This window comes from Gavia stellata, unplaced genomic scaffold, assembly GCF_030936135.1.
Source record: "Gavia stellata isolate bGavSte3 unplaced genomic scaffold, bGavSte3.hap2 HAP2_SCAFFOLD_42, whole genome shotgun sequence".
In the NCBI taxonomy this organism is placed as follows: domain Eukaryota; kingdom Metazoa; phylum Chordata; class Aves; order Gaviiformes; family Gaviidae; genus Gavia; species Gavia stellata.
In genome coordinates this window covers 1,637,972-1,708,174 of record NW_026776913.1, presented here as the reverse complement: position 1 = coordinate 1,708,174, position 70,203 = coordinate 1,637,972, and the positions used below count along the sequence as shown (strand labels likewise).

Genomic DNA, 70,203 nt, shown 5'->3' with positions numbered 1-70,203 from the left:
GACAGCCGCTCACTCCCTCCTCCCCTGCCACACATGAGGCCCAGAAATTTACATGGTAGTGTACAGATGTTCTAATTTGCTTTCTGTCCTCCAGCACCACCAGGGCCATTTACGCAGAGCTGATCCCCAGCCAGGCAGTCCTCAGCCCCTACCACTGCAGGGCGTTAGTCTGTCCCAGGTGCAGGACCTGCCATTTGGCCGCCTTCTATCCCATGAAGGTTCTGACAGGACGGTCCTCCCACCTCTCCAGTTTCCCCTCTATGGCATCCCTAGGGCACAGCAATGGTCCTCCCAATTTAGGGTCATCGACAAACAAGGTGAGAGTTGCCTCCTCCAAGTCATAGCTACACGTATTAAACTGCCCAGGTCTCAGCAGAGTCCCCTGTGCTGCCCCACATGCCCCAGTATGTCCCATTAGCCTCCAGGTAGACTATGACCCCTGCTCTCCCAGCCTGATCATCCAACTGGTGCTTCACCCATCTGTTTGTCAACCCATCCAGACTGTAAGAACCTAACTTGGGTAGAAGAATATTGAGGGAGACCATGCCACAAGTCTTGCTTAAGCTGAGGTAAACAACATCTACTGTTCTCCCCTCATGCACAAATGCAGCTACTTCATCATGAAGGCAATCAAGTCGGTGAGGCATGATTCACCCTTGGTGAGTCCATGCTGACTGCTTTTGGACAAATTCTTCTCTTTCAAGGTGCCAGAAATGTCACCCAAGAGGCCTCTAACTGATGGCACACTCCTCACCAAACGAGTACACCTGTACTCGGCGCTGGTGAGGCCGTACCTTGAATACTGTGTTCAGTTTTGGGCCCCTCAATACAAGAAGGACATTGAGGTGCTGGAGTGTGTCCAGAGAAGGGCGAGAAAGCTCCTGAGGTGTCTGGAGCAGAAGTCTTATGAGGAGCGGCTGAGGGAACTGGGGTTGTTCAGTCTGCAGAAGAGGAGGCTGAGGGGAGACCTCATCGCTCTCTACAATTACCTGAAAGGGGGTTTCAGAGAGGTGGGTGTTGGCCTCTTCTCCCAAGTGACTAGTGACAGGACAAGAGGAAATGGCCTCAAGTTGCACCAGGGGAGGTTTAGACTAGATATTAGAAAAAATTTCTTTACTGAGAGAGTGGTAAGGCAATGGAATAAGCTGCCCAGGGAAGTGCTGGAGTCACCATCCTTGGAGGTTTTCAAGGAACGTGTGGACGAGGCATTGTGAGACATGGTTTAATGGGCATGGTGGGGTTTGTAGGTTGATGGTTGGACTTGATGATCTTACAGGTCTTTTCCAACCTTAGTGATTCTGTGATTCTGTGATTCTGTAAAGTGAGCTTGTACAGCCTGGGGTTCCCTGGGGTGCACTTTTGGCCTTCTTTCCAAGAGGGGTGCACCATTGCTTTGTCCTCACTCACAAGAGACCTCTACCAATCCCATGACCTCTCAAAAGTCATATTCCAAGGAAATGCTGACCTTCCCCTGTAACTTCAATACCACTCTTCTGCCTGTCCTACGCTGTCTTTCATTTCTCTGATCTTTCATAGACTTTCCCCTGCCCTGATACAAAGACCATTTCTAAAGTCGTCGTTTCAGATGCAGACTGCCTGGGCAAAGGCCCTTTCCATTATTCTCCAGTTTTCTCCTTCCCTTTCTCTTTGTTCGTTCTGGTACCTCTCACCTATGCTGCTGCTTTGAGCTTCAGGGACTAAAAGCCGGCCTGTCCTTCAGTAGTCTTATTGTCTCTCTTTAAGAGCCAACTCTTTAATTATGTTGATATTTACTTTTTTGTATCTCCCTATCTAAAGCATTTCTCATGAGATTATCCCTTGTCGAAAGTCAGCCTCATGAGACCTAGCTTGTACTTTACGTGTGGCTGAGGAGTGCGTTTTAATGTTTATGAAACTTTTCCTTGCTTTCCTTCTCTTTGCTTGCAAAGAGGAACATTCCCTCTGCCGGTGTGCAGGCAGTTCTCTAAGGAAAGCAGGTGGGAGGTGGTGCAATGGCGCTGTAACATTCAGCTCCCAGAGTCCCGAGAAGTCTGACGGAAGGCAAAGTGAGGCAAGTCCCAGGTGGCCAAGGACAGAAATGGTGGGGCTGGGGAGGTGAGGAGCAAGGGTGTCCGTGCAGTGTCAGGCCTCAAGGGACTGCTTTTCCTCCCCGACACTCTGGGTCAATATCAACTGGAGAATGCTGCTGTCACCTCTTCTTTAAACTGAAAGGAATAAAATGTAACATTTTAAAAAATGTATTTTTTATTAGGGGCACTTTGAAATCTTCCTCTTTAACTGCACTATGAAATGATTCCAATTAGCTGCACAAGTCTTGAAGACTTGAAGAAAGTGACACGCAGGGAAATAGCTCATTAGGGCTTTCTGTACTTTAATGAGCCCCACGGTGTATTTGGGCCTGTAATCCATGAAAATCTGATGATGAGAGGGATCAAACCTCTCAAGAAGTCAAAGGCAGAAGCAAAAGCTAAAGAACCTTGAAGCATTAATATATATATATATATATAAAATGAGGGCCATTAGTGACAGAGCCTCCCCAGGGACTCGTTAGAGCCGATAACTGGAGGCTGTGATTGCAGGGAGGCAAAGGCACTGTGCAGGTGGCTGTAATGCTGAGAAAGCCCTTGGATTGTTAGATGAAGCAGAAAGGCCAAACCCTGAGCCCCAGGCCCTGGGCAGGCAGAGCTGGTCCCTCACGTGTGGCTCAGGGCTCTTCCTGGGGACAGGGGGATGTGAGGATGAGCAATGCCAAGTGCAGAAAAACAGCGCAACACTTCCCAACCTCCCCAGAAGGGGCGAGGAAGAACCAAAGTCCAGAGCCTCCGGGTTTCTCCTGGTAGGCGTCAGTAGCAGAGGCAACTGCCATAGCCCAGAGGACAAAGACCTTGGCCCTGTTGGGCTTTGGGGAGGGTTTGGTGTTCTGCTGAGGGTGTCCAGTTAGTGCCAGGGGAGGGGCTCGCTTTGTGGATTAGGGTTTGTGTAGGGCTGTGGGGAGGGTGAGGGTCAAGGCTAGCATTTAATGGCAGGGATAAAGGCTGGGAATTGGAGTGAGTAACAGGGTAGGAGGAGGAGTTTCTGGTTTGGGGCTTTGGTTTAGAGGTAAGGTTTGAGGTTAGGGATTAGAGCAGTGGATTCCTGTCAGGGTGAAGGGTGCCATATCAGGGTAGGGTTAGGGCTTCAGGTTACTGCTTAGAAAGAGGGTAAAGGCCTCACGTGAATGTTTTCTCAGTCAGTATCACAGTGGCATCAGGATTACCCAAACGCATCTTTCCTCTTCAAAACCTTTCATCTTTGTTGGCCAAACCTCTCTGCCCTCCTCCAAATCTTGTCCCAGCTCCCCCTGACCTCCCCAAATCTGTCATCTTGTTGGGTCCAGCATTGCAATGGCTTTTGAGACCTCAGAGTATCTGTCTCCCCACTGCTGGCTGCTCAGACCTGACCTCACAGCCAGCACCCAAGGGGACACAGCGTGCTGCTGTGCTGGAGAGGCCTCGTCACAGCCTGCCCAGCAGCGCTGAAGGCAGGCGATGTCTTCCACCACCCCGAGGTACCCTGCCTGCCTACCAGCTCAGGCTCCAGAAGGGCTCCCAGACGTCGTGGGATGCATTTCCCACGTGGGTGCTTCAGCTCCACAGGGCAGCGACCACCTCTGTGTGGGTAACTGAATCCAGCCCCGCATGTAGATTTTTAGGAGAAACTTGACAGCTCTGCAGAAAAGACCTCAATGTAATAGCTGGAAAAGTGTTCCTTTCCAGCATGGCTGGCTTTTCATGAAGTTTCATGATTTTTTCCATAGTTTTTTCTTAACAGCAGCAAGGGCAGGTACTGGCAAGATGATTCCACTCCCTTGCTCTCTGTGAGTGGTTTTATGCAGCCCCTTAGCAAAATAAATTCTCTTATCTTTTGTTCAATTGGAGAAGCATTGCTCAGAAGAACTACTGTCTTTATATTGGCACATTTCATCTCTCTACTTCTGCCTCTCTGTCTTTTATCCTTTCTCTGCCTATTCTGTCTCCAAAGGAAAGACTCACTGCATGACAGAATAACTCAGGTTGGAAGAGACTTGACCATTGTCTTGTCCGTCTCTCCTGCTCGAGTCAGGAGATGCTCACCCTGATGGCTCTGCCCTGGGTATGTCCCTCAGTGACACTCACCATCCCCACTGTCACTAGACACACACAGAGATCAGTTCAAAATCCATCCCTTGGTCTCTAAGAGGGCATGATGTGACAAGGAGGTTTTTGCTCCCAAATCCGTGGATCAATGGGCCTTTTTGGGCTTTTGTTCTGCTTGACAGCAGCTTCGGAAGAAGAGCCAACAGTGCAGGCAGCGTGCAGAGGAGATCCTGTTTTATTACAGACATAGTGTGAGGGAGTCAGTCATGAGACAATGTTACAGAAACTTTTCTAAGGTGTCCAGGTGAGAGAGAGCACGTTCCTGCCTCAGGTGTAGTGGGACAAATCCAAACAGTCATGCAGGAAAATGATAGGGAGAAATAACAGCAACAAAACCAGCAACAGAGTGAATAAACAAGGCTCTAACAGGCTACGGGATGCACTGGGAATCATGTGTGAAGAGAGACAGCAGGTCTCAGCTGTTGAAAAATGTCCATGAAAACCATTTCTTGATGGCATCCTTGAGCTCCTGGTTCCTCATGCTGTAGATGAGGGGGTTCACTGCTGGAGGCACCACCGAGTAGAGAACTGCCATCACCAGGTCCAGGGATGGGGAGGAGATGGAGGGGGGCTTCAGGTAGGAAAACATGATGGTGCTGAGGAACAGGGAGACCACAGCTAGGTGAGGGAGGCACGTGGAAAAGGCTTTGTGCCGTCCCTGCTCAGAGGGGATCCTCAGCACGGCCCTCAAGATCTGCACATAGGACAGCACAATAAAAACAAAACACCCAAAAGCAAAACAAGCGCTAACCACAATAAGCCCAACTTCCCTGAGGTAGGAGTCTGAGCACGAGAGTTTGAGGATCTGGGGAACTTCACAGAAAAACTGCTTTAGAACAGTGCCTTGGCAGATTGGTAGTGAAAATGTATTGGCTGTTTGCAGCACAGCATTGAGCAACCCACTGCCCCAGGCAGCTGCTGCCAGGTGGACACAAGCTCTGCTGCCCAGGAGGGTCCCGTAGTGCAGGGGTTGGCAGATGGCAACATAGCGGTCATACGCCATGATGGTGAGAAGATAAAACTCTGCTGACATGAAGAAGAGAAACAAAAACACTTGGGCAGCACATGCTGCATAGGAAATGGCCCTGGTGTCCCAGAGGGAATTGGCCATGGCTTTGGGGACAGTGGTGGAGATGGAGCCCAGGTCGAGGAGGGAGAGGTTGAGGAGGAAGAAGTACATGGGGCTGTGGAGGTGGTGGTCGCAGACTATGGCGGTGATGATGAGGCCATTGCCCAGGAGGGCAGCCAGGTAGATGCCCAGGAAGAGGCAGAAGTGCAAGAGCTGCAGCTCCCACGTGTCTGCGAATGCCAGGAGGAGGAACTGGGTGATAGAGCTGCTGTTGGACATTTTCTTCCTCCAGGCATGGGGACCTGTGCAAGGAGAAAAAGGCAGTGACAAGTTGAGAAGGACTTCTCTGATGAAAAACCTATGCCATTTCCCATAGAAATCCCCCTCCCTCAGCTGAATGAGGACTGAGTCAGCTCATTCCCCAACCCCACCAACTGAACGACATGGTGCCTCACAGTTCAAAACACAGCTGAGGCACCTAGCTGCCATGAAGACACATATGGGGCAGCGTCCCCGGAGATGGAGTCAGAACAGAAGCTGACCCACATCCCTCAGACCAAGTCCTGAGAGCGAGAGCACCACAGGCAGGTGTAGAAATACAGAATATGTCTGTGGTCTGAAAAACTGAAGTAAGGAGAGAAAGGCAGATGGGCATGCAGTGAAGCCTTCCCCTTACCCAGCCGTGCTCTCTACCTCACAGACAGCGACACTGCAGGCACTCCTTTTTAGCATATTTCTTGTGTATTGACTGTAGAACACATGCACTGCTCCTACACTGGAGGTCCAGCTGCCGAGGAGGTGTTTCATGCCCTGGACCCTGTGGCCCTGGGGATGAGGCTGTGCTGGGTGGCAGAGGAGACCAGGGACTTGCTCTGGGGAAGTTCTCTGAACTGCAGGGGATGGCAGGGAGGTGCTCAAATTCTTCATCATACGGCACTTTGTGTAGCAGCTCCCTGTCTCTTAATGACCATGTCTCTGGTGCCAGGAGCTCTCCCTGCCTGGAGCTCTCCCTTCTGGGAGCTGAGTCTCTCTCCCCTTTTCTCCGCCCTGGCAGTGCTCACAGAGCCCATCCCACCCGCTGTGTGCCCAGCTCTGCCCTGCAGACACCTCCTGCATCAAAGCACTGCCCAGGGGCATCTCTGTGTGTGCAGTGGAGAAAAGAGCTGCTCAGAGAAACACTTACAAGAACTGGGTTGTTTGTGACTTCTCCAGAAGGGAGAAATAAATTTCATCACCCACTACCCACCCAACAACCAATAGGAGAAATGTCAAAGCACAGACTCCTGCCCTTTCAGGTAAACGCTGCCTTTACGTCCCTCTTCAGAAAAAACCTCTGCAAATATCCTGAGAGTGATGTGGAGCTGTGAGCATCCCTGACCCACACAGCACCCTCACAACAGCAGAAGCACCCTGCCATTGCACTGGTCTCTCCTTCCACCCCCAGCTTCTCCCCACAGCGCCGTGGGGAGCTCCCCGGGCAGGCTGAGTGCTGACCCTGGCAGGCGGCAGAGTCCCTGCCCCAGCACCCAGCCCCGGGGGTGCAGGGACCCTGCTCGGAAGGACAGCCCTGGGCACCCCTGGCTGCACACCCACCTTCACACCCTGCAGCCGTCCCTGGCAGAAGGCAGCCCTCATGCCCTGTCCCTCTGATGGTGCAGCAGGGAAGCCCTGCTCTGGAGCACCTCCTGCTCCTCTATACAGGAGTGACATTCCTGGGAACTATGCCAGCTTTATGAGAGCCCTCCATAAACTGCAGCTGCATTGCCCTGCACCCAGAGACTTACCCTGTCAAGATCCCTGAAGATTACTCCTACTATGCGCTCTCAGCATCCTCCCCCTCCAGACTGCCTTTAAACCCTTCGCTGCTTCACTCCTCTCCCCTCGGTGCCTGCAGGCAGTGCCCTCAGCCCTGCTGCGCTCTGCAGAGGAGCTGCTCCTGGGCAGAGCTGTCTCTCGGCAGTGCTGCCCGCTTGCCATGAGCTCCCTCTGTCCCAGGAGCCCGGCACAGCTCAGCAGCAGAGGACCATCTCAAGGGGTTTTAATGACCCCTCGGGTGGGTTTGGTGCAGAGTCCATGAACCTCAGACAGTGAGAGGGAGTTGAAGAAACCTCTCAAGAAGTCAGTGTCTGATGCAATCTCCACTGTTTCTTGGAGTGTTAATGGGTCCCACGGAGGGACATTGCTGACAAAGCCTCCCCAGGGGCTGCTTAGAGCAGAAAACTCCAGGCAGTGATGACAGGTAGGCAAAGGCAATGTGAAGGAAGAGATTCTGAGGAACCCTGGATGTGTTACCTAAAGGCAAAGGGCCAAGCTCTGACCCCCAGCCCCTGGGAAGGAGATCCGGTCCCTCACACATTGCTCAGGGCTCTTCCTGGGGCGGTGTGATGTGGGGATGGGCAATGCCCAGGGCAGGACTACGGTACGATACCTCCCAGGCTCCCAGGTGGGGAAGGGGAGGCAATGAGCCCCGAGTGCTGTAAGGACAAGGTGCTTCCTCATGGGTGTCAGTGGCAGAGACAACAGCCACAGCCGAGGAGGGAAAGAGCTGATCTCTCTTGGGGGCTTTTCTGACTTTCTCCATCCCTCTCTCATCTCCACCATTGGCTGTCCTACGGTCTCCCACACCTGCACCTCTTTCTCTGCAGGCTGTAGACATCCACCCTGCTACCCCACCTGGCTCTCACCTGAGCAACTTCCTTTACTGATATCTCTCCATCCTTCCTCGTTGTCCCTTGCAACACAAAGCCTTGGGTTGTTCCAGTCTCCCTCTGGGTGACTTCTTATACCACAGCACTGCCGTTCGAGTGACATTTCTCTTTCCTCGTGTCCAGTCTGGACCTCTCCAGCTGCACTTTGTGCTTTAAGTTCTTCCTCATGCCGTTTCCCACCATGAAGAAAAGCTCCATCATCTCTGAAACCACCTTTCCAGCAGTCTCAGGCTAATCCTATACTGCTCTGAGTCTCTCTGCCACTGGGCCAAAGCTGCCCAGGTCCCTCAGCCGCCCCATACAGGTCATGTGCACCCGGTCCCGTACCCCATCTTGGCAGACCTGCACTCGACACTCTCTAGTTCCTCCTGACTTCTCCAAATTGGGGAGCCACCCACTGGGACACACCCATGTGTGTGGAGCCACACCAGTGCTGAGTCAAGGGGGATGATCACTCAAGTTGTCTGGGTGGCCCACAGTCCTCCTAACACAGCCCCACGTGCAGCTGCCCTTGTTCATAGGGACCATACGCTACTGGTTGTAGGGCATCCCTCGTAGTGCCCAGGCCCTTCTCCTCAGCTGCTCACGTCCCAGCCTGTCCTGATGTATGGGGTTATTCTCCCCACGCCCCCCACCACTGCAGCTCGGATGCAGAAATGTTGAACCATACGACTGTCACAGAGTTCCTTCTCTTGGGCTTCCCCTCCCTCCACCATCCGGAGCGCCTCATGGCAATCGCTCTCCTGGCTTCGTACCTGGTGATCTTAGGGGCAAACCTGCCGATCATTCCCTTGTTCTTGCTGAAAGAGACCTCCACAGTCCCACAGACTTTTCCCTCTGTAACCTCTCCTGTTTGGAGGTTTTCATCACCATATCCATCATACCCAAAGCCGTAGGAAACTTGTGCATGGCCAGCAAAGCCATGTCCTGCCCAGGCTGCTTATCTCAGTGCTACTTCTACTCCCTTCTGGGCTGCGTCTTCATGTATGTCCAGCCTTCAAGTCACCACATTTCCTGAAACAAGGCAGTGGCCCTTCTCAACACACTGCCAACTCCTTTGCTGAGTCCCTTTATTTTCAGCCTCAGGAACCAGCTGATGAAAGATGCTCTCAAGGCAGGTTTCAAGAGAAGTGGGATAATCTTCAGAAACCACTTTTCCACCTCAGAAGAGGTGTCGTAAGTGGATTTTGAAAGGGGAGAGGGGTGGGGAGGGCAAACACATGGTTATGATGCATCTGCAGAAATGAGACCTCTCTTTCTTAGCAGTGTAAGATCTCCTTAATCGAATATCACACCAGACTCTCTTCTGCAACACATCCTCATAAGACGACCCTACATAGCAATGCCTTTCAAATGACCTACAAGCATTTTACAAACCCTGGTGAACACCACAGTGGCATTTTCTAAGCGTGCAAACCAAGACAGAAAGTAACAAGCAGAGGACTTCATCCCTCCATGGCACACCCAATTCTCAACAAGCTTCACCCTCCTCCAGTTCTCATGCAACTTCGTCTTCCTCCTAAATATGGTTTACCAATTATTTTGGTGGCAGATCTTTGCTGAACCTCTTCGTCTTTAGGAAATGACAGGACATAGGTGGAACACAATAAGAGAAGAATGACGGCTTTATTTCTCTGCAAAGTAACACTTACATCTTTGTTAACCTCCTGGTCAGAAGAAAAATATGCCAGAAATTCAGTCCAGTTTAACTGTTGAGAATGACCTCTCTTCTAATTTGGTCCACAATCTAGAACATTGGTCAGGAATGTAGGTTTGAGTAACAGTGCACCTGCCTCCACAACACATTTGGTGAAATAAATGTCCAGTCCTTGACACAATGCTCCCAGAGCCAATACTTCAGCTAATCCAGCACATTCAGAGGAATTAGCTTGTTCAGACATAGACTTTTATAACTTTAATGTCTAAAACGATGAGTTCATTCTCTGGCCTCCTTTGATAGTGGGGAAGGATCAGCACTCTAGAGGGTGATATCATCTCCTCCTACAGTGGTCTTCAGGAGAACTGTACTTAGCATAGACTTGGCAGCTTAGTTTTCCCATAGGTCATTTGCACAAGGGAGGGACTCTTGCTCAGCAGAGCCATCCTTTGAAGACATGAGGGTTACAACTGTACCTTAAAGTCTCTCCAAAATTAAAGGGAAACCTCTCCTCTTCTCTAATCCCTGTCACAGTGTTGCCATTTAGTGCCAGTGGCTCTTTGCACAGTGGCAGCTATGAAGCGAGACCATGTGTCTTGGTACAGTCCTGTCCTGCCTGTCTTCTCATTCCAGCTCCTCTTCCCTTAGATACCCTCTCTGTGTCCTTGACACTGCTGAACCCAGATACAGGCAGCGTGGTGGTCAGTGCAGTCAGAGCTGTGGGGCATAAGCTAATGGGCACTCACACACCTCAGTGGACAGGCAGAGGTTGGGGCAGAGTGTATGGGGCCAGGCTGCCAAGACATGCCCCTTATGTTCTCAACTCTCTTAATCTCTCGCTGTCTCTTTCTCCATCTTGCTCGTATCTTAGGGATCCATCTCAATCCCTCAGCTCTCTCACAGTTGTCTCTCAGCCATCTACATGGGATGTGATTTAGAGCGAGCAGTGAATCTGAGGCACCCTCCCCATGGAAGCACCTTCAGGAACAACGCACCCCAGTGTACGTGGGGTGGATCACTGGGCTCCTCCATTCCAGGAGCTCTCTGGACTGTCTAGGTGACTGCCTCGGCCATCTCCAACTCGCTGTAAATGTAAAAAGTTTGAGAAAGTCCTTCCTCAGGGTGAAGATCAGTCTATGGCACAATGCGTTGCCCTAAAGGCTTTTTTGCATGATGGAGTTTTTCTGTCGGGCACCTCTTTCTCTTGCTTGAAAGCGGGACTTGGCTAACGCCTATGCCGGGTACTACTGGGAATAACTTCCTGCATCATAATGTAATGTGAGCAAATGGACATTCTCTCTCATTCCACAGAAATAGGTACCTCAGTGCGGCAACTCATCTCTCTAATGAGAGGAGGTTCTTCCAAGAAGAGCAGTTTGGCCCTCTCAGATAACCTGTTCCTGCCCTTTCACGAGGAATGGAGCCCCTAAGCCAAGTGTGAATTCAGTCAGAGGAGGGAAAACCGCCGTGTTGTCTCTGGCAGTGACTCCTTCCCGATTCCTTTGTACAACAAACACAGAAGCGCATGCCCTTCCTCAGGTTTCCTTCCTGCCAGGTGGGGAAAAGAAGGTCCTACAGCACTTCATGGAGAAAGAGGAATGGGACAAGCGGACATGACCAGTGGAGTTCCTCCTCCTGCTGGGACTGAGTAATGTCCCCAAGCTTCAGGTGCCCCTCTTTCTCCTCTCCCTCGGGATCTACATGGTGACAGTGTTTGTTAACATCCTCATTGTTGTGCTGGTGCTGCCAGATGGGCATCTTCAAAGTCCCATGTCCGTCTTCCTGGGGAATTTCTCCAGTGTGGAAATCTGCTACACCTCCACTATCCTGCCCAGGCTGCTGGCCAGCTTCCTAGCCAGGGACAGAACCGTTTCTGCTCAAGGTTGCATGGCACAGTTCTTTTTCTTTGGCTGTTTTGCAGGTACCGAGTGCTATCTGCTGGCCACCATGTCCTAGGATCGCTACTTGGCCATCTGTCAAGCCCTGCTCTAGGCAAGCCTCATGAACTGGAAGCTCTGTCTCCAGCTGGCGGCTGGGTCTTGGCTAGCAGCATTGCTCATGTCTACCATAGTCACCGGGCTCTTTTCCAGGTTACAGTTCTGTGCTCCCAATGCCACTGATCACTTCTTCTGTGGTTTTGCCCCATTGCTAGAGCTTGCCTGCAGTGACACCACGGTGCTTAGGCTGGTTACTTTCAGAGTCTGCTTTCTGGATGTAGTCTTCCCATTTGGGCTCACACTGGTATCCTACATCTGCACCAGAGCTGCAGTCCTGAGGATCCCAACCACCATGGGGAGGCAGAAGGCCTTCTCCACCTGCTCCTCTCACCTCATCGTGGTGACTGTTTTCTATGGCACCCTCATCCTTGTCTATATGACACCCAGGACAGCCTCCCTGAGGCAGCTCCATAAAGTCCTCTCCTTTTTCTACACCATCCTCACGGCCCTGGTCAATCCACTCCTCTACAGCCTGCGGAACAGGGAGGTCAAGGGGTCTCTTGGAAATGCACTCAGAAAAACTGTGGCCTGCATCGAGAGCTCATACATGTTGTGATCCACCAGGAATAAACAGGTGGTGGATCTCTTCTGATCAGGTGGGGACCACTCGTAAGTGCCTCTTTTGTGTACCAGGTATATCTTTAGAAGTGCAGAATCTTGGGACTGGTTGTGGAATGAGAAGCGGGAGAAGGGAATTTGTGTCATAAAGAAATATAGGTCTGGTCTTGAAGAGTGTAAAAAACTTGCCTGGCTTTCTTCCTTCTTTAAAGTAAAGCCAGTTGTGATCCTGCAAGTGGGAGCTGTTGAAATGCCGGACCTGCCCAGGAGTGGGAGGAAACTGACTCTAAGCATGCTGTTTTCTCTTCTGTCACCCAGCCAGGCTGAGGCGTGGCATTCCTGCATGTCTGGGATTCCTCCTGGCATCTCCGTATTGGCAGGGAGAAGTGGGCAGCTGGATCAAGCCCTTCCACTGGACATGTCTAAATCCAACTAGGTGAATCCCATCCCTCTTGTTCTCTGGGCTTCCTAGCAGAGGACAACTGTGAAAGCTACTCTGATAGGGTCAGCCCCTCTAAAAAAAAAAAAGTAGATCCTTGCGCAGAGGAAAGATGCACAAGTTGGGTCTCAGTTTCCCCATCTTTTAACACAGAAATCATTACTTCCCCCTTCTTTCCTTCTCGTATTCCAACTCCCCTCCAACAATGTAATTACTTATTTGTTTCCCACTGTCTGACTTAGATACTGCAAACCGAGTCCTCCTGTTTTCTTCTTTCTTGCAAAAGAGAGCAAGGTCAGCTCATGGGGCATGACTGAGCACAGACACCCCCAGCAGCAGGCTCTCCCCATTTCCTAGGCTGAGGCAAGCGCACAAGGTGGGAATGTCTCCATCATCTCTGATTTGCGCAAGGGCCTTCAGCCCTGACATACTCCCACAACACACTTGTTCCTCCTCTACCCACAGACAGAAATTCCTTCCCACTTCCAGGCTCAGGTCTTGGCTGCAAGAATTTGCTGCACTTCAGAAGAGGCCTTGAGCTTCTTGGCTCTTCTTGGTGCTTAAGGCAATCTTCCGGGCTCCCTCCAGATTTCATGGGGGGACTTCTTGTCTCTAACAAGGACTTTGTGACAAGTTTTTATGAAATGTTTGTTCTTCTGTCATTCCTGTGTGTGGGGAGATTAGACACAGAGAAGGAGGATATACACCAAAAGGGACGTGAGTGAAGTGCCAGTAAGAACCAGGTGAGCTCCCCCCATGCCTGTGGCTTCCTGGCAAGGAGTCTGTCCTGAGAAGGGCATCCAGCCTCTACCCCACTCTGGAGTGGGGAATCAGCAGCACTCGTGCCTCCTGGGGGACACAAACGATGACTTTTCAAGGGCACCTTTCCTCTGAACTGCTTTAGATTTGTCCTTGAGGATGAGGAATAATGGCCAGCACTGCAAATACTGATTTAACTGGCATTGCCCAGAGTGGTCATCAGAGATGCAAACTGCTATGCTGCAGATAATTATATTAAGGCAGATTAATGTTGCGGGTTTGGTTTTGTTTTGTTTCTTCTTTTTTGATACTGATACTCTTAGGGAAATCACACAAGCATCTGATGGATTATTGAAGGTTTTCTGAGAGAAGCCCCAGCAGATTAGCATCTCAAGCAATGGGATGCCAGAGGGCAAGGGAAGGATGGTTTGGGCACTGCCCTGGGATTTGGGAAACGGAAATGAGTTCTCCTCTCCTTGACACCCTGCCCTTTTCAGTGAGGGCTGTGAAAAACTCTGCCAACTAGGTCGGAACTCACAGCCGTGTCAGGGAACTTCTGTCGAACTGCAGGAATGTGGTCCTGACAGCTCAGGCGTTGAGTTTCCATTGGAGTCCAAACTGCTACAATTCACACTGCCTCCGTCTTCACTATGACACTGGGTGTTGTGTGACACAACTGTCCTGGATCTCCAGGCAGGATGGGCAAAAGTTTGATACCTGAACCAGAACTTTTCCTCTTCCTGGAAATGTCAATGCCACAGGCTCGAGCCAAGAGGCCCAAGAAACAAAACTTCCCAGAGAATCAAGTAATGAAAACCTCCCCCCAGCTGTGGGACTTGCTCTTGACTGACAGAGAATTTGTGAGTCTGGACAAATTTGTGAGTCTTCACCTATTTTTCCCTCTCTCTTTGTAACTTGGCTCTCAGCATTTCTGTATTGAATCTGCTTTGCCACTTTGAAAATGTGTCTTTGAGAAACTAGCTCGGGATATTTTCATTATCTTTTTTTTAGCCCAAATGAATATGCAGCATTGAAGTGGGTTTCCATATATGGAGCAGTTTTGCACAATGTCTGCTCCAAGAGGAGAAATATCTCAGCCTGCATCTGGAAATGAATGAAGCTGTGGGGGGTAAATGTGCTGCTTCAGACAATATGTGGTATGCATGCAAGAGAAAATGTTGTGAAGGTGAATGGGCATGAAAGAAATGGAAAACTGCCCATCCAATGGAGCTCTGCAAGAGGAGGATGGAGCCGTACATAACATGGCATGATCCAAGTGGGATCAGCATGGAGAGAAGACATTTGTAGGGAAGGTGTTGTAATGGAGTACCTTGACGTCACCCAGCTGAAAAAGAGAGATTGGACAGTGCGCTGAAGTGATGGGCAGAAGCGTCCTGGGCTAAAAGACCTTGGCTAAGAGAAGGTTGGAGGGATTTAGGTTGCAGAGGTTTGAGGTAGTCCTTTCAAGATCTAAGCAGGCTGAGCTTTGGAGACAAGTAAAAATAAGGAAGCTCTCAAGGATGTTTTGCCATTTGTTGTACTATCTTTGCTCTCTCTTATCATTTAAAGATACAGTATTGCCCTTAAGTAATCCATGCTCCATATGTTTTTTCTCTGCTTTTTTGAGGAGGGGGAGGTGGAAGAGAAGAACAGTTTCTTTTTTAACCAAAGGCAGCCAAAGGGCAGATCCCAGGTTAGCGAAAAGGTACAAAGGAAGGCAGAATTTTGATGTGGTGTACACTGGCACAAGAGGATTACCTGCATTTCCATTCTCTGAAGCCCTAACTGGGCGACTGAGAGCCTGGAAGCTCAGAGCTCCCTTCATCTGCCCTGTATTTCAGCATGTAAAATGAAGCTAACTGAGTCATAAAGTTGGTTTTGATTCTCTTCACAGCCTAAGGCACAGCATGGGGCGGGAGACAGGCAGGACACCTAAAGAGGACTCACACTTCTCTGGAAAAAAGCTTAGGTGCTTGAGGGAACCTCAGGAGGCATGGCATACCGATTCCAGGGTTCAACAACCTGGTCAAATGCCTTGTCTCCTTCTCTGTAATGGTGGCATCGATGCGTGGCACTCATGTGTGGACTCTGTACAAGGATCATAGAATCATTGATTCATAGAATGGTTTAGGTTGGAAACGACCTTTAAGATCATCAAGTCCAACTGTAAACCTAACCCTGTTAAGTCCACCACTAAGCGCCTCATCCACACGTCTTTTAAAAAGCTCCAGTGATGGTGACTCCACTACATCCTTGGGCAGCCTGTTCCACTGTCTGAGAGCCCTTTTGGTGAAGAAACTATTCCTAATATCCAGTCTAACCTTCCCCTGGCACAACTTGTGGCTGTTTCTTCTCGTCCTATCACTTGTCACTTGGGAGAAGGGACCAGCACCCACCTCTCTACAGGGGGACAATCACTTCCCTAGTCCTGCCAGCCACACTGTTTCTGATATAAGCCAGGATGCAGTTGGCTGTCATAGCAATGTTGGCCAACATATGAATGTTTCTTTTCCATAGGTATTCAGAGAGATCCTTCTTGTGCTCGGGAGAGGCTGTCCTGCAAGGCCTATCACATTTCCTGAGCTCCTTCCCCCTTCAGAGCTGCTTCCCACGGCACCACCTGGATCAGTCCCCCCTGTATATCAAAGTCTTTGTCTCTGGAGTCCACCAGCCTGTGCTCTGCTGCTGGCCTTCCTTTGACACCTGGGACCCCACTATTTCCTTGTTTGCCAGTACCGGCTCCAGGTGAGCATCCCCCTTGTTGTCCCTACCTGGCAGCTCTGTTCGGAACTTGTCCCAGGAGCCTCCAGGCTGCTGGCATCCTGTCGATTTGCCTCACCAGGGAATGCCAGGGCACTTACAGTCCCCCACAGGAACCTGCTGCTTAACCTGGAGTCTTCCTCGGCTTGCTGAGAGAGGACTATTGCTGTTTCCTCTCCCTGACAAAGTAGGTTATGAGTGCCAAGACCATGTCACCCTTACTGACTTCTCTTCTCATCCTCACTCACAGAAGCTGGCCCAACCTGTTGCCCATCTCATAGAGGAGCTCCATATATCCTAGTTGCTCCTTCACACAGCGTGCTTCCCCCCAATACTTGTCCTCCCTGTCACCTTCTCCATCAGAGCCTGTATCCCTGCACTGCAGCACCCCAGCTCAGCAAGCTGTGCCACCACTTCTCATTTAATCCCAAACCATCACAGTAGAGTGACACGTCCTGGGGCTTCAGCTCCTCCTGCCTGTGCTCCAGCTCCTCCTGGCCATGCACCTTTGGGCTGCAGCACCTCAGCCGTGGCACCGGGGTGGAGCGCAGACTTCTCACAGGGAAACCTGATCACTGATCCTGACCATAAGACCATTGTGCATCGAACAGTTAGTGCTGTGCTGCGCTGTGCTGCATGTACAGCGTGGCCTCCGCACCTGTACTGTGCTGCAGAGATCCCTTGGGCACAGGACAACCTCAGCAGCTCCTTGTCCCAGTGCAGCCTGCGGGCTGCTCCCACTCGGTACCGGCCATCATGGCACCTGCATGGCCTTGTCTCTGTCTGACAATGCAGCAGGAAGGTCTCATGAGAACATCATTTCTGACTGACTGTGGAGAAGAGAAATAGAGTCGTTTCCTCCTAAGGGAATACAGTATGATTTTGAATGACCAAAATGGGAGACTGTCTTCTCTGGACGGGCTCTGCATGGCATGCTGCGCATGGCTGGGAGTCCCATTCGATGCTACAACACCTAGGCATCCCACCACCTAACTAGATAAAAGATTACCTATACTATTCTCTCCTTATAATCTTAGCCCTCACAGCATTTTAAATGGTACCTCACAGAGTCTGAGTACCTTCCTTACTGGGATCATCATGGACCAGGATCTACTGGTGAAGAACTCTCCCAGCACACTTGGATGCAGCCCCTACGGTCCAATGGACTGGTAGGTGTGCAGTTTGCTCAGGTAACCCCTGGCTTCATCCGCATTCACAGCTGGTTGTTCTCCTCCAGAGCCCTGCCTCAAAGCACAAAGGCCTGGGAGACCTTGCTGGTGGAAACTGAGGCAAAGGGGACACAGAGCATCTCGGACCTATCTACACCTACTCTTACTAATCTTTGCAGTTGTTCCACAGTCTCTCTGTCTCTTCCTTAACTCTTCCTGAAGTAGCAACAGCTCATCTAGGTGCCCTTGAATTCTTTTTTGGGTTTCAATTGAGTTTTGGTATGGACAACTGCTGTGCTTGGAGGATGCGGTCCATGAAGACAAGATGTGCGCAAGCACACTGAGAAAAGGATTCTTCTGTTCCTGGACTGTATCATCAAGGGAGTGAATAAAGATCCCTGTGTGATGTGCTTTGTGTTCACGCAATGCCTGCAGCTATTGGGCAGAGAAGGGACAGACTTTACCTCTCTGATAACATCTGATAACTGATGCCTCTGAGTGATGGCAACAGCAATGGCACACAGGCACCAAATTGCATTCTCTGCAATGCCGCCTGCATTGTCTTGTCACGCACCCACCCTGAATGGGAATTGCTTTCCTGTTGGTCCTGTGATTTTCTTGCCAGTCCTGGCATCTCATGTAGCTCTGTGTGCCTGGATTTGAACCTTACATTGAGCAGCTGCCTTGAATTCTGTACCACAATGTGGGGATGAACACGAGACAGCTGCCAATACACTCAGTGAAGATCTAGTAAACCCAACACCTGGAGGAGAGGAAGAAAGAGACGGAGCTCTCCCTATGGCATACGACTCCATTCCATCCTATGAATATCGCTATAGGCTGACCTGAACATAACGAGTAGGGACAGGTTCAGTTGCCCTTAATTTGGGCAGCAGCTGTCCTTTCAGTTGGCCAAAGGAAATTCCCAAGAGCCTCCAAGAAGATGCCCCAGATGTTGGCCTGTCTCTACATCAGCCTGCACGTATCTTCAATCTGTCTCTATTACCGGCACACATCTTTGACCACCTCTGGCACCTCAGATGTCACCAGACAACTGCATCTGAACAGCTCACTCCTGGCCTCCAGCTCCATTAATTACCATGGGAGCTGAGAGCAGGAGCTCACATGCAGGTGCCTATTGTGTGTCCACCTGAAGGGGGGCAGGAGGAATCCCACCTGCTGTGGGTCTGTGGTGTGCATGGGAGGGAGCTGAGTGCCCTTCCAGCCCCAGCACTCCAAACCCAGGATGAGATGCCTTGTCGGGCTCAGCTGCATCCCTTCCCTCAGCAGGGGTAAAGGAGATCCCTGCCTGTCCCTGTCTGGCTGTCCTGTCTAAAGATGGGCCAAGAAAAGTTGATATTTAGGCGTGACTCTGTCTCTCAGCAGGGAAATGACAGTGCTGGGAAGAAGTGTCTCTCCCCAGCTGCGGGAGGGAACCTCAGTGATTGCTCCAGCCTGTTTCACAGCAGGTTCCCCTGGAGCCCCAGGGACCCCTGGGGGGAGCCCCGAGGGGCAGAGAAAGTGCCGCCTTGGGCTGCTCCTCTGCTGCTGAGCTGGGCCGGGCTCCTGGGATGGAGGGAGCTCATGGCAAGCGGGCAGCACTGCCGAGAGACAGCTCTGCCCAGGAGCAGCTCCTCTGCAGAGCGCAGCAGGGCTGAGGGCACTGCCTGCAGGCACCGAGGGGAGAGGATCAAGGCAGAGAGAGGTTAAAGGCAGTCTGGGGTGGGAGGACATAGGCGAGCTCACTGGAGGAGAAATCTTCACAGCCCTTGACACGGTAAGTCTCTGGGTGCAGGGCAATGCAGCTGCAGTTCATGGAGGGCTCTCGTAAAGCTGGCATGGTACCCAGGAATGTCACTCCTGTATAGAGGAGGAGGAGGTGCCCCAGAGCAGGGCTTCCCTGCTGCACCATCAGAGGGACAGGGCATGAGGGCTGCCTTCTGCCAGGGACGGCTGCAGGGTGTGAAGGTGGGTGTGCAGCCAGGGGTGCCCAGGGCTGTCCTTCCGAGCAGGGTCCCTGCACCCCCGGGGCTGGGTGCTGGGGCAGGGACTCTGCCGCCTGCCAGGGTCAGCACTCAGCCTTTCCTGGGGAGCTCCCCACGGCACTGTGGGTGGCCCTTCAGCGCAGGGCAGGGTCCTTCTGCTGTGGAGAGAGTGCTGCCTGGGTCAGGGCTGCTCACAGCTCCACATACCCCCCAGGACATTTCCAAGGGCACTTTTCAAAAGGAAGGTCTATGTGGCGGTTACCTGAAAGGGAAGCTGCCGGTGTTTTGCATTTTCTCCTCTTGGTTGTCTGGGAGGGCAGTGGGAGATGGGAATTTATTTCTATGTTCTGGGGAAGGTCCTGAGACCCCACTTCTCATTAGCTCTTGTCTGATCTGCTCCTTAGCTCCGGCACAGACAGAGGTGCCCCTGGGCAGTACCCTGGTGCCAGGAGGTGTCTGCAGGGCAGAGCTGAGCACACGGTGAGTGGGATGGGGTCTGTGGGAGATGGTAGGAGAGAGACATGGGGACAGGGAATTAGCTTCCAGCAGGGACATCTCCAGCAGAGACAAGGGCAGGGAATGAGAAGGAGCTGCTACCAGAAATGCCATGGCAGGGCTATTCGGGCACCTCCCTGCCATGCCCTGGAGTGCAGATACCTTCCCCAGAGCAACCCCCTGGTCTCCTCTCCTACCCAGCAGAGCCTCTGCCTTCATGGCCATGGGGTCCCCGTTATGAGTCATGCCCTGGGCAGCTTGCCCTCCAGGTGGATGTGTCTTGGGGTGCAGTACACAAAAAAGAGACTAAAACCACCTGCCCTACAGTGACACCATGTGAGAGGTGGTGAGCACAGCTGGGTAAGGAGAAGGCTTCACAGCACGCCCCTCTGCCTTTCTGACCTCACCTCATTTTTTTGAAGCATTGCAGTTTTCTTCCCTGTTTCCCCACCCTTCCGTGATGCTCTTGCTCTCTGGGGTATGGATGGGGGTACAGGTCAGCTTCTGTTCTGGCACTGACTCTGTGTGTCCTTCCCTGGAAGTGTCTTCATGGGAAGTAGGTGCCCAAGCTCTGTTTTAAACTGTCAGGCACCATGCCATTCAATTGACAGGGCTGGGGAATGCGCTGGCTTGTTCCTCATTCATCACAGGGATGGGGATTTCTATGACAAATGGCATGTTATTTTCCTCACAGAAGTCTGTCCTCAGTTGTCATTGTCTTTTTCACCTTGGACAGGTCCCAATGCCCACAGAAAGCAAATGTCCAACAGCAGCTCCATCACCCAGTTCCTCCTCCTGGCATTCGCAGACACACGGGAGCTGCAGCTCTTGCACTTCTGCCTCTTCCTGGGCATCTACCTGGCTGCCCTCCTGGGAAATGGCCTCATCATCACCGCCATAGCCTGCGACCACCACCTCCACAGCCCCATGTACTTCTTCCTACTCAACCTTTCCTTCATCGACCTGGGCTTCGTCTCCACCACTCTCCCCAAAGCCATGGCCAATTCCCTCTGGGACACCAGGGCCATCTCCTATGCAGGATGTGCTGCCCAAGTCTTTTTTGTTTTATTTTTGATGTCAGCAGAATTTTTTCTTCTCACTGTCATGGCCTATGACCGCTACATTGCCATCTGCAAAACCCCTGCACTATGGGACCCTCCTGGGCAGCAGAGCTTGTGCCAAAATAGCAACAGCTGCCTGGGGCAGTGGGTTTCTCAATTCTCTTCTTCACACTACCAATACATTTTCACTACCACTTTGCGAAAGCAATGCTGTGGACCAGTTCTTCTGTGAAATTCCCCCAGTCCTCAAGCTCTCCTGCTCAGACTCCTACCTCAGGGTAGCTGGGCCTCTTAGTTTTAGTGCTTTTCTATTCTGGGGTTGTTTTATATTCATCTTGCTGTCCTATGTGCAGATCTTGAGGGCCGTGTTGAGGATCCCCTCTGAGCAGGGACGGCACAAAGCCTTTTCCACGTGCCTCCCTCACCTGGCTGTGGTCTCCCTGTTTATCTGTACTGGCACGTTCGCCTACCTCAAGCCCCCCTCCATCTCCTCTGCAGCTCTGGATTCAGTGATGGCAATGCTGTACTCGGTGGTGACCCCAGCCTTGAACCCCCTCATCTACAGCATGAGGAACCGGGAGCTCAAGGATGCCATGAAGAAAGTGATTTTAGGGATGTTTCCCATGTATCCCATTGCTGGACTGTCCTTTGTTTGCTCTTTTGTCCTTTCTGTTTTCATTATCTGTGTTGTTCTTAGCCTTTATTGTGTTCCTACATAAATGTTGAGATTCTCCTTACTTCTGCTGATTAATGAGCCTGCTTTGTCTTCCCTGGCTCTGAAATAAAAGTCTGTCTTTCACTGGGACAGAGCTACACTCTCATAGCATTTCTGAAATCAAATGGGATCTCCCCAGTGTGCTGACTGAAGTTTGGGCTCTTCTTCCAAAGCTGATGGCAGCAACAGGCCCAAGGAATTTCACCTCAAAAGGGCCTTTTTCTCCTTGGAATTGAGAGAGAAACTCTCGTTGTCACATTGTCACAGCTGTTTGTTAGAGACCTGGGGCTGGATCTTGGACTCACCCTTTGGTGTATGGTGGCCGTGGAGATGGTAAATGAGCACTGAGTTACGCACCCAGGGCTGTCCCACATATGACTGTGCAGAAGACGTCCTCCAGGAGGGGAATCTACAGCTACCTGGAGAGCCTGGGCGTTCTGCAGGGGCAGCACGTTCCTGGGGTGGGCAGTGACTGGATCCTCCCAAAGTAAAAGGTCACCCAACGGGGAATCACTCAAAGGAAATTGCTAAATGCCGGTCTCGGCGAGGAAATACAGATGGACACACCTGACCAACTCCAGCAGGGAACAGCACCTTTGCAGCACCCACAGCACCGGCAGAACACACACAGGCATGAGTATCACAACCGGCCCCATCCCGCTCCCTTCTCAAGCTGGTCTGGTGTGCAGGTGACAAGTGGTCTGTGCAGATCCTGCAGCGCTTACCCACGGGCACACACGCTCACGGTCCCTCCAGTGTGGGCCTGCGCTTGGGTCTGCCCAGGTGTCCTGCCCAGACCTGGGGCCGTTAACCTGGGGGTGTTGGTCGAAAGCTGTCTGAATATGAGCCAGCAGTTTGCCCAGGTGGCCAAGAAGGCCAATGGCATCCGGGACCGTATCAGAAACAACAGGAGTAGGGTAGTGATTGTCCCCCTGTACTCAGCACTGATGAGGCCACACCTCGACTACTTTGTTCAGTTTTGGGCCCCTAGCTACAAGAAAGACATTGAGATGCTGGAGTTTGTCCAAAGAAGGGCAATGAAGCTGGTGAAGGTTCCTGCGAACAAATGTTGTGAGGAGTGGCTAAGGGAAATGGAGAAAAGGACTCTCAGGGAGACCTTCTCGCTCACTACCTGAGGGAACTGGGGTTGTTCAGTCTGGAGAATAGAAGGCTGAGGAGACACCTTATTGCTCTCTACAACTACTTGAAAGGGGGTTGCAGAGAGGTGGGTGCTGGTCTCTTCTCCCAAGTGACTAGCAATAGAACAGGAGGAAATGGCCTCAAGTTGTACCAGGGGAGGTTTAGGCTGGATATTAGGAAAAATTTCTTTACTGAGAGAGAGGTGAAGCATTGGAACAGGCTGCCCAGGGAAGTGGTGAGGTCACCGTCACTGGAGGTGTTAAAGGAAAATGTGGACGTGGCACTGCAGGGCAAGGTTTCATGGGCATGGTGGTGTTGGGTTGATGGTTGGACTTGACGATTTTACAGGTCTTTTCCAAACTTAATGATTCTGTGATTCTTGAAGAAGGACAAGCTGCTGCTGAGAATGTCCCCGGGGGAGGAAAGCCTGTGATCCAGCCACACTGTGGACATCATGCTGGGGGCTGACCAGCTAGATAGCAGCCCTGCCGAGAAGGACTGGGCGTCCCCAGGACAAGCTGCTGAGCATGTGCCAATACGGCACCCCTGCAGCAAAGGCCAACAGCCTCCTGGGAGAACATTGCTGGCAGATGGAGGGAGGTGGTCTTTCCCCTCTCCTCTGCACTGGTGAAACCACAAATGGTTTAAGGGACTACAGCATCTTCCATAGGAGGAAAGGCTGAGAGATCTAGGACTGTTCAGTCTGGAGAAGAACAGGCTCAGAGGGGCCTTATTGGAGCACATAAATTCCTGATGGGAGTGAATGAAGACAAGGGAGCCAAACTCCCTTATTGAGAGCAGCCCTGCCGAGAAGGACTTGGGGCTACTGGGGGATGAAAAGCCGGACATGAGCCGGCAATGGGTGCTCACAGCCCAGAAGGCCAACCATATCCTGGGCTGCATCAAAAGAAGTGTGGCCAGCAGGCCGAGGGAGGTGATTCTGCCCCTCTACTCTGCGCTGGTGAGACCCCACCTGGAGTCCTGCATCCAGCTCTGGAGCCCTCAGCACAGGAAAGACACGGAGCGGTTCCGGAGGAGGCCACAAAAATGATCAGAGGGATAGAACACCTCTCCTATGGAGGAAGGCTGTTTAGCCTGGAGAAGAGAAGGCTCCGGGGAGACCTTATCGCAGCCTTTCAACGCTTAAAGAGGACTTATAAGAAAGATGGGGACAAAGCTTTTAGCAGGGCCTGTTGCGATAGGACAAGGGCTAATGGTTTTATACTAAAAGAGGATAGATTTAGAGCAGCTATAAGGAAGAAATCTTTTATGACGAGGATGGTGAAACACTGGAACAGGTTGCTCAGAGAGGTGGTAGATGCCCCATCCCTGGAAACATTCCAGGTCAGGTTGGATGGGGATCTGAGCAACCTGATCTTGTGGAAGACATCCCTGCTCATTGCAGGGGGGTTGGACTAGATGACCTCTAAAGGTCCCTCCAACCCAAACTATTCTATGATTCTGGGATTCTATGAAACTCTCCTCGGTAGTTCCCAATGAACAAGACAAGGGGTGGTGGACAAAGATTAAAACCACATAAAATTCCATCTGAATGCAAGAAAACACTTTTTGTTTGTGAGGGTGGTCAAACAATGGAACAGGTTGCCCAGAGAGGTGGTGGCATCTCCATCCTTGGAGATCTTCCAAACCCACCTAGACAAGGTCCTGAGCAACCTGCTCCAGCTGACCCTGCCTCAACTGGGGGTTGAACTAGATAATCTCCAGAGGCCCCTCCCAACCTCAACTATGCCGTGAGAATGAAGGAAAAAAGTAAGAGAGAAAGAAGTGAACAGCACATAGCCTTGACCAGAACTACAGTGGGATCCTGTGGAGAGGACGCACGCAGGAGCAGAGAAGAAGTGTGAGGAAGGAGTGTCCAAGAAGAACTGTTATGTACGGATTGACCCTTCCCATTTCCCACCCGCCCTGCGCCTCTCAGGGTTGGGGTGGGTAGAAGAATTGGGAATGAAGGAGTAATGTGAACCTGGGAAAAAGGAGCGGGGTGGGGAAATGTTCTTTAATATTTCTGTTAGATCTTCTCACTATCCAAATCTCTTTTAATTGACAATAAATTAAATTTCTCTTCCCCAAGCCAGCTCTTCTTTGCCGGTGACAGGAATTAGTAAGCGATCTCCCTGTCTTCCCTTTGACCCATGAGCTAGTCCATCTTATTTTCTCCCTTGGCCCTATTGAGTAGGGGCAGTGACTGATCAGCTGGGTTGGTGTCTGGCTGCTGGTCAAAGTCAACCCACCACAGGACCGCGTCTGCACTACTGTGACTAGGATGGGGCTCCCCAGCACAAGAAGGACCCTGACAGGCTGGAGCGAGTCCTGCAGAGGCCAGAAGGATGGTTGGGGCCTGGAGCACGCGATGGAGAAGGAGAGGCTGAGAGAGAGGTTTTTGAGAAATCCCTCAGAGCCAAACAGGGGAGCAAGGACGCAGGCCAGTTGGTGGGTGATCAGTTGATGGAGATTTTCAGTATTTGTCGAGACAAGGCCATGAGCACCTGATGGAGCTGTCTGAGAATGCGCTGGGCTGAGAGTCCAGCTGTGGCAAGAGCTGTGGGACTCACTGTGTAATAAGTGTCAGTGGGAACCTGGTTTCCTTTCTGTTAATAATGGCAGTGGAGCTGGGTATCACCAAGCCTCGGAGGAGGACAGAGGTGACCACACAGCAAAGGTTCCTCCTCAGGGCTCTGCTGTATGGGCAGAGACGGAAATGGTGGGAGTGTGGGACTGGTTTGGGACAATTTTCCAGTGGAACTGCAGAGTCCTTGTTTGTGGGTAGCTCGATTTAATGCTTTGCTTTTGGGGCACGTTCCCTTTGAGGGAGTTACACCTTCTGAGTCTCCAGTCATTCCAACCCCAGGGCACAGCGTGAGTCCCCATGTTCTCCTGACACCTCTGATATATGCTAGGAGTACTGTCATATATGTAGCAAGCTGAGGAGATAATGGGGAGCTCATGGACCATCTGCACCACCACTGGCCATCAAGAAGAGAGCTTTTAAAACCAGAACTTTTTTTTTTTTTCCAATGGAACCCAACCTTATCATGAGCTTAACACCAAAAACACTGAGAACAAAAGGAGAACAGAAACTTTTAAAGAGAAACTCTATGGATATTCTCTTGGAAGCAACTCCACCAGCCTTCAGGCACTGCACCTGGGAGATCCCCTTTTACCGAAAAGCTGCCATTGGACAGGCCACCGCTGATACAGTGTTGTGCAAGGGTGACCCATGACACCACCAACACTCAACAGAAGGAGTATAAACCAAGAAAATTTTTCATGAGTAGAATTATCACAAGAGGAAAAAGCCGACTTGTGGCCTAAGAGAATCTCTGGGAAATGTGGAGAGGAGGGGAGGCAGGTTATTTTCTGTGAAAAGGCATCCATGGGGTCAGGTTCCAAAAGGCATCCTTGAGCTCCTGGTTCCTTATGCTGTAGATGAGGGGGTTCACTGCTGGAGGCACCACCGAGTACAGAACTGCCACCACCAGGTCCAGGGATGGGGAGGAGATGGAGGGGGGCTTCAGGTGGGCAAACACTGCAGTGATGAGAAACAGGGAGACCACGGCCATATGAGGGAGGCATGTGGAAAAGGCTTTATGCCGTCCCTGCTCAGAGGGGATCCTCAGAACGGCCCTCAAGATCTGCACATAGGACAGCAAGATGAAAACAAAAACCCCAAGGTCTAAACAGGCAGTAACCACAAGAAGCCAATTTTCTGTGAGGTAGGCTTCTGAGCAGGAGAGCTTGATGATCTGTGGAATTTCACAGAAGAACTGGTCCACGGCATTGCCTTTGCAGAGAGGTAGTGAAAATGTATTGGCTGTGTGAAGAAGGGAATTGAGCAACCCACTGCCCCAGGCAGCTGCTGCCATGTGGACACAAGCTCTGCTGCCCAGGAGGGTCCCGTAGTGCAGGGGTTTGCAGATGGCAATGTAGCGGTCATAGGACATGACAGTGAGAAGATACAGTTCTGCTGACATGAAAAAGACAAACAGAAAGACTTGGGCAGCACATCCTGAGTAGGAGATGGCCCTGGTGTCCCAGAGGGAACTGGCCATGGCTTTGGGGACAGTGGTGGAGAGGGAGCCCAGGTCGATGAGAGAAAGGTTGAGTAGGAAGAAGTACATGGGGCTGTGGAGGTGGTGGTCGCAGGCTATGGCGGTGATGATGAGGCCATTTCCCAGGAGGGCAGCCAGGTAGATGCCCAGGAAGAGGCAGAAGTGCAAGAGCTGCAGCTCCCGCGTGTCTGTGAAGGCCAGGAGGAGGAACTGGGTGATGGAGCTGCTGTTGGACATTTGCTGTTTCCTGGTCTTAAGTTCTGTCCAAAGAAGGAAAAGACAGGAAAAAAGTTAGGACAGATTTCTCGAAGAAAATCCACTCAATTTTTCATAGAAATCCCCCCGCAGTTGGAATGCATTTCCTTTCTCTAGTTTGTGCTGGCTGAGTGTGCTGTGAGGAGCAGGAGCTCTGCCCTTCTGCTGCTGAGGAGTCAGCTTTGCTCTGCTGCAGTGGGTACATGGGAACTGCTTTGTGACAGCTCCGATGTTCACAGGGGATGTAAAATGTAATCCATCTTTCATGGAAAAGTTCAATATCTGCACTCATGACTCATGGAAGAACGTGGGCTGTGGCAGAGAGGCTTGGCATGTCTTTGTAATAATTTTGTCTGTGTTTTTTCACAAAGCTGCAGTGTCCATCAGCCCTTTTCCCATCTGCCCTGTGTTTTCATTTTCCTGCCTTGAAGATGACTTCACACACAAATTACTCTTTTAAAAAAAAACGCTAAACCTGAACTCTGATGAGACCAGAGGAGTCCTGTTTCACAGGACAGCTCTGCAAACTCTTCTCCAGCCCAGCCCAGAGGTGGAGGTGTGATGGAGAGGGCAGGACACGACCCCTCCCAGAGAGAAGCAGCTGACTCTGCGAGGAGAGTGCCGACCTCCAAGGAAAGGCTCCGCACTCCCGAGGATCCCACAGCAGAGCTGCGCCTTTCTGGGGGGCAGCTTGCAAGCCCTGCAGGACAGGCAAAGCAGAGACTCGGGGGTCCCTCCGATGGGAGGTTCTACAGAGAGAGTCAGCTCATTGCCCCGCAGACAGTGCCCAGCAGACATCTGCAGGGAAACACAGAAAGAGAGCTGCCTGAGCGCACCCTCCCCCTGTGCTTGTTTGCAGTGTCCTCCCAACCCCGTCCCTGTCTCTGCTGCCTGCAGCTGTCCCTGCCAGGAGCTGGTTCTCTGTCCCCTGTGTCTCCTCCCTGGCAGTGCTCACAGAGCCCATCCCACCCGCTGCCTGCTCAGCTCTGCCCTGCAGAGCCCTCCCTGCAGCAGGACACTGCCCAGGGGCATCTCTGGGTGTGCAGGCTCTGAGGGGAACATCAGACCAGCCCTGGCGAGGATGGAAAAGTGACACTGATGCTGTCTGTAACCACGGCATGGTGATTTCCAATACTCCCCGCTTTATTCACCTCTAAGAGGAACAGACTTGGAATTTCAGTGCCTCCTCCGGAAATGAGAGATTAATTTCTATGTGCCATTGCCCACCCAGACAACCCAGAGGAGAAGAGTGAAAGACCAGGATCCTTCCCTTTCAGGCAGCCCCTGCCTTGCTGTGCTTCCTGAAAAGTCTCCTGGGAAGATCCTGCAGTGATGTGGAGCTGTGAGCAGCCCTGACCCACACAGCACCCTCTCAACAGCAGAAGCACCCTGCCATTGCACTGCTCTCTCCTTCCACCCCCAGCTTCTCCCCACAGCGCCGTGGGGAGCTCCCCGGGCAGGCTGAGTGCTGACCCTGGCAGGCGGCAGAGTCCCTGCCCCAGCACCCAGCCCCGGGGGTGCAGGGACCCTGCTCGGAAGGACAGCCCTGGGCACCCCTGGCTGCACACCCACCTTCACACCCTGCAGCCGTCCCTGGCAGAAGGCAGCCCTCATGCCCTGTCCCTCTCATGGTGCAGCAGGGAAGCCCTGCTCTGGGGCACCTCCTCCCTCTCTACACTGGAGCACCTGTGGCAGTTCTCCCTGAAAGCTCTCAGAGTTTGTGGGATGTGTCATCATTAGGAGATCTGCCCGTGAACTGTACCTAAATTGCCCTGCAGCCAGAGACTTACCGTGTCAAGGGCTGTGAAGATTTCTCCTCCAGTGAGCTCGCCTCTGTCCTCCCACCCCAGACTGCCTTTAACCTCTCTCTGCCTTGATCCTCTCCCCTCGGTGCCTGCAGGCAGTGCCCTCAGCCCTGCTGCGCTCTGCAGAGGAGCTGCTCCTGGGCAGAGCTGTCTCTCGGCAGTGCTGCCCGCTTGCCATGAGCTCCCTCCATCCCAGGAGCCCGGCCCAGCTCAGCAGCAGAGGAGCAGCCCAAGGCGGCACTTTCTCTGCCCCTCGGGGCTCCCCCCAGGGGTCCCTGGGGCTCCAGGGGAACCTGCTGTGAAACAGGCTGGAGCAATCACTGAGGTTCCCTCCCGCAGCTGGGGAGAGACACTTCTTCCCAGCACTGACATTTCTCCTATCAGGAAAAGAGTCAGGCATGAGAATCACGTTTTGTTTGTTTCATCATTAGACAGGACACCAGGAAGGTGACAGGCAGGGATCTAATTTCTGCAAGCTGGGGACACGTCTTCAGTTGACTGAATTCAGACATTTCATTCTGGGTTTGTAGTCCTAGGGATAAAAAGACATCCAGAATTCTTTTGTCCAAGCCATGTCTCTCCTCTGAAGTAAAGCCTTTGCACACTCAGGCTCTTGGACACTTGATAACAGGTTCCCCTATGGCAAGTATGACCCTGCCTGATGCCACAGCTGTGGTGCTTCAGCCCAGATGTGCAGCAATGCCCTCAGCCAGGGCCACGGACAGGACAAACTGGAGCCGTTACTGTGGGAGACAGAGCTGTGACCTGATGGCAGAGCTCAGTCCAGCTGGTCTTCAAGGACAGCATCCTCCAAGCTCTGCAATAACCCAGACTGCAACTCAAAGGAAACTAGAAAGGGCACCATAATGAGTGTTTACTACTTCAGGAACAGTTGAAGAAGAAAACCAAGGTACTCTGTGGCCACTGCTGAGTTTCATAAGAGCAGGTGTAGACAGAGCTGAGATTCTCTGTTATCCTCTTTGCCTCAGTGTTCCCCAGCAAGGTCTCGCAGGCCTCTGTGACTCAGGGCAGGACCCTGAAGGAGATCAGCCAGTGGTGGATGGGGATCAAGTCAGGGGTCACCTGAGCAAACGCAACCCTTACCAGTCTATGGGACAAGCGGGGCGGCATCCCAGGGAGCTGAGAGGGCAAGCCAATCTCACAGTGATGACACTCTCCATCATCTTTAGAGGGTGATGGAGACTGGGGGGACTCTCTGATGACTGGCAGCACCCAAACATGGCACGCACCTTTCAAAAATGCACAACAGATGAGCAGTGAAACTCAAGGCTGTGCTCCAGAGTGTGTCCATTCACTCAGATCCCATTTCTGGGTGGCTGAAAAAGAAGGTGTCTGGTTTTACTCAGGGTAGTGTGTGTCTCGCCATCCTCTTTGCTTTCTGTGATGAAAGGACAGGATTGCTGGGCGTGGGGAGAGCAGTGGTTGTCTTTTAACCTGGAAGTCAGTGAAGTTTTCAGCATCATCTCCCACATTATTCTTGTGCCCAAGTTAGGATATGATGGCCTGCGTGGGTGAGTCAGTAGATGGCTAAAACAACAGTCGGATGGTGGAGCTCAGAGGGATGAGGTCAATGTGTGGTACTCTGCCTGGAGGCATCTAGCTAAAAGGGTCCTGCAAGAGTCTGTCGTGCTACCTGCTCTGTTTCATGTGTTTTTAATGACCTGCAGGAGATGAGAGAGTTCATTTTCATAGCATTTGTAGATGCAACTATATTGAGGAGAGCAGAAACTACACTGCAGTCCACAGCTGCCATCCCAAAGGACATAGACAGGCCAGAGGGATGGGCAAAAAGTAGAAACATAAAATCATAGAATCATTTAGGTTGGAAAAGACCTTTAAGACCACCGAGTCCCACCGTTAACCTGACGCTACCATGTCCACCACTAAACCAAGTCCCTAAGCGCCACATCTACGCATCTTTGAAATACCCCAGGGATGGTGACTTAACCACTTCCCTGCACAGCCTGCTCCTACGCTTGATAACCCTTTTGGTGAAGAAATTTTTCCTAATATCCAATCTAAAGCTCCCCTGGCACAACTTGAGGCTGTTTCCTCTTGTCCTATCACTTGTTACCTGGGAAAAGAAACCAACACCCACCTCACTACAACCTCCTTTCAGGTAGTTGTAGAGAGCGATAAGGTCTCCCTGAGCCTCCTGTTCTCCAGTTCCCTTAGCCATTCCTCATAACACTTGTTCTCTGGACCCTTCATCAGCTTCATTGGTCTTTGTTGGACACGCTTCAGCACCTCAATGTCCTTCTTGTAGTGATGGGCCCAAAACTGAACACAGCAGTTGAGGTGCAGACTCACCAGCACCGAGTACAGGGGGACAATCACCTCCTTACTCCTGCTGGCCACACTATTTCTGATACAGGCCAGGATGCCGTTGGCCTTCTTGGCCACCTGGGCACACTGCTGGCTCATCTTCAGCCAGCTGTCGATCAACACCCCCAGGTCCTTTTCTGCGGGTCATCTTTCCAGGCACTCGTCCCCAAGCCTGTAGTGTTGCATGGCGTTGTTGTGACCCAAGTGCAGGACCTGGCACTTGGCCTTGTTGAACCACATAGAGTTGGCCTTGGCCCATCAATCCAGCCTGTCCAGATCCCTCTGCAGAGCCTTCCGACCCTCAAGCAGATCAACACTCCCACACAACTTGGTGTCATCTGCAAACTTGCTGAGGGAGCACTCGATCCCCTCATCCAGATCATCCATAAATATATTCAACAAGACCAACACCAAACCTGAGCCCTGGGGGACACCACTTGTGACCGGCTGCCAACTGGACTGAACTCCTGTCGTGGTTTAAGCCCAGCCGGACTAATCACCACACAGCCGCTCACTCACTCCCCCCAGGTGGGGTGGGGGAGAGAACCAGAAGAGTAAAAGTGAGAAAACTCGTGGGCTGAGATAAAAACAGTTTAATAGGTAGAGCAAAGAACACCGCGCGGAGAAGCAAAGCGAAAGAAGGAATTAATTCACCACTTCCCGTCGGCAGGCAGGTGTTCAGCTATCTGCAGGGAAGCAGGGCTCTATCACGCGTAGCGGTTGCTCGGGAAGACAAACGCCATTACTCCGAATGTCCCCACCTTCCTTCTTCCTCCCCCAGCTTGACATACTGAGCATGATGTCATATGGTATGGAATATCCCTTTGGTCAGTTGGGGTCAGCTGTCCCGGCTGTGTCCCCTCCCAACTTCCCGTGCACCCCCAGCCCACTCACTGGTGGGGTGGGGTGAGGAGCAGAAAAGGCCTTGGTGCTGTGTGAGCCCTGTTCAGCAGTAACTAAACCATCCCTGCTTTATCAACATTGTTTCCAGCCCAAATCCAAAACACAGCCCCATACAATCCAAAACACAGCCCCATACTAGCTGCTATGAAGAAAGTTAACCCCATCCCAGCCAAAACCAGCACATTCTCCACCCCTTATTCCATACCATTTACATCATGCTCAGGTCTCACACCATCCAAAACGTTCTCATTCCCTATCATCGCCCTTCCCATCCTTTGATATAGTACACAGATATCCTTCCCTTAGTCTATGGACCACCCCTGTAAAATATTTCTAAAATGTCCATAAATGTCCATTGAGTTCATGTAGTCCATAACTTTGGGCTCCATCTGTTATGGTGGTCACTCAGGAGAGAAGAGGTGGTGTATTGCATGGAGTTATTGGGCACCACAGCTAGCTCAGGTCGGGTCACTGCTGCACTTGCACTGCTTCTTGTAAGGCTTGTCCTCCATTGGTTCAGGTGGTTCCTGCTATAGTAATTTCTGTAATATATAACTCAAATTATGGATTAGTTTCACCCAGAATTAAATCACCTTGAGGTACACACTGGACTTCCCCATTCTTCTGCATTACCCACCAAGTGCACCCAGGTCCTTGAGCAAAAATAACCCGGCGAATAGGTTTACCTTTTCCTGAGGAAGGAATAACCCAGACTGCTTTTCCCAGCAAGTTCCTTATATGTACTACGGGAATCTTATCTCCTTCCACAGTGCGCAGGGGTTTTGATTGGGCAGGGCCAGGTCGACTGGCAGAGCCTCTAGTGTTAACTAGCCAAGTGGCTTCTGCTGAATGTGTATCCCAATGCTTAAATGTCCCAGCACCCATTGCTTTCAGTGTCGTTTTTAACAGTGCGTTGTATCGTTCCATTTTCCCGGAGGCTGGTGCATGGTAGGGGATGTGATACACCCAGTCAATGCCATGCTCCTTGGCCCAGGTGTTAATGAGGTTGTTTCGGAAATGAGTCCCATTGTCGGATTCAATTCTTTTAGGGGTGACGTGTCGCCATAAAACTTGCTTTTCAAGGCCCAAGATGTTCCGGGCAGTGGCATGGGTCACAGGGTATGTTTCCATCCATCCGGTAGTTGCTTCCACCATTGTAAGCACATGCTGCTTCCCGTGGGGGGTTCGTGGTAGTGTGATATAATCAACCTGCCAGGCTTCCCCGTATTGATATTTCAGTCATCGCCCTATACCAAAAAGGCTTTAACTGCTTAGTGTGTTTGATTATGGCACATGTTTCACATTCATGGATAACCTGTGCAATGGCATCAATGGTCAAGTCCACCCCTCGACCACGAGCCCATTTGTATGTTGCATCCCTTCCTAAATGTCCTGATGTGTCATGGGCCCATCGAGCTACAAATAGCTCACCCTTATGTTCCCAATCCAGATCCACCTGAGCCACTTCAATTCTAGCAGCTTGGTCCACCCGCTCATTGTTTCGATGTTCTTCAGTGGCACGACTCTTGGGTATGTGAGCATCTACATGACGTACTTTTACAACCAGGTTCTCTACCCGAGCAGCAATATCTTGCCATAATTCAGCAGCCCAGATGGGCTTACCTCTGCGCTGCCAGTTGCTCTGCTTCCATTGCTGTAGCCACCCCCACAGGGCATTTGCCACCATCCATGAGTCCGTATAGAGATAAAGTACTGGCCATTTCCCTCGTTCAGCAATATCTAAAGCCAGCTGAATGGCTTTCACCTCTGCAAACTGACTCGATTCACCTTGTCCTTCAGCAGTTTCTGCAACTTGTCGCGTAGGACTCCACACAGCAGCTTTCCACCTTCGATGTTTTCCCACAATACGACAGGATCCATCTGTAAACAGGGCATATTGCTTCTCAGTCTCTGATAATTCATTATACAGAGGGGCCTCTTCAGCACGAGTCACCTCCTCTGGTGACACTCCGAAGTTTCGGCCCTCTGGCCAGTCCATGATCACTTCCAGGATTCCCGGGCGGTCGGGGTTTCCCATCCGAGCTCGTTGCGTTATCAGTGCAACCCACTTACTCCATGTAGCATCAGTTGTGTGATGCGTAGAGGGGATCTTCCCTTTGAACATCCAGCCCAGCACAGGCAATCGAGGGGCCAAAAGGAGCTGTGCTTCAGTACCAACTACTTCCGAAGCAGCTCGAATTCCTTCATATGCTGCTAATATTTCTTTTTCAGTTGGAGTGTAACGGGCTTCAGATCCCCTATATCCCCGGCTCCAAAACCCTAGGGGTCAACCTGGAGTCTCCCCAGGTGCTTTCTGCCAGAGGCTCCAGGTGGGGCCGTTATCCCCGACTGAGGTGTAAAGCACATTTTTCACATCTTGCCCTGTCCGGACTGGCCCAAGCTGCATGGACTATCTCCCATTTAATTTGTTCAAAGGCTTGCTGCTGTTCAGGGCCCCATTCAAAGTCATTCTTCTTCCGCGTCACTCGATAGAGAGGGCTTACGATCAGACTTTAACCTGGAATATGCATTCTCCAGAAACCCACAACACCTAAGAAAGCTTGTGTTTCCTTTTTGTTAGTTGGTGGAGACATGGCTGTTATTTTATTGATCACATCCATTGGGATATGGCGACGCCCATCCTGCCATTTTATTCCTAAAAACTGAATTTCCTGTGCAGGCCCTTTGACCTTACTTTGTTTTATAGCAAAACCAGCTTTCAGGAGAATCTGGATTATTCTTCTCCCCTTCTCAAACGCTTCCTCCGCTGTGTTGCCCCACACAATGATGTCATCAATATACTGCAGGTGTTCGGGAGCTTTGCCCTGTTCCAGTGCACTCTGTATCAACCCATGACAAATGGTAGGACTATGTTTCCACCCCTGGGGCAGTCGATTCCAGGTGTACTGGATACCCCTACATGTGAAAGCAAACTGTGGCCTGCACTCTGCTGCCAGAGGGATCGAGAAAAATGCATTGGCGATATCTATTGTTGCATACCATTTGGCAGCCTTTGACTCCAGTTCATACTGAAGTTCTAGCATGTCTGGTACGGCAGCACTCAGTGGCGGTGTGACTTCATTCAGGCCTCGATAGTCCACTGTTAACCGCCACTCCCCGTTAGATTTTTGCACGGGCCATATGGGACTATTAAAGGGTGAATGAGTCTTACTGATCACTCCTTGACTTTCCAGTTGACGGATCAACTTATGGATGGGAACCAGGGAGTCTCGATTGGTGCGATATTGTCGCCGGTGCACTGTCATGGTAGCAATTGGCACCTGCTGTTCTTTAACTTGCAGCAACCCCACCACAGAAGGATCCTCTGAGAGACCAGGCAAGCTAGACAGCTGTTTAATTTCCTCCGTGCTCAAAGCAGCTATACCAAAAGCCCACCGATACCCTTTTGGGTCTTTGAAGTACCCTTTCCTGAGATAGTCTATACCAAGGATGCACGGAGCCTCTGGACCAGTCACAATAGGGTGCTTTTGCCACTCATTCCCAGTCAGGCTTAATTCAGCCTCCAACACAGACAGTTCTTGGGATCCCCCTGTCACTCCAGAAATACAGATGGATTCTGCCCCCTTGTAATCTGATGGAATTAGAGTACACTGTGCACCGCTGTCCACTAGAGCTTTATACTCCCGTGGGGCTGATGTGCCAGGCCATCGAATCCACACAGTCCAGTAAACCCGATTGTCCCTTTCCTCCGCCTGACTGAAGGCAGGGCCCCTCTACTCCTGGTCTGAGTCTTCATTACTTGGTTTCTGTAAGTGCGTAACAGAGGTCCCTTCATCAGGATCAAAAGTACAGTAAGCCCTTCTACTCTGCCCAACAGACACTGGAGCGGTAATTTTCCTGGATGGATGCCTTTTGGCTGTTGTTTTCCCTTGTAGTTCCTGCACCCGAGCTTCTAGTCTCCAGGTGGGTTGACCATCCCACTTCCTCATGTCCTCCCCCTGGTCCCGCAGGAAGAACCACAGGGTTGCACGTGGTGTGCGCCACCGGTACTCTTTCGCTTGAACAGGAAAAGGCTGACTCTTAATAGATGAGGCTTTGGTTGGAGTGCATGAAGAAAACCTACGCTTCTCAGCTTGCTCAAACATGTTTTGGGTCAGTCTGTGTCTGTCCACAGCCGAGACACAAGCACACATGGAGGGAGCAAGATTATCTTCGTATTCTCGGAGTTGCCTGGCCAGTTCATCTATAGTTGGTGCCTCAATGTCTGTCCAGTTCATTATCGCCAGGGTGTGGGTATATGATGTCGCTGCATTTCGTACAACCTTTCGCCACATGGACCGTGTGCACCGGATTTCATCCGGGTCTTTGCATGCCTGGTCGTTATAGATCACCTCCAACACGGCTAATTCCCTCAGATACTGGATGCCCCCCTCAATGTTGGTCCATTTCCTTCGAGAATTTGCGAGTTCTTCCTTGAAGGGATACCTGTCCTTCACACTTGACAGGAGTCGCTGCCAAAGACTGAGGACTCCTGCCTTTTTTCCAATCCCTTTGTCAATGGCCTTATCCCTAGCAAGGGATCCCAGCTGCCGGGCTTCCTTACCCTCTAATTCCTGACTACTAGCCCCAATATCCCAGCATCGAAGCAACCAGCTGAGAATTAGCTCACCTGGTTGACGGCTAAAATCTTTTCGTATATCTCGCAGCTCACTTAGGGACAGGGATCGGGTGGTTTCTGTCTCATTGATTATCTCAGTCTCTTCCTCCTCCTGTTCTTGTGATTGCTCTGCCACAGAACAGGCTGCCTCTTCTGATTCTTTCTCCTGCTCCCTCTTAGGAGAAGCTTCTTCATCCCTTACTAAACGAGTTGATTTCCGCTTCCACTGTTTCTTTTTGGTTATAGGGGCGACTGATACAGTGCCTGGTTTAGCCACGGTGTCTGTTGGTTTGTTTCCCCTCTCTTCCTCCTGGGGGTACTGCGTAGTATCGAGCAGTGTTTGGTAGATACTGGCCAGGACCCAGCACAGTGCAGTAAGATGTGCCTCTTTAGAATAGCCACAGCATTTTTTTCTCAAACATTCTACCACTTCATCAGGATCCTGTAGTTGTTCGGGAGTGAAGTTCCAGAACATTGGAGGTGAGAAGTTCTCTAGATACCTGCCCATATTTTCCCACATGCCGTGCCACCCATGACCATGCTCTCGTGGAGCCTGGGTCATATTCCTAAATTGCTTGTTAACCTTAGACAAAACTGAAGCAATATTTCTTAGAAAGGCCAATAGAAGTATTTTAACTACCCAAGGATGTTCAAGATACTGAGAAGTCGTTGTAACGAGGGAGACAACGTCACAGAAGAAGGTAGCAAGGGTGCCGTTCTGTATTTCCTCCTCAAAAAACCTCTCAGAGGAAGAAGTATAATTGTTAAAAATCTCCATGAGATGGTACCCGAAGTACAGTAATGGCTTCAGTGCAGAGACCAAATACCAGAGTACCCAGCTCAAGGTCAGTGTTTTAAAAACAAATCTCCCAGGCAAAATATCACTAATCACTAAAGAGCACAGCAAACCGAAAAAACCAATGCCAATCTTTAACAGGTACAGCAGAAAAAAGAGCATGGTGCAGATCAAATAAACTAATGTCAAGAACAGATGAATCAATATTGTGACCTGTAACTTTTAACAGGTAGAAACCCCTTCTAATAAGTTCTGTTGAATCTGTTATTATCTCAAACCCTTCGAGCCCCACGTTGGGCGCCAAAAAGGACTGTCGTGGTTTAAGCCCAGCTGGCAACTAAGCACCACACAGCCGCTCGCTCACTCCCCCCCTGCCCCAGTGGGATGGGGGAGAGAATAGGAAAAGTAAAAGCGAGAAAACTCGTGGGTTGAGATAAAAACAGTTTAATAAATGAAATGAAGTAAAATAATAATAATAATAATGATAATAAAAATTGTAATGAAAACAACAACAAACAAGAAAGGCAAGTGATGCAAATGAAAACAATTGCTCACCACCCTCCGACCGATGCCCAGCCCAAGCAGCGGTCCCCCGGCCAGCCTTCCCCCTAGTTTATATACTGAGCATGACATCATATGGTATGGAATATCCCTTTGGTCAGTTGTGGTCAGCTGTCCTGGCTGTATCCCCTCCCAACTTCTTGTGCACCCCCAGCCTACTTGCTGGCAGGGCGGTGTGAGAAGCAGAAAAGGCCTTGACTCTGTGTAAGCACTGCTCAGCAGTAACTAAAACATCCCTGTGTATCAATACTGTTTTTAGTACAAATCCAAAACACAGCCCTATACTAGCTACTATGAAGAAAATTAACTCTATCCCAGCCAAAACCAGCACAACATTCTCTCTCATTCCACAGAAATAGGCACCTCAGTGCGGCAACTCATCTCTCTACTGAGAGGAGGTTCTTCCAAGAAGAGCAGTTTGGCCCTCTCAGATAACCTGTTCCTGCCCTTTCACGAGGAATGGAGCCCCTAAGCCAAGTGTGAATTCAGTCAGAGGAGGGAAAACCGCCATGTTGTCTCTGGCAGTGACTCCTTCCCGATTCCTTTGTACAACAAACACAGAAGCGCATGCCCTTCCTCAGGTTCCCTTCCTGCCAAGTGGGGAAAAGAAGGTCCTACAGCACTGCATGGAGAAAGAGGAATGGGACAAGCGGACATCACCAGTGGAGTTCCTCCTTGTGCTGGTTTTGGCTGGGATGGGCTTAACTTTCTTCACAGCAGCTAGTATGGGGCTGTGTTTTGGATTGTATGGGGCTGTGTTTTGGATTTGTGCTGGAAACAGTGTTGATAAAGCAGGGATGGTTTAGTTACTGCTGAGCAGGGCTCACACAGCACCAAGGCCTTTTCTGCTCCTCACCCCACCCCACCAGCGAGTGGGCTGGGGGTGCACGGGAAGTTGGGAGGGAACACAGCCGGGACAGCTGACCCCAACTGACCAAAGGGATATTCCATACCATATGACATCATGCTCAGTGTGTAAAGCTGGGGGAGGAAGAAGGAAGGTGGGGACATTCGGAGTAATGGCGCTTGTCTTCCCGAGCAACCGCTACGCGTGATAGAGCCCTGCTTCCCTGCAGATAGCTGAACACATGCCTGCCGACGGGAAGTGGTGAATGAATTCCTTCTTTCGCTTTGCTTCTCCGCGCGGTGTTTGTTTGCTCTACTTATTAAACTGTTTTTATCTCAGCCCACGAGTTGTCTCACTTTTACTCTTCTGGTTCTCTCCCCCACCCCACCTGGGGGGAGTGAGTGAGCGGCTGTGTGGTGCTTAGTTGCCAGCTGGGCTTAAACCACGACAGACGCCTAGGTGGTGTAGCATCAGATGGGACTCCCAGCCATGCGCAGCATGCCATGCAGAGCCCGTCCAGAGAAGACAGTCTCCCATTTTGGTCATTCAAACTCATACTGTATTCCCTTAGGAGGAAATGACTCTATTCCTCTTCTCCACAGTCAGTCAGAAATGATGTTCTCAGGAGACCTTCCTGCTGCATTGTCAGACAGAGACAAGGCCATGCAGGTGCCATGATGGCCGGTACCAAGTGGGAGCTGCCCGCAGGCTGCACTGGGACAAGGAGCTGCTGAGGTTGTCCTGTGCCCAAGGGGTCTCTACAGCTCAGTACAGGTGTGGAGGCCACGCTGTACACGCAGCACAGCACAGCACGAACTGCTCGGTGCACAATGGTGTTCGGGTCAGGATCAGTGATCAGGTTTCCCTGGGAGAAGTCTGCGCTCCACCCCGGTGCCACAGCTGAGGTGCTGCAGCCCAAAGGTGCATGGCCAGGAGGAGCTGGAGCACAGGCAGGAGGAGCTGAAGCCCCAGGACTTGTCACGCTACTGTGATGGTTTGGGATTAAATGAGATGTGGTGGCACAGCTTGCTGAGCTGGGGTGCTGCAGTGGAGGGATACAGGCTCTGATGGAGAAGGTGACAGGGAGGACGAGAATCGGGGGAAAGCACGCTGTGTGAAGGAGCAGCTAGGATATATGGACCTCCTCTATGAGATGGGCAACAGGTTGGGCCAGCTTCTGTGAGTGAGGATGAGAAGAGAAGTCAGTAAGGGTGACATGGTCTTGGCACTCATAACCTACATGGTCAGGGAGAGGAAACAGCAATAGTCCTCTCTCAGCAAGCCGAGGAAGTCTCCAGGTTAAGGAGCAGGTTCCTGTGGGGGACTGTAAGTGCCCTGGCATTCCCTGGCCAGGCAAAGCAACAGGATGCTGGCAGCCTGGAGGCTCCTGGGACAAGTTCCTAACAGAGCTACAAGGGGGATGCTCACCTGGAGGCGGTACTGGCAAACAAGGAAATAGTGGGGTCCCAGGTGTCAAAGGAAGGCCAGCAGCAGAGCACAGGCTGGTGGACTCCAGAGGAGAAGACTTTGATATACAGGGGGGACTTATACAGGTGGTGCCGTGGGAAGCAGCTCTGAAGGGGGAAGGAGCTCAGGAAATGTGATAGGCCTTGCAGGACAGCCTCTTCCGAGCACAAGAAGGATCTCTCTGAATACCTATGGAAAAGAAACATTCATATGTTGACCAACATTGCTATGATGGCCAACTGCATGCTGGCTTGTATCAGAAACAGTGTGGCCGGCAGGACTAGGGAAGTGATTGTCCCCCTGTAGAGAGGTGGGTGCTGGTCTCTTCTCCCAAGTGACAAGTGATAGGAGAATAGGAAACAGCCACAAGTTGTGCCAGGGGAAGTTTAGACTGAATATTAGGAATAATTTCTTCACTGAAAAGGTTCTCAGACAGTGGAACAGGCTGCCATGGGACGTGGTTGAGTCAGCATCGCTGGAGGTTTTTAAAAGACCTGTGGATGAGGCGCTGAGGGACATGGTTTAGTGGTGGACATAGCAGGGTTAGGTATACAGCTGGACTTGATGATCTTAAATGTCTTTTTCAACCTAAACCATTCCATGAATTGATGTTTCTATGATCCTTGTACAGAGTCCGCACATGAGTGCCACGCATCGATGCCACCATTACAGAGAAGGAGACAAGGCATTTGACCAGGTCGTTGAACCCTGGAATCGGTATGCCATGCTTCCTGAGGTTCCCGCAAGCACCTAAGCTTTTGTGCAGAGAAGTGTGAGTCCTCTTTAGGTGTCCTGCCTGTCTCCCGCCCCATGCTGTGCCTTAGGCTGTGAAGAGAATCAAAACCAACTTTATGACTCAGTTAGCTTCATTTTACATGCTGAAATGCAGGGCAGATGAAGGCAGCTCTGCGCTTCCAGGCTCTCAGCCACCCAGTTAGGACTTCAGAGAACGGAATTGCAGGTAATCTTCTTGTGCCAGTGTACACCACATCAAAATTTTCCCTTCCTTTATACCTTTTCGCTAACCTGGGATCTGCCCGTTGGCTGCCTTTGGTTAAAAAAGAAACTATTCTTCTCTTCCACCTCCCCCTCCTCAAAAAAGCAGAGAAAAAAGATATGGAGCATGGATTACTTAAGGGCAATACTGTAATCTTTAAATTATAAGAGAGAGCAAAGATAGTACAACGCATTCCAAAACATCCTTGAGAGCTTCCTTGTTTTCACTTGTCTCCAAAGCTTAGCCTGATTAGGTCTTGAAAGGACTACCTCAAATCTCTGCAACCCAAATCCCTCCAACCTTCTCTTAGCCAAGGTCTTTTAGCCCCGGACACTTCTGCCCGTCACTTCAGCACACTGTCCAATCTCTCTTTTTCAGCTGGGTGACGTCAAGGTACTCCATTGCAACACCTTCCCTACAAAAGTCTTCTCTCCATGCTGATCCCACTTGGATCATGCCATGTTATGTACGGCTCCATCCTCCTCTTGCAGAGCTCCATTGGATGGGCAGTTTTCCATTTCTTTCATGCCCATTCACCTTCACAACATTTTCTCTTGCATGCATACCACATATTGTCTGAAGAAGCACATTTACCCCCCACAGCTTCACTCCTTTCCCACTGCAGGCTGAGATATTTCTCCTCTCGGCGCAGACATTGTGCAAAAATGCTCCATATATGGAAACCCACTTCAATGCTGCATATTCATTTGGGCTAAAAAAAAGATAATAAAAATATCCCGAGCTAGTTTCTCAAAGACACATTTTCAAAGCGGCAAAGCAGATTCAATACAGAAATGCTGAGAGCCAAGTTACAAAGAGAGAGGGAAAAATAGGTGAAGACTCACAAATTTGTCTACACTCACAAATTCTCTGTCAGTCAAGAGGAAGTCCCACAGCCTGTGGGACATTTTCATGAATTGACCCTCTGGGAAGTTTTGTTTCTTGGGCCCCTTGGCTCGAGCCTGTGGCATTGACATTTCCAGGAAGAGGAAAAGTTCTGGTTCAGCTATCAAACTTTTGCCCATCCTGCCTGGAGATCCAGGAGAGTTGTGTCACACAACACCCAGTGTCATAGTGAAGACGGAGGCAGTGTGAATTGTCGTGGTTTGGACTCCAATGGAAACTCAACGCCTGAGCTGTCAGGACCACATTCCTGCAGTTCGACAGAAGTTCCCTGACACGGCTGTGAGTTCCGACCTAGTTGGCAGAGTTTTTCACAGCCCTCACTGAGAAGGGCAGGGTGTCAAGGAGAGGAGAACTCATTTCCATTTCCCAAATACCAGGGCAGTGCCCAAACCATCCTTCCCTTGCCCCCTGGCACCCCATTGCTTGAGATGCTAATCTGCTGGGGCTTCTCTCAGAAAACCTTCAATAATCCTTCAGGTGCTTGTGTGATTTCCCTAAGAGTATCAGTAGCTAAAAAAAAGTAGAAACCACACCAAACCAAACCCCCAACATTAATCTGCCTAAATATAATTATCTGCAGCATAGCAGTTTGCATCTCTGGTGGCCACTCTGGGCAATGCCAGTTAAATCACTATTTGCATTGTCAGCCATTAGACCTCATCCTCAAGGACAAATCTACAGCAGTTCAGAGGAAAGGTGCCCTTGAAAAGTCATCTTTTGTGTCCCCCAGGAGGCACGAGCACTGCTCATTCCCCACTCCAGAGTGGCAGAAGCTGGATCCCCTTCTCAGGACAGACTCCTTGCCAGGAAGCCACAGGCATGGGGGGAGCTCCCCTGGTTCTTATTGGCACTTCACTCACATCCCTTTTGGTGTATATCCTCCTTCTCTGTGTCTACTCTTCCCACACACAGGAATGACAGAAAAACAAACATTTCATAGAAACTTGTCATAAAGTCCTTGTTAGAGGCAAGAAGTCCCCCCATGAAATCTGGAGGGAGCCCGGAAGATTGCCTTAAGCACCAAGAAGAGCCAAGAAGCTCAAGGCCTCTTCTGAAGTGCAGCAAATTCTTGCAACCAAGACCTGAGCCTGGAAGTGGGAAGGAATTTCTGTCTGTGGGTGGAGGAGGAGTAAGTGTGTTGTGGGAGTATGTCAGGGCTGAAGGCCCTTGCGCAAATCAGAGATGATGGAGACATTCCCACCTTGTGCGCTTGCCTCAGCCTAGGAAATGGGGAGAGCCTGCTGCTGGGGGTGTGTGTGCTCAGTCATGCCCCATGAGCTGACCTTGCTCTCTTTTGCAAGGAAGAAGAAAACAGGAGGACTCGGTTTGCAGTATCTAAGTCAGAGAGTGGGAAACAAATAAGTAATTACATTGTTGGAGGGGAGTCAGAATATGAGAAGGAAAGAAGGGGGAAGTAATGATTTCTGTGTTAAAAAATGGGGAAACTGAGACCCAACTTGTGCATCTTTCCTCTGCGCAAGGATCTACTTTTTTTTTTTTTCAGAGGGGCTGAACCTATCAGAGTAGCTTTCACAGTTGTCCTCTGCTAGGAAGCCCAGAGAACAAGAGGGATGGGATTCACTGAGTTGGATTTAGACATGTCCAGTGGAAGGGCTTGATCCAGCTGCCCACTTCTCCCTGCCAATAGGGAGATGCCCTGAGGAATCCCAGACATGCAGGAATGCCACGCCTCAGCCTGGCTGGGTGACAGAAGAGAAAACAGCATGCTTAGAGTCAGTTTCCTCCCACTCCTGGGCAGGTCCGGCATTTCAACAGCTCCCACTTGCAGGATCACAACTGGCTTTACTTTAAAGAAGGAAGAAAGCCAGGCAAGTTTTTTACACTCTTCAAGACCAGACCTATATTTCTTTAAGACACAAATTCCCTTCTCCCGCTTCTCATTCCACAACCAGTCCCAAGATTCTGCACTTCTAAAGATATACCTGGTACACAAAAGAGGCACTTACGAGTGGTCCCCACTTGATCAAAAGAGATCCACCACCTGTTTATTCCTGGTGGATCACAACATGTATGAGCTCTCAATGCAGGCCACAGTTTTTCTGAGTGCATTTCCAAGAGCCCCCTCGTCCTCCCTGTTCCGCAGGCTGCAGAGGAGTGGATTGACCAGGGGCGTGAGGATGGTGTAGAAAAAGGAGAGGACTTTATGGAGCTGCCTCAGGGAGGCTGTCCTGGGTGTCATATAGACAAGGACGAGGGTGCCATAGAAAACAGTCACCACGATGAGGTGAGAGGAGCGGGTGGAGAAGGCCTTCTGCCTCCCCATGGTGGTTGGGATCCTCAGGACTGCAGCTCTGATGCAGATGTAGGATACAAGTGTGAGTCCAAATGGGAAGGCTCCACACACATGGGTGTGTCCCAGTGGGTGGCTCCCCAATTTGGCACAAGTCCCTGATGATTCCCTGTCTCAAACTTCATATCTTTACAGCGAGTTAGAGATGGCCGAGGCAGTCACCTGGACAGCCCAGAGAGCTCCTGGAATGGAGGAGCCCTTTTACTCAGTCATTCACCCCACCTACACTGGGGTGCCTTGGTCCTGAAGGTGCTTCCATGGGGAGGGTGCCTCAGATTCACTGCTCGCTCTAAATCACATCCCATGTAGATGGCTGAGAGACAACTGTGAGAGAGCTGAGGGATTGAGATGGATCCCTAAGATACGAGCAAGATGGAGAAAGAGACAGCGAGAGATTAAGAGAGTTGAGAACATAAGGGACATGTCTTGGCACCCTGGCCCCATACACTCTGCCCCAACCTCTGCCTGTCCACTGAGGTGTGTGAGTGCCCATTAGCTTATGCCCCACAGCTCTGACTGCACTGACCACCACGCTGCCTGTATCTGGGTTCAGCAGTGTCAAGGACACAGAGAGGGTATCTAAGGAAAGAGGAGCTGGAATGAGAAGACAGGCAGGACAGGACTGTACCAAGACACATGGTCTCTCTTCATAGCTGCCACTGTGCCAAGAGCCACTGGCACTAAATGGCAACACTGTGACAGGGATTAGAGAAGAGGAGAGGTTTCCTTTTAATTTTGGAGAGACTTTAAGGAACAATTGTAACCCTCATGTCTTCAAAGGAGGGCCCCGCTGAGCAAGAGTCCCTCCCTTCTGCAAATGACCACGCGTTGCCCGGTATGTGGCTCAGGGCACTTGGCATTCCCTATGGGAAAACGAAGCTGCCAAGTCTATGCTAAGTACAGTTCTCCTGAAGACCACTGTAGGAGGAGATGATATCACCTTCTAGAGTGCTGACCCTTCCCCGCTATCAAAGGAGGCCAGAGAATGAACTCATCTTTTTAGACATTAAAGTTATAAAAGTCTATGTCTGAACAAGCTAATTCCACTGAATGTGCTGGATTAGCTGAAGTATTGGCTCTGGGAGCATTGTGTCAAGGACTGGACATTTCTTTCACCAAACGTGAGTGATCTGGAGACAGGTGCACTGTTACTCAAAACTACATTCCTGACCAATATTCTAGATTCGGGACCAAATTAGAAGAGAGGTCATTCTCAACAGTTCAACTGGACCGAATTTCAGGCATGCTTTTGTTCTGATCAGGAGGTTAACAGAGATGTAAGTGCCACTTGGTCCAGAAAGCAAGCTGTTACTGTTCTCTTCATTGTGTTCCACCTATTTTCTGTCATTTTCTAAAGACTAAGAGGTTCAGCAAAGATCTGCCACCAGAATAATCAGGAAGCCAGATTTAGGAGCAAGGCGAAGTTGCATGAGAACTGGAGGAGGGTGAAGCTTGTTGAGAATTGGGTGTGCCATGGAGGGATGAAGTCCTGTGCTTGTTGCTTTCTGTCTTGGTTTCCACGCTTAGAAAATGCCACTGTGGTATTCACCAGGGTTTGTAAAGTGCTTGTAGGTCATTTCAAAGGCATTGCTATGTAGGGTCGTCTTATGATGACGTGTTGCAGAAGAGAGTCTGGTGTGATATTCGATTAAGGAGATCTTACACTGCTAAGAAAGAGAGGTCTCATTTCTGCAGATGCATCATAACCATGTGTTTGCCCTCCCCACCCCTCTCCCCTTTCAAAATCCACTTACGACACCTCTCCTCAGGTGGAAAAGTGGTTTCTGAAGATTATCCCACTTCTCTTGAAACCTGCCTTGAGAGCATCTTCCATCAGCTGGTTCCTGAGGCTGAAAATAAAGGGACTCAGCAAAGGAGTTGGCACTGTGTTGAGAAGGGCCACTGCCTTGTTTCAGGAAATGTGGTGACTTGAAGGCTGGACATACATGAAGATGCAGCCCAGAAGGGAGTAGAAGTAGCACTGAGTTAAGCAGCCTGGGCAGGACATGGCTTTGCTGGCCATGCACAAGTTTTCTACGGCTTTGGGTATGATGGATATGGTGATGAAAACCTCCAAACTGGAGAGGTTACAGAGGGAAAAGTTATGTGGGACTGTGGAGGTCTCTTTCAGCAAGAACGAGGGAATGATCGGCAGGTTTGTCCCTAAGATCACCAGGTACGAAGGCAGGAGAGCGATTGCCATGAGGCGCTCCTGATGGTGGAGGGAGGGGAAGCCCAAGAGAAGGAACTCTGTGACAGTCGTATGGTTCAAAATTTCTGCATCCGAGCTGCAGTGGTGGGGGGCATGGGGAGAATAACCCCATACATCAGGACAGGCTGGGACGTGAGCAGCTGAGGAGGAGGGCCTGGGCACTACGAGGGACGCCCTACAACGTCCCTACGTACGGTCCCTATGAACAAGGGCAGCTGCACGTGGGGCTGTGTTAGGAGGAGTGTGGGCTACCCAGACAACTTGAGAGATCATCCCCCTTGACTCAGCACTGGTGTGGCTCCACACACATGGGTGTGTCCCAGAGGGTGGCTCCCCAATTTGAAGAAGTCAGGAGGAACTAGAGAGTGTCGAGTGCAGGTCTGCCAAGATGGGGTACGGGACCGGGTGCACATGACCTGTATGGGGCGGCTGAGGGACCTGGGCAGCATTGACCCAGTGACAGAGAGACTCAGAGCAGTATAGGATTAGCCTGAGACTGCTGGAAAGGTGGTTTCAGGGATGATGGAATCTTTTTTTCGTAGGGGGAAGCGGCATGAGAAAGAACTTATAGCACAAAGTGCAGCTGGAGAGGTCCAGACTGGACACAAGGAAAGAGAAATGTAACTCGAAGGGCAGTGCTGTGGTATAAGAAGTCACCCAGAAGGAGACTGGATCAACCCAAGGCTTTGTGTTGCAAGGGACAACGAGGAAGGATGGAGAGATATCAGTAAAGGAAGATGCTCAGGTGAGAGCCAGGTGGGGTAGCAGGGTGGATGTCTACAGCCTGCAGAGAGAGGTGCAGGTGTGGGAGACCGTAGGACAGCCTATGGTGGAGATGAGAGAGGGATGAAGAAAGTCGGAAAAGCCCCCAACAGAGATCAGCTCTTTCCCTCCTCGGCTGTGGCTGTTGTCTCTGCCACTGACACCCATGAGGAAGCACCTTGTCCTTACAGCACTCGGGGCTCATTGCCTCCCCTTCCCCACCTGGGAGCCTGGGAGGTATCCTACCGTAGTCCTGCCCTGGGCATTGCCCATCCCCACATCACACCGCCCCAGGAAGAGCCCTGAGCAATGTGTGAGGGACTGGATCTCCCTTCCCAGGGGCTGGGGGTCAGAGCTTGGCCCTTTGCCTTTAGGTAACACATCCAGGGTTACTGAGAATCTCTTCCTTCACATTGCCTTTGCCTACCTGTCATCACTGCCTGGAGTTTTCTGCTCTAAGCAGCCCCTGGGGAGGCTTTGTCAGCAATGTCCCTCCGTGGGACCCATTAACACTGCAGGAAACAGTGGAGATTGCATCAGACACTGACTTCTTGAGAGGTTTCTTCAACTCCCTCTCCCTGTCTGAGGTTCATGGACTGGGCACCAAACCCACCCGAGGGGTCATTAAAACACCTTGAGATGGTCCTCTGCTGCGAGGCTGTGCCGGGCTCCTGGGACAGAGGGAGCTCATGGCAAGCGGGCAGCACTGCTGAGCGACAGCTCTGCCCAGGAGCAGCTCCTCTGCAGAGCGCAGCAGGGCTGAGGGCACTGCCTGCAGGCACCGAGGGGAGAAGAGTGAGGCAGCGAAGGGTTTAAAGGCAGTCTGGAGGGGGAGGATGCTGAGAGCGCAAAGTAGGAGAAATCTTCACAGCCCTTGACACGGTAAGTCTCTGGGTGCAGGGCAATGCAGCTGCAGTTCATGGAGGGCTCTCGTAAAGCTGGCATGGTACCCAGGAATGTCACTCCTGTATAGAGGAGCAGGAGGTGCTCCAGAGCAGGGCTTCCCTGCTGCACCATCAGAGGGACAGGGCATGAGGGCTGCCTTCTGCCAGGGACGGCTGCAGGGTGTGAAGGTGGGTGTGCAGCCAGGGGTGCCCAGGGCTGTCCTTCCGAGCAGGGTCCCTGCACCCCCGGGGCTGGGTGCTGGGGCAGGGACTCTGCCGCCTGCCAGGGTCAGCACTCAGCCTGCCCGGGGAGCTCCCCACGGCGCTGTGGGGAGAAGCTGGGGGTGGAAGGAGAGACCAGTGCAATGGCAGGGTGCTTCTGCTGTTGAGAGGGTGCTGTGTGGGTCAGGGCTGCCCTCAGCTCCAGATCACTCTGAGGACATTTGCAGAGGGTTGTTCACCTCCTCAGCAGCTGGACCTCCAGCGTAGGACCAGTGCATGTGTCCTACAGTCGATACACAACAAATATGCTAAAAACAAGTGCCCTGCAGTGTTGCTATCTGTGAGGTAGAGAGCACGGCTGGGTAAGGGGACGGCTTCACTGCATGCCCATCAGCCTTTCTCTCCTTGCTTCAGTTTTTCAGACCACAGACATATTATGTATTTCTACACCTGCCTGTGGTGCTCTCAAATCTCAGGAGTTGGTGTGGAGGGTGAAGGTCAGCTTCTGTTTGGGGGGACACTGCGCCAGGTATGTCTTCATGGCAGGTAGGTGCCTCAGTTTTTTTTAAACTGTGAGGCACCATGTCGCTCAGTTGGTGGGGTTGGGGAATGAGCTGACTCAGTCCTCATTCAGCTGAGGGAGGGGGATTTCTATGGGAAATGGCATAGGTTTTTCATCAGAGAAGTCCTTCTCAACTTGTCACTGCCTTTTTCTCCTTGCACAGGTCCCCATGCCTGGAGGAAGAAAATGTCCAACAGCAGCTCTATCACCCAGTTCCTCCTCCTGGCATTCGCAGACACACGGGAGCTGCAGCTCTTGCACTTCTGCCTCTTCCTGGGCATCTACCTGGCTGCCCTCTTGGGTAATGGCCTCATCATCACTGCCATAGTCTGCGACCACCACCTCCACAGCCCCATGTACTTCTTCCTCCTCAACCTTTCTTTCATCGACCTGGGCTCCATCTCCACCACTCTCCCCAAAGCCATGGCCAATTCCCTCTGGGATACCAGGGCCATCTCCTACTCAGGATGTGCTGCCCAGGTCTTTCTGTTTCTCTTTTTCATTGCAGCAGAGTTTTCTCTTCTCACCATCATGGCCTATGACCGCTACACTGCCATCTGCAAACCCCTGCACTACGGGACCCTCCTGGGCAGCAGAGCTTGTGTCCACATGGCAGCAGCTGCCTGGGGCAGTGGGTTGCTCAATGCTGTGCTGCACACAGCCAATACATTTTCACTACCACTCTGCCAAGGCAATGCCTTGGACCAGTTCTTCTGTGAAATCCCACAGATCCTCAAGCTCTCCTGCTCAGACTCCTACCTCAGGGAAGTTGGGCTTATTGTGGTTACTGTTTGTTTCAGTTTTGGGTGTTTTGTTTTCATTGTGCTGTCCTATGTGCAGATCTTGAGGGCTGTGCTGAGGATCCCTTCCGAGCAGGGATGGCACAAAGCCTTTTCCACGTGCCTCCCTCACCTGGCCGTGGTCTCCCTGTTTATCAGCACTGGAGTGTTTGCCAATCTGAAGCCCCCCTCCATCTCTTCCCCATCCCTGGACCTGGTGGTGTCATTTCTGTACTCGGTGGTGCCTCCAGCAGTGAACCCCCTCATCTACAGCATGAGGAACCAGGAGCTCAAGGATGCCATCAAGAAATGGTTTTCACGGACACTTTTCAACAGCTGAGACCTGCCATCTCCTTCACACATGATTCCCAGTGCATCCCGTAGTGTGTTAGAGCTTTGTTTATTCACTCTGTTGCTGGTTTTGTTGTTGTTATTTCTCCCTGTCATTTTCCTGCATGACTGTTTGAATTTGTCCCACTACACCTGAGGCAGGAACGTGCTCTCTCTCATCTGGCCACCTCAGAAAAATTTGTGTAACTCTGGCTCATATCTGACTCTCTCACACTAGCTCTGTAGTAAAATGGGGTCTCCCCTGAACGCTTCCTGCATGGTTGGCTCTTCTTCCAAAGCTGCTATCAAGCAGAACAAGAGTCCAAAAGGGCCCATTGATCCACGGATATGGGAGCAAAAACCTCCTTGTCACATTATGACCTCTTAGAGACCAAGGGATGGATTTTGAACTGATCTCTGGGTGTGTCTAGTGACAGTGGGGATGGTGAGTGTCACTGAGGGACATACCCAGGGCTGAGCCATCAGGGTGAGCATCTCCTGCCTCGAGCAGGAGAGATGGACAAGACAATGGTCAAGTCTCTTCCAACCTGAGTTATTCTGTCATGCAGTGAGTCTTTTCCTTGGAGACAGAAAAGGCAGAGGAAGGAGAAAAGACAGAGAGGCAGAAGTAGAGATGAAATGTGCCAGTATAAAGACAGAAGTTCTTCTGAGCAATGCTTCTCCAATTGAAGAAATGATAAGAAAATTTATTTTGCTGAGGGGCTGCATAAAACCACTCACAGAGAGCGAGGGAGTGTAATCAGCTTGCCCGTACCTGCCCTTGCTGCTATTAATAAAAAACTATGAAGAAAATCATGAAACTTCATGAAAAGCCAGCCATGCTGGAAAGGAAGATTTTTCCAGGTATTACATCGAGTTCTTTTCTGCAGAGGTTTCCAGTTTTCTCCTGAAAATCTACTGGATTCAGTTACCCACACAGAGGTGGTCGCTGTCCTTTGGAGCTGAAGCACCCACGTGGGAAATGAATCCCATGACATCTGGGAGCCCTTCTGGAGCCTGAGCTGGTAGGCAGGCAGGGTACCTCGGGGTGGTGGAAGACATCGCCTGCCTTCAGCGCCGCTGGGCAGCGCTGTGACGAGGCCTCTCCAGCACAGCAGCACGTTGTGTCCCCTTGGGTGCTGGCTGTGAGGTCAGGTCTGAGCAGCCAGCGGTGGGAATACAGATACTCTGAGGTCTCGAAAGCCATTGCAATTCTGCCCCCAACAAGATGACAGATTTGGGGAGGTCAGGGGGAGCTGGGACAAGATTTGGAGGAGGGCAGAGAGGTTTGGCCAAGAGAGATGAAAGGTTTTGAAGAGGAAAGATGCATTTGGGTAGTTTTGATGCCACCACGATACTGACTGAGAAAACATTCACGTGAGGCCTTTACCCTCTTTCTAAGCAGTAACCTCAAGCCCTAACCCTACCCCAAAATGGCACCCTTCACCCTGACAGGAACCCACTGCTCTAATCCCTAACCTCAAACCTTACCTCTAAACCAAAGCCCCAAACCAGAAACTCCTCCTCCTACCCTGTTACTCACTCCAATTCCCAGCCTTTATCCCTGCCATTAAATGCTAGCCTTGACCCTCACCCTCCCCACAGCCCCACACAAACCCTAATCCACAAAGCGAGCCCCTCCCCTGGCACTAACTGGACACCCTCAGCAGAACACCAAACCCTCCCCAAAGCCCAACAGGGCCAAGGTCTTTGTCCTCTGGGCTATGGCAGTTGCCTCTGCTACTGACACCTACCAGGAGAAACCCGGAGGCTCTGGACTTTGGTTCTTCCTCGCCCCTTCTGGGGAGGCTGGGAAGTGTTGCGCTGTTTTTCTGCACTTGGCATTGCTCATCCTCACATCCCCCTGCCCCCAAGAAGAGCCCTGAGCCACACGTGAGGGACCAGCTCTGCCTGCCCAGGGCCTGGGGCTCAGGGTTTGGCCTTTCTGCTTCATCTAACAATCCAAGGGCTTTCTCAGCATTACAGCCACCTGCACAGTGCCTTTGCCTCCCTGCAATCACAGCCTCCAGTTATCGGCTCTAACGAGTCCCTGGGGAGGCTCTGTCAGTAACGGCCCTCAGTGGGGCCCATTAATGCTTCAAGGTACTTCAGCTTTTGCTTCTGCCTTTGACTTCTTGAGAGGTTTGATTCCTCTCATCATCAGAGATTCATGGACTACAGGCCCAAATACACCGTGGGGCTCATTAAAGTACAGAAAGCCCTAAGGAGCTATTTCCCTGCGTGCCACTTTCTTCAAGTCTTCAAGACTTGTGCAGCTAATTGGAATCATTTCATAGTGCAGTTAAAGAGGAAGATTTCAAAGTGCCCCTAATAAAAAATACATTTTTTAAAATGTTACATTTTATTCCTTTCAGTTTAAAGAAGAGGTGACAGCAGCATTCTCCAGTTGATATTGACCCAGAGTGTCGGGGAGGAAAAGCAGTCCCTTGAGGCCTGACACTGCATGGACACCCTTGCTCCTCACCTCCCCAGCCCCACCATTTCTGTCCTTGGCCACCTGGGACTTGCCTCACTTTGCCTTCCGTCAGACTTCTCGGGACTCTGGGAGCTGAATGTTACAGCGCCATTGCACCACCTCCCACCTGCTTTCCTTAGAGAACTGCCTGCACACCGGCACAGAGGGAATGTTCCTCTTTGCAAGCAAAGAGAAGGAAAGCAAGGAAAAGTTTCATAAACATTAAAACGCACTCCTCAACCACACATAAAGTAGAAGCTAGGTCTCATGAGGCTGACTTTCTACAAGGGATAATCTCATGAGAAATGCTTTAGATAGGGAGATACAAAAAAGTAAATATCAACATAATTAAAGAGTTGGCTCTTAAAGAGAGACAATAAGACTACTGAAGGACAGGCCGGCTTTTAGTCCCTGAAGCTCAAAGCAGCAGCAGCGTAGGTGAGAGGTACCAGAACGAACAAAGAGAAAGGGAAGGAGAAAACTGGAGAATAATGGAAAGGGCCTTTGCCCAGGCAGTCTGCATCTGAAACGACGACTTTAGAAATGGTCTTTGTATCAGGGCAGGGGAATGTCTATGAAAGATCAGAGAAATGAAAGACAGCGTAGGACAGGCAGAAGAGTGGTACTGAAGTTACAGGGGAAGGTCAGCATTTCCTTGGAATATGCCTTTTGAAAGGTCATGGGATTGGTAGAGGTCTCTTGTGAGTGAGGACAAAGCAATGGTGCACCCCTCTTGGAAGGAGGCCAAAAGTGCACCCCAGGGAACCCCAGGCTGTACAAGCTCACTTCACAGAATCACAGAATCACAGAATCACAGAATCACTAAGGTTGGAAAAGACCTGTAAGATCATCAAGTCCAACCATCAACCTACAAACACCACCATGCCCATTAAACCATGTCTCACAATGCCTCATCCACACGTTTTTTGAAAACCTCCAAGGATGGTGACTCCAGCACTTCCTTGGGCAGCTTATTCCATTGCCTTACCACTCTCTCAGTAAAGAAATTTTTTCTAATATCGAGTCTAAACCTCCCCTGGTGCAACTTGAGGCCATTTCCTCTTGTCCTGTCACTAGTCACTTGGGAGAAGAGGCCAACACCCACCTCTCTGCAACCCCCTTTCAGGTCATTGTAGAGAGCGATGAGGTCTCCCCTCAGCCTCCTCTTCTGCAGACTGAACAACCCCAGTTCCCTCAGCCGCTCCTCATCAGACTTGTGCTCCAGACACCTCAGGAGCTTTCTCGCCCTTCTCTGGACACACTCCAGCACCTCAATGTCCTTCTTGTAGTGAGGGGCCCAAAACTGAACACAGTATTCAAGGTACGGCCTCACCAGCGCCGAGTACAGGTGTACTCATTTGGTGAGGAGTGTGCCATCAGTTAGAGGCCTCTTGGGTGACATTTCTGGGACCTTGAAAGAGAAGAATTTGTCCAAAAGCAGTCAGCATGGACTCACCAAGGGTGAATCATGCCTCACCGACTTGATTGCCTTCATGATGATGTAGCTGCATTTGTGCATGAGGGGAGAACAGTAGATGTTGTTTACCTCAGCTTAAGCAAGACTTGTGGCATGGTCTCCCTCAATATTCTTCTACCCAAGTTAGGTTCTTACAGTCTGGATGGGTTGACAAACAGATGGGTGAAGCACCAGTTGGATGATCAGGCTGAGAGAGCAGTGGTGACGGGGTCATAGTCTACCTGGAGGCTAATGGGACATACTGGGGCATGTGGGGCAGCACAGGGGACTCTGCTGAACCTGGGCAGTTTAATACGTGTAGCTATGACTTGGAGGAGGCAACTCTCACCTTGTTTGTCGATGACCCTAAATTGGGAGGACCATTGCTGTGCCCTAGGGATGCCATAGAGGGGAAACTGGAGAGGTGGGAGGACCGTCCTGTCAGAACCTTCATGGGATAGAAGGTGGCCAAATGGCAGGTCCTGTGCCTGGGACAGACTAACGCCCTGCAGTGGTAGGGGCTGAGGACTGCCTGGCTGGGGATCAGCTCTGCGTAAATGGCCCTGGTGGTGCTGGAGGACAGAAAGCAAATTAGAACATCTGTACACTACCATGTAAATTTCTGGGCCTCATGTGTGGCAGGGGAGGAGGGAGTGAGCGGCTGTCTGGCTGCTGGGCTATTGGCCAGAAATAACCCATTACAGCAAGGAACATGTTGATAGCTGGGAGCGAGTTCAGAGGAAGACCGCCAAGATGCTCAGGGGCTTGAGGACTTACATTGGAGGAGGAACTGAGGGACAAGTCCTTGTTCAGCCTGGAGAAGGGAAGGCCTCAGGAATATCAGCCTGCCAGTCACTGTGGGGATGTTTTCAGGGAGATGGAACCAGTCTTGTCATCGTGACCTTTGGCAGGAGGATAATCAACAATAGTCAAGTGTTGAAATAAGGACTAGTCAGGCTGGAGATAAGGAAAAACATTTTCTCCATGAGGGCATCCAAGCATCAGAGCAGGTTTCCCAGAGACATTGTGCCATCTCTGTCCTTGGATGCTTTCAGCCTCCACTGGATAAAGCCTTAAGCAACGTGGTCTGACTCCATAGCTGCTTCTGCCATGAGCAGGAGGTCAGAGCAGAGACCCCCTGGAGTCCCATTCAGAAGAGTGGAAAACTAAATGATGCTGCAGTTCCTTCCCCTCTGGGTCTTCCCTTGATGAGAGTAGGGAAAGTTTTCAGTTCCACATGACCACCATGGAAGTAAGTCAGATGTTAGTATGGTCAGAGCAGCTGCAGCTTGCTTGTCCGTTTCCAGGCAGTGTTGCTCAGATGCAGGGCTGCTTGACAGCTATCCCCAAACAGCCCTGATCATTCCCTTTGCTTCACCTTTCATTCCCTTTTCACTCTTTTCCCACCTCTCAATTCCTGCTCTTTACTACTCCTTATCCCCTCCCATGTAAAAAGCCAACTCGTTTTCATCGTTTCCCCACTGGCCCTGCCTTGGCTTCACTTTGGACCTTCCTTTGGTGGTTCTGAGATGGTTACCACGGTACTTTCTACCTTGGTTAGCAGCTCCATTACACTAGCAGTCTTCTTGTCATCTGTAGTGTTCTGATCTCGTTGGAGGCACCACGACTCAGGATGACCATTGGCACACGTGCTTTAACAGCTGGACTGTTGGAGCTTCAGTCCAGAGAGACCTTGACACACCTGGAGATTTGGCCATGTCCTGGCCCTGGCTGGGGTGGAGTTAACGTTCCCCATAGCAGCCCTCATGGTGCTCAGCTTTCTATTTGTAGCCGGAGTGCTGTTGCTACCACACCGCTGTTTTGGCTCTTGCTTAGCAGTGCTGGTACAGCGTCAAGGCTACCTCTCCAACCTCCCTCCCCTGCAAAGGCCTGGGGAGGTGGGCAAGGGCTTGGGAGGGGACAGAAAGTGTTTTGGGTGCTCTTGGAATGTGTGGTTCACACAATGATGTGTTTTGCATCGGTCTAAGGCTATCCACTGTGGAAAGTGGACTTATGAGGAGGTAACATGACCTTAATATACAGGTGAGGAATGTCTTCTATGTTGTATTGAACTATGTCTACCTTTGGTTTTGTTTGTTGGCAAGTAAGAAACTTCCTTCTGTGCCTGTGTGCAGCTCTTTCTCCAGGTGAAACAGTGGGAATTGGTGCCAAGGGGCTGAAACACGCAGCTGCAGACTTTAGTTGAGAAGACTCTGTTTGTACAGCACTGCTGTAAGGCGCACGTGGTTGAAGATAGAAATGGTGGAGTTGGTGGAAGGTACCAAGACTGCACATATAGTTTCTGCCATAAAGGGTAGTGACTTCCCTATATATTCCTCGTCAGTTAGGATATGCTCTCTTTCAGTATCAGTTGCAGATTGCTGCTATCACTTGAGGTTTATGCAGAAAAATAAAGGGAAGTGGGAAAAGAATAAATTCTTTCTTCCTGTTGGTGAATGATGAACTCTTTTCACCTTGAATACACTCCTGAAAGCTCTCAAATGAACCACATAAAAACAGAAAATCCGGAAAATTGGCTTGTTAGGGCTTTTTTTAATGTTCGAGTGCTGTCTGGAGCCAAGTTCCTGAACTGCAGATCCTGAAAGATTGATCAGGCCTCTAGAGAAGGAAAAGGAGAAGCAAACCTCCATGTTTCTGAAGGTGTTAGTGAGCCCAACCGAGAGACATCACTGGAGACCACGGAGGGAACGCTGGACAAGGTGACCATCCCTGGGGGCTGGTGAAAGAGGAAGTCAGAGGTGATGGATAAGAGGTGGCAAATGAAATGTGGGGGTGGCTCTGATGCCAAGCAGGCCCTTGATGTCTTTCTCTAGGGAGGATGACCTAGTCCTGACCCCCATCACCTTGCAAAAGGCATCCTGTCCCTCACTGGATGCTCAGGGCTCTTCCTATGAGCAGTGGGATGTGGGGTGCGCAATGGCAAGTGCAGGACAGCGGTCACACAGCTCCCAGCCTCTATGAAGGATGAGGAGGCAAGAAAGCACTGGGGCTGTAAGGAAATGGTGACCTTCTTGGAAGAGGCAGAAGTGACAGCGAAGAGGACAAGGACCCCACTTGTGTTGTTGAGAGGTCCCAGACCCACCAAGACTCTCAGCTGTCCCCACCGCAGGCTTTCCTACACTGTCCTATGCCTGTGCCTGTTTCCCAGCAGATTTAACCACCTACCATGACTTCCTGAATACAGTAATACAATAAATTCAGTAAGTTTGCAGATGATGGTGAAATAGGAGGAGGTCTGGATTTGATTGAGGGTGGAGAGGCCTTATAGAGAGAACTGGATAGACTGGAGAGCTGGGCAATCGCCAACCACATCAAATTTAACAGGAGCAAGAGCTGGATTCTCCACCTGGGATGCAGTAATCCGAGTTATACATACAAATTGGGGGAGGAGAGGCTGAAGAGCAGGCCTGCAGAAAGAGATCTGGGGTTTTTGGGTTCAGGGCAAATTGAATAGGAGTCAATAGTGTGCCGTGGCAGCCAAAAGGGCCACCCGTGTCCTGGGGTGCATCAAGCACAGCATCGCTAGCTGGTGGAGGGAGGTGATTGTCCCACTCCGCACTGCACTGGTACGGCCCCACCTCAAGTGCTGTGTGCCGTTTGGGGCACCTCAGTAGAAGAAGGACACCAAAGTGTTGGAGTGTCCAGGGAAGGGCAACCAAGGTGGTGAAAGGTCTCGAGGGCAAGACTTGGGAGCAGTGGCTGAGGTCACTTGATTTGTTCAGCTTGGAGAAGAGAAGGCTGAGGGGTGACCTCATCGCAGTCTACAACTTCCTCAAGGAGGGCAGCAGAGAGGGAGATGCTGATCTCCCCTCTCTGGTGACCAGCGATAGGACCCGAGGAAATGGAATGGAGCTGTCTCAGGGGACGTTCAGATTGGACATGAGTAAAAGGTTCTTCACTGAGAGGGCTGTTAGTCATGGGAACAGGCTCCCGAGGGAAGTGCTCACGGTACCAAGCCTGTCAGAGTTCAAGGAGCGTCTTGAAAACATATGTCATGTGCTTTAGTTTTAAGTAGTCCTTGTGAGGATTAGGGAGTTGGACTCAATGATCCTTATGGGTCCCTTCCAACATTAGATATTCGATGATTCCTTGACTTCATCAGGTCAGTTCTGTCTTTTACATGCAGTTGTTGATCTTCAGAATGAGACTCATTCTATAGAAACGCTGTTGCTGGTACCAGTTGCAAAACTGATTGTCTGACTGCAGGATCTGCCCAATTCTTTTCAAACCTTTTCCCCTCAATAGCAGGATGGAGAAGAATACCATCTGCACCCTCCTGCCCTTGACCATCACACCCAGAGCAGCGTAGTCATGCTTGCTACTTTCCAGGTCTCCTAGGACAACATCAGTGGTTCTCGTGTGGAAGAGCAGAAGGGGTTAACATTCCAAGATCAGGACAAGCTTCCGCAGCCTCCCAGCAATGCACCCCTTGATCAAGGACAACTGACAGAGCTCCTTAGAAGCTGCTAGAGCTTGCCAGCAGCTTGTCAGAAGTCTACGTCTCCTCTGACTCTTCTTACTTGGCAGCCAAATGCCCCTTGAATGTCCTCAGAGGGCTCCATGGATCTTCAAGATCCAGGTTCACTAAGGCTCTCAAAAAAGTCCCCAGAAGACATTGTCAGGACTCCATTCGGCCAAGAGCTGAGGAACTCGGGGTGATTCCAGTATTGATCCTGAAGTGAGCCCGAGGTTGGTCTAGAGGCATCCGAAGGTGCTTTCCAGCATGAATGGGTTTGTGATTCTGTCATCTCTCATAATAGCTACTGCAATTCTTGCAGTCATCAATTCCTCCTCTGCATCTGGATTAGCACCAAGCATGGTAACCCTAGAGCCACACCCTCTCAATGGTGTCAGGATGCCACTTAGGACTGAAACATTTTATGTTCAAAGTTTCATTGTGGATGACTCTTTGTTTTCAGACAGAACAGGCCCTTCTCACAGCCTGAAACACCTGTGCATTGCAACATGATGCCAAATGAGAGGGATGCAATCAGAAATTCATGACACGAGGGTAATGATGTTATAACATCTGAGGGGTCCTTGGGAAAGCCAGTAAAAACTCAAAATGCCCTAAAAATCTCAGACATGATTTGTAAGGTTGGCTTTGCCACTATGGCAGTCTGAGGGAGCTGGGTTTGTTCAGTGGAGAGAAGAGAAGCCTTTGGGGACACCTGGGGACAGCCTTTCCACACCTACCAGGAGATCACCAGGAAGAGGCAGCCAGGCTCTCCTTCCCTGTTGTGAATGATGGGAGGGTGAGGGCCAATGGACTTACTTGAAACACCTGAGGAAAAGCTCTTTACCCATGAAGAGGGTCAAGCCCTGAGGCAGGTTGCCCAGAGAGGTTGTGCTCTGTCAGTCCTTGGATGTTTTCGAGCCTCACACAAATAAAACTCTGAGCCGCCTGGTGTGACTTGATAGCTGACCTTGCTGGGAGCAGCAGGTTGGCTCTTGTGCAGCATGAGGGACTGCACATTTCCTTCCACCACAGGGCTTCCCTGAACCATGCTAGGGAAAGCACTCAGCTTCCCCATGACCATGGAGGTGAGCAAACCTGAGTTTGGTCAGATTATCTTTTTTGTCTTGCGCATGTCACCACTGCTTACCTGCAGAGCTGCTTGGCAGGTACCTCCAAACAGCCTCGATCATGTCCTTTGCTTCATCTTCTCTTTTCTTTTCCCCTCTTTTCCCCCATCAGAGCTCTGCCCTTTGGTCATCCTTATCTCCTCGCATACAAACAGCCCACCTGTGTTTGCTCTTCCCACACTGGTCTTGCCTTTGCTTGCTCTGTAGCTCTTTCTGAGATGGGCAGCATGGAAAATTCTATATTGGAAAGTGACTCCATTAAACTAATACCTCATTTTACCATTTGTAGTGCTCTGCAACTCATGCTGTTACCTTGTGAGAGTCACCACAATCAGACTAATTCAATTGCACGAACAGCTGACAAAACAGTGACTCAGTCCATGAGGACCTTGAGGATCTCTGGGATTCAGCCAACAGAAACCTCCTGAATTTACAAGGAGAAGCCACCAGTCCTGTACCGGGGGGAGAAGAATAACCCTGTACCTCAGGGCAGGCTGGTACCCGACTGGCTGAGCAGGGACCCAAAGCAGAAGGGCCTGGGCCCAATGAGGGATGCCATATGACCCAGTAGCACGTGCTCACCAGAAGAAAGATCAGCTGCGTTAGGAATGATGTGTTCACCCAGACAGTGGGAGTTATCGTCCTCATCGAGTGAGCACCGTTGTGGCCACATTTGGAGTAGTGTGTCCCTCTGTGGGGTTTCCTGCTCTAGGCAATTCGGGAGGAACTGGAGAGTGCCCAGAAGAGCTCTGCAGAGATGGGGGTCAGGGTCTAGTGCCCTCCTTGGGGGTGCTGAGGCAGCTGGGTGTTCGCCTGGTGGGTTTAGACTGGACATGAGAGAAAGAAATGCCACCCCAAGGGCAGTGCTGTGATACAAGAGGCCACCCAGAGGGAGCCTGGGCCAGCCCAAGGCTTTGTGTTTCAAGGAACAGCCAGGGATGGCGGAGAGGAATCAGTAAAGGCAGTGAGATACTCAGGTGAGAACAAGAGGATGGAGTGTCCACAGCCTTCAAGGAAACAGGGCCAGGCGTACACACCATAGGACAGCCTTGGGTGGAGATGGTCGAGGGAGCTGGCAATGCCGAAAGCCCCCAACAGAGCTGACGTCCTCCTCCCCTTGGCTGTGGCTGTTGCCTGTGCCAGCCAGGGCCTACCAGGAGGAACTTCATCATTACAGCTCGAGGGCCTCATGGACTCCTCTTCCCTACCCAGGAGCCTGGCAGGTTTCAAACCGTGTTTTTGCACTTGCTCAGGGCTCTTCCTGGGGATGTGTGATGGAGGGATGTCCCTCGACCACACTGCCCCAGGAAGAGCCCCGAGCAACGTGTGAGGGAAAAGGATCTCCCTTCCCAGGGGCTGGGCGCCAGGCCTGGGCCCTTTGGCTGAATGTAATACATGAAGGTTTACTCCAAAGCAGAGCCGCCTTTACATGGCCTTTGCTGACCTGTCATCACTGCCTTGTTTTCTGCTCTAACCAGCCCCTGGGGAGGCTTTGTCAGCAATGTCTCTCAACGGGACCCCTTATGACTCCAAGAAACTGTGGAGCTTGCATCTGACTGACTTCTTGAGAGCGTTCTTCAACTCCCTCTCAGTGCCTGAGGTACATGGACTCAGCACCAAATGCACCATGGCGCTTCTTAAAACAAAAGAAGCCATGTCTCTTCCCATTATTTTCTACAAGTGTTCAAGACGTGGGCAGCTAATTGGAGAGGTTTCAGGAGGGCAGTTAACAGACATAATCGTATGAACAGCTAGTCAAACAAGAATTTCTCCTATTAAGGCTTTCTTTTTTTATTTTTTTCTGGACACAGGAAAACTCTTAACAACATCTTGCAATTGATATTGATGCACAGGGTTTTTAAATGAAGTCGGAAAAGTGGGCTCCCTGAGGTCAGGCATTGCACGGACAACATTCCTCCTCACCTCCCCAGCCCCAGCCTTCCTCTCCTGGGCCACCTGGGGCTTGCATCAGAGCTCCTTACATCAGACTTCTCCACCCAAGTCTGCAGCTGGAGGTTACAGCCTCTCTTGCACCAACTCCCACCTGCTTTCCTTAGAGATCTGGCTGCACACAGGCACAGCTGCCTATCTCTTCATTGCCAGCAAACAGAAGGAAAGCATGGTAAAGTTTAATAAACTTTATCCTTCTCCTCAACTGTATGCTCCATTCAAGCTGCCTCCAATGGGGTTCACCATCCACAAGGGATAACCTTACTAGAAATGTCGTAGACAGAGCGATAGGAAAGGATAGAGATAAACACAATGAAGGAGTTGGCTGAAGAGATAATTAGACTGCGGAAAGACAAGGGCAGGCTTCTAACTCCCTGAAGCTCAAAGCAGCACCTGGGTGGTTGAGAGGGGTCTGACTGAGCAAGGAGTAAGGGGAGGGTGGAACAGGAGAGCAATGGAAAGGGCATCTGTCCAGATAGCCTGCTCAGAAGATGCCTTTAGACCTGGTCATTTTATCAGGATAAATGGAAAGATTTGGGAGATTAAATACGCAGTATAATGGCCAGAGTCCCGGCAAGGCAAGTGCAGGGGAAGATCAATATTTCTTCTCCTGCAATTAATATGCTTCCTGGACATTCCCATTTTGGCACGGTGGGAAAACATAGTCATTTTAGTAAAAGTATTCAATTCTCTCAGCTGGTGAAAAGGTGCTCGTGTGTTTTTGACAAGTTGCAAGCAGTTCTTCCTTTTTCCAGGCAGAGCTCAGCTGCCTGACCATGGACATAAGTGCCACTTGCAGAGGCCCAGTGCAGCTGAGGTGTTTGCCTGGGACTGGCCACTGCCAGTCAGGACAGGAGGTCTCCTGCAGAAGACCAGAGCTCCTCAGGAGTTACTTTGTTCAGAGAAACTACTATTTCTCTATTGACATATTTCATATTTCTTCTTCTGCCTCTCAGCCCTTCCTTCCTTCCTTCCTTTCAGTCTCATTGACTTTCTGAGGAACTTAGAGTGTACAAGACCTCTGGACATGACCTAGGTCAGATAGATCTACGTGAGGTTTCTCAGGGGTTCCCTCCCCATCTGGCATCATCCACAAACAAGCCGAGTGTGTGCTCTGTCCCCTTGTTCAGGACATGGATAAAGATAGCAAACTCTATTGCCTAAGTGTTGGTCACTGATGGAGGCCACGAGTGACTGGCTGCGCTGTGGCTGCATGGTTCAATCTAGTTTCCACCTACCTATGATCCATTTACCCACTCCAGGTCTCAGGGGTTTGGCTATATGGAGACTAGGGGGACTGTGCTAAATGCATGGATTTACTCCATCACCTTCCCAGGGAATGAGGTGAGGCTGACTGGGCTGTAGTTCTCCAAATCCTCCTTCTGGCCCTCTTGAAGATGGGTACGATATCTGCCTTTCCACAGCCATCAACAACCTTCCCAGATGGCCCTGAAATTTCAAGGACAGACAAGCACAATCTTGCAAGGACGCTGTCCAGCTTCCCCAGCACCCTTGGGTGTATCCCATCTTTTTCCATGGACTTGTGTGTGTCTCAGCCAGCTTAAGCGATCCATTTGGGGATGAGGGAGACCTGGGGTGAGATTTTACTGGAAGAAGGCAAGGTAAAGGAAGCTTGAACTCCACAGCCATTTCCATGTCTTTGTCACTACGTGTCCTGCTCCACGGAGCCCTGAGCCCACATTTTCCTCAGCTGACTCCTTGTGCTGCCAGTGAACTTACAACAGCCCTTGGCGTTGCCCTCCTTATCCCTCACTAGTTCCAGCCCCCGCTGAGGCTGGCTTTTCTGGCTCCACCTTTGCCCACACAGGTCATGTCTCCATCTGCCTCATTGCCAGTCTGTTTCCCCTTCCACCCTCTGTGCACTGCCTCCTGGTCTTTGAACTCTTCAGCCAGACGGTTCCTGTTCATCTTCAGGGAGGGCTCCATGGATCTTGGCTCTCCAGGAGCCTGACAAGCACATCTTGAACAGGCTGAAGTCCGCTCTCCTTCAGTGCAAGGCTGTCGTTCTGCTGTTTGTCTGTCTTCTCTTGCTTGATCGTTGCAGCCATGGCTGCCCTCAGCATTGACATTTTCATCCAGTTCTGCCTTGTTTGTGAGTAACAGAGCCCAGCCCTCATCAGTCATCAGCTGTTTGTGCCCAAAGAAAGGGAGGGGTGAGGCAGGTGAATGGGACATGTCTGGGTGCTGACTGTGAGGGCTCCTCTCCTACAGCCACTTGACGGGCTGTGGCAGGCCGGAGAGCAGGCCGGGCTCACGGACACCTTGATCCGCACTAGCCCCTCCGAGCAGACCTGACACCCAGCAGCACGTGGCTCCTTGCCTAGGCCTCCTTTGAGTCCCATGTGCTGCCCTTGTGGCCTGGACTCAAAGGGGATCATCCGCAGGCTTGCTTTGGCAGCTCAACCTTCCCAAAAGTGGCGTGTGATGTATTCTAACCAGCCAGAAGGTTTTTCATAGCGTGCTGCAGAAGAGTTCATAGTGTGTGCACTAAGGTACAGCCTTAGTGGGTGGGGTGTGTACAACGGTGCAGAGCCTTCTGGGACAGCGCTGGAGTACTGCAGAGATAATTGAACCTTGCTTGCCATGGCTCACGGCTGCCTCCTGTCCAGCTCCCTGCCCACCAAGACCTTTCCCACAGAGCTGCTCCCAGCCAGGCAGCCCCCAGCCTGTGCCATTGCCAGGGTTAGTCCCCTGCAGGGACAGAAACTGGCACTTGTCCTCGTGGGATTTCATGAGGTTCCTGTCAATACATGCTCTCCTCCTCCTTGAGCCCCTTCACTGAGCAGAGCCCTGGGAGACATTTTTAGCACAGACTAAAGCACAGACGGAGTGCCTCAGCCTCATCTCTGCTGTTATGAACCCATCCACCCCCCCACCATTCAGCAGCATGTTCCTTGTTCAGCCTTTTACTGCAAACACAGTGACGGAAGCTCTTCATTTTGCTCTTGACATTGCCTGCAGCCCCCTTCAGCTCCAGGGGAGCTTGGGCTTTCCTAAACACATGCCTGCACGCTCAGGCCATATTTCTAAATTCCTCCTTCATCGCCTGTCCTTGTTTCCACTTCCTGATCGTTGTGTTGTGGCTCCCATCTGTGACCCGTCCCTGCACCAGCACAGCCCCACTGCCCAACACATGCCACCACAGCCCCCCTCATCAGACACTGCACAGAACAGGATATGTGTGGGGTGGGGAAACATAGCCCACCAGATTCCTCATGCCAGATCGCAGTGTCCATTCCCACCAGCTGTCCTGCTTTGGCAGCCCCCAAGAGCCCAGCCCCAGCCATGTCCCACACAATGGTTTGCAGACAGCCCTGCTCTGGGCTCTGCCAAGGTCTGGGTAAGAAGAGAGGCTGGGGCAGAGCTGGCTCTTCCCCCGACACAGGCACCAAGACCAGCAGGAGAAAGAAAATGGCGAGAGAGCAAACCTCCCCCACAAACTGGAGTAGGTGGCCAGTGCTGAAAATGGCTGATGGGAAAGGCTGCGGGGGGGTGATGAAAGTCCTGGGGCACCTTCTTGCTCTGTCCAGGCCACCAAGGGCACAGACCGGCCTTCTGCCTCCTGCTCCTGCATGTCTTGGCTCCCTCCCATGAGCTCTGGCTCTGCACCACACACTCATTGGAGCATGTCCTCACCCTGCATGGTCACACAGCTCATCTAACATTGGTGGTGTCCTCTCACGGGCACTTTCCAGCCCAGCCCAGCTCCTCCCCAGCTATTCCCATCTCCCCAGCCCAGCAGAGCAGCCCAGTCTGGGCTGGCCCCACGCCAGTGCCCATTGCAGGCTGCTGCAGAGCTCTGGGAGCTCTCCCCACTGCCCCAGCAGCTCTGACGGGCACAGCAGCTCCTGGGGGGCAGAGAGGGGTCTCAGCCTCCCCGTTAGCCCCAGGGCTGGAGGCTCACCATGGAAGGAGGAAATGGAGGTCAGTGGAACTACAGGAGCCCTGGTCTCAGCTCCAGGAGGTGTCCCCCACAGACTGGCTGTACCCCCTCAGTTCCAGCCCTTCTTCCCAGGCCAGAAGAAGAGTCCTGGCCCAGCAACTGAGCAGCTGCCCTGACCTGGTACCCACAGAATGAGGTTTCTCTTTCTCAGTGGTTCCTCCCTGCAGGCACAGAAGTGCTCCCTTGCTCAATAGCCAAGGACAGGGCGGGCAGGACCATGGGGTGTCTCCAATGGCACAAAAGGCAAGGGAGGGCTGCACTAGATCCAGACCGTGGGTTTCCCAAGAGGGTGTCCTGAACCACTCCCCAGTCTTATGTCCCTTTGCCTTCTGGCTCCTCTAAGCCTCTCCTGGCATTGCATGGTCCTCGGTAGCCCTTGGGCTCCTCGGGTTCACCTTTTCCTCTTGGAGATTCCACCTTAGATTGTCACTCATTTTATGAGATGCCACTCACTGCCAAGTCAGACTCACACACTGTCCCTGGAGATCCCCTGACTTCTCCTGGCAGCTCCCCATTCCTCTCCAGGATGGCATCTGCCACCAGCCCCACTGCAGGTGGGACAGCAACAGGCAGATAAGTCAAAGACCAGTTGCTGTCTGAGTGGACACATGCAACCAGGAAGGGAACTCTTCTTACAGCCCTTGGTCCCTAACACATCACCCTGGGACTCTGAGCTTGTCCCCCTGAATCCACCAAGAACCCCAGGAGAGGAAAAGTCCTTCTGAGGGAGCAGCTCCTGCAGTGTATTCCAGCTTTGGAAGAGGCATCCAGCCTTCTGGCCCTGCCCTGAAGAGCCCCTTTGTCATGGGGGTACTTGCATGGAGGCCAGCTCTGATACAGTGGTTCACTTGCCTGCTCCTGCCTGCAGACACAGGAATGCCACTGTAGAGACAACAGGACTGTCACAAGTTACCCGAGACCTTAAGGGTAACACAAATGCAAGGGCACAGCAGGACAGTGAGGAGAGACCAGCACGGAAAAGGCCATGTCCTGCTGCTGTCCTTGGTCATGGCTCCAGGGAAGCAACAGCCCCGACTTGCAGGCAGCAGAGGGATTGCCCACCGAGGCAGCGAGGGGCAGCCCCAAGGGCAACCGGGGATGCTCCTCCATGGGACAGCTGGGCATTTGCCTCCTGAACCCCTCCAGCATGCTGGGGCTGCTCCCCAGCTCCAGAGGAGATGTGAAGAGATGGCAGCTGAGACAGTTTTTGCTGGTTTCTTTATTGAGTTTATCTAAAGAGAGAGCCTGGATCCATATCTACATGAGGTCTTTGGGTCAAGAAAAAAACAGGTAGGAGGCCAAGAATAATATTATCACATGAATAAAGCAAAACCAGAAATAATAAAAAAAGAAAAAAACCACAACAGAAAAATAAAGACACATATGAGGAAAAGTTAGTCCTGGTTTTCCCTGAGGTACAGTGGGAGCTCAAGTGGGAATATGGGCACCTTATTAATCTGAAGTAGATCATATTCAAATACTTTCCACAGGGCCTCCTTGATTTCCTTGTTCCTCATGCTATAGATAAGGGGGTTGACTACTGGAGGCACGACCGAGTAGAGCACTGCCACCACCAGATCTAGGAATGGGGAGGAGATGGAGAGTGGCTTCAGGTAAGCAAATATGCCAGTGCTGATATACAGGGAGACCACAGCCAGGTGAGGGATGCACGTGGAAAAGGCTTTGTGTGGTCCCTGCTCAGAGGGAATCCGCGGCACAGCCCTCAAGATCTGCACATAGGACAGCACAATGAAAACAAAGCAGCCAAAAGCAAAAATGACACTAACCATGAGAAGCCCGAGTTCCCTGAGGTAGGAATGTGAGCAGGAGCACTTGAGGATCTGGGGAACTTCACAGAAGAACTGGTCAAAGACATTGCCTTTGCAGAGTGGTAGTGAAAATGTATTGGCTGTGTGCAGCACAGCATTGAGCAACCCACTGCCCCAGGCAGCTGCTGCCATGTGGACACAAGCTCTGCTGCCCAGGAGGGACCCGTAGTGCAGGGGTTTGCAGATGGCAATGTAGCGGTCATAGGCCATGACAGTGAGAATGGCACATTCTGTTCCAAGCAAGAAGGTAAACAGAAAGACCTGGGCAGCACATCCTGAGTAGGAGATGGCCCTGGTGTCCCAGAGGGAATTGGCCATGGCTTTGGGAACAGTGGTGGAGATGGAGCCCAGGTCGAGGAGGGAGAGGTTGAGGAGGAAGAAGTACATGGGGCTGTGGAGGTGGTGGTCGCAGGCTATGGCAGTGATGATGAGGCCATTTCCCAGGAGGGCAGCCAGGTAGATGCCCAGGAAGAGGCAGAAGTGCAAGAGCTGCAGCTGACGCGTGTCTGCAAATGCCAGGAGGAGGAACTGGGTGATGGAGCTGCTGTTGGACATTTGCTGTTTCTTGGTCTGGGGCTCTGTCCAAAGAAGGAAAAGACAGGAAAAAATTAGGACAGAAAAGCCACTCAAATTTTCATAGCAATCCCCCCCAGTTGGAATGCATTTCCCTTCTCTAGTTTGTGCTGGCTGAGTGTGCTGTGAGGACCAGGACCTCTGCCCGGGTGCTGCTGAGGAGACAGCTTTGCTCTGCTGCAGGGGGTACATGGGAGCTGGATGGGACAGCTCCGATGTTCACAGATTTCAGATGTCAGATATAATGTACCTGTCATTGAAAAGTTCAATATCTGCACTCATGACTCGGAAGAACATGGACTGCGGAAGAGAGGCTCAGCATCTCTTTTTAATAATTTTGTCTGTGTTTTTTCTTTTCCACAATCACATCTGGTGGGTGTTATTTTTAGGGGTAGAAATCCTCATTTTTATGACTGAAAATGTGAAGTGTCTTGAGATGGGACAGGCAAAATGGCTCAGCTCTTTGTAATTTAATGCAGAGTCAGGAGAGCTGCAGTGTCCATCAGTACTTTTCCCATCTGCCCTGTGCTTTCACTTGTGCTGCCTTGAAGAGGACTTCACACACAAATTACTCTTTTAAAAAAAAATGCTAAACATGGACTCTGATGAGACCAGAGGAGTCCTGTTTCAAAGGACAGCTCTGCAAACTCTTCTCCAGCCCAGCCCAGAGGTGGAGGTGTGATGGAGAGGGCAGGACACGACCCCTCCCAGAGAGAAGCAACTGACTCTGCGAGGAGAGTGCCGACCCCCAAGGAAAGGCTCCGCACTCCCGAGGATCCCACAGCAGAGCTGCGCCTTTCTGGGGGGCAGCTTGCAAGCCCTGCAGGACAGGCAAAGCAGAGACTCGGGGGTCCCTCCGATGGGAGGTTCTACAGAGAGAGTCAGCTCATTGCCCCGCAGACAGTGCCCAGCAGACATCTGCAGGGAAACACAGAAAGAGAGCTGCCTGAGCGCACCCTCCCCCTGTGCTCGTTTGCAGTGTCCTCCCAACCCCGTCCCTGTCTCTGCTGCCTGCAGCTGTCCCTGCCAGGAGCTGGTTCTCTGTCCCCTGTGTCTCCTCCCTGGCAGTGCTCACACAGCCCATCCCACCCGCTGCCTGCTCAGCTCTGCCCTGCAGAGCCCTCCCTGCAGCAGGACACTGCCCAGGGGCATCTCTGGGTGTGCAGGCTCTGAGGGGAACATCAGACCAACCCTGGCGAGGCTGGAAAAGTGACACTGATGCTGTCTGTGACCACGGCATGGTGATTTCCAATACTCCCTGCTTTATTCACCTCTAAGAGGAACAGACTTGGAATTTCAGTGCCTCCTCTGGAAATGCGAGATTAATTTCTATGTGCCATCGCCCACCCAGACAACCCAGAGGAGAAGAGTGAAAGACCAGGATCCTTCCCTTTCAGGCAGCCCCTGCCTTGCTGTGCTTCCTGAAAAGTCTCCTGGGAAGATCCTGCAGTGATGTGGAACTGTGAGCAGCCCTGACCCACACAGCACCCTCTCAACAGCAGAAGCACCCTGCCATTGCACTGGTCTCTCCTTCCACCCCCAGCTTCTCCCCACAGCGCCGTGGGGAGCTCCCCGGGCAGGCTGAGTGCTGACCCTGGCAGGCGGCAGAGTCCCTGCCCCAGCACCCAGCCCCGGGGGTGCAGGGACCCTGCTCGGAAGGACAGCCCTGGGCACCCCTGGCTGCACACCCACCTTCACACCCTGCAGCCGTCCCTGGCAGAAGGCAGCCCTCATGCCCTGTCCCTCTGATGGTGCAGCAGGGAAGCCCTGCTCTGGGGCACCTCCTCCTCCTCTACACTGGAGAACCTGTGGCAGTTCTTCCTGAAAGGTCTCAGAGTTTGTTTGATGTGCCACCATTAGGAGATCTTCTTGTGAACTATACCTAAATTTCCCCACACCCAGAGACTTACCGTGTCAAGGGCTGTGAAGATTTCTCCTCCAGTGAGCTCGCCTCTGTCCTCCCACCCCAGACTGCCTTTAACCTCTCTCTGCCTTGATCCTCTCCCCTCGGTGCCTGCAGGCAGTGCC

At 51.4% G+C, this 70,203-nt stretch overlaps 4 protein-coding genes and 1 pseudogene across 4 annotated transcripts; 2 read left to right on the top strand and 3 right to left on the bottom strand.

The window, feature by feature from the left end:
- Positions 1-4,590: 4,590 nt before the first annotated feature.
- Positions 4,591-5,535, bottom strand: LOC132321518 (olfactory receptor 14C36-like). Its single transcript, XM_059835014.1, has one exon. The coding sequence runs from the start codon at positions 5,521-5,523 to the stop codon at positions 4,591-4,593; it is 933 nt and encodes a 310-aa protein (XP_059690997.1). The 5' UTR covers positions 5,524-5,535.
- Positions 5,536-20,530: 14,995 nt separating this feature from the next.
- Positions 20,531-21,895, top strand: LOC132321473 (olfactory receptor 1N2-like; annotated as a pseudogene).
- Positions 21,896-26,616: 4,721 nt separating this feature from the next.
- LOC132321472 (olfactory receptor 14I1-like) lies at positions 26,617-26,994 on the bottom strand (the record flags this gene model as incomplete). The annotated part of the gene is made up of 1 exon (XM_059834965.1): positions 26,617-26,994. A coding segment is annotated over exon 1 (378 nt), but the record flags the coding sequence as incomplete, so codon positions are not given.
- A 22,403-nt stretch (positions 26,995-49,397) lies between these two features.
- On the top strand, positions 49,398-50,330 carry LOC132321471 (olfactory receptor 14A16-like). The gene has a single exon (XM_059834964.1). It carries the CDS (start codon positions 49,398-49,400, stop codon positions 50,328-50,330), a length of 933 nt encoding a protein of 310 aa, XP_059690947.1.
- Positions 50,331-67,773: 17,443 nt separating this feature from the next.
- On the bottom strand, positions 67,774-68,127 carry LOC132321525 (olfactory receptor 14I1-like; the record flags this gene model as incomplete). The annotated part of the gene is made up of 1 exon (XM_059835022.1): positions 67,774-68,127. A coding segment is annotated over one exon (354 nt), but the record flags the coding sequence as incomplete, so codon positions are not given.
- Between the last annotated feature and the right edge of the window lie 2,076 nt (positions 68,128-70,203).

What these genes read in the sequence shown, in the direction of transcription:
- LOC132321518 (XM_059835014.1), bottom strand. Translation starts at nt 5,523, where the DNA reads ATGTCCAACAGCAGCTCTATCACCCAGTTCCTCCTCCTGGCATTCGCA.
- LOC132321471 (XM_059834964.1), top strand. Translation starts at nt 49,398, where the DNA reads ATGTCCAACAGCAGCTCTATCACCCAGTTCCTCCTCCTGGCATTCGCA.